General features: G+C 40.0%; 2 long non-coding RNA genes across 2 annotated transcripts; one reads left to right on the plus strand and one right to left on the minus strand.

Moving 5' to 3' along the window:
• Nucleotides 1-15,774: 15,774 nt before the first annotated feature.
• 4930526H09Rik (RIKEN cDNA 4930526H09 gene) lies at nt 15,775-37,210 on the minus strand. Its single transcript, NR_131194.1, has 3 exons — nt 36,733-37,210; nt 31,245-31,336; nt 15,775-16,382 (listed from the first exon to the last, which is right to left on the minus strand). It is a non-coding gene; the product is annotated as an RIKEN cDNA 4930526H09 gene (long non-coding RNA).
• On the plus strand, nt 36,863-41,644 carry Gm38397 (predicted gene, 38397). Its single transcript, NR_131193.1, has 5 exons — nt 36,863-36,891; nt 37,131-37,188; nt 37,442-37,607; nt 39,528-39,994; nt 40,082-41,644. It is a non-coding gene; the product is annotated as a predicted gene, 38397 (long non-coding RNA).
• The last annotated feature ends 30,445 nt before the right edge of the window (nt 41,645-72,089 follow it).

Raw genomic sequence — 72,089 nt, forward strand, 5'->3', positions numbered from 1 at the left:
GGGGAGGGGAGGGGTACAGGGAGGGGAAGAGGGGGAGGGGAGGGGTACAGGGAGGGGAACAGGGGAGGGGGAGGGGAAGAGAGGGGGAGGGGAGGGGAGGGGGAGGGGTAGAGGGAGAGTTGTTTTCCTTTGATGGTAAACTCTACCATCTCCTAGGGGGAAGTTGGCAAACTTTTATCTACTGCGGATAGAGCCTAGAACTGCCCAGGAACTAGCTCTGGAGTGCGAACTGCTCACAACCTTCCTGTTAGCAGACAGAGGTCTCTAGTGGAAAAACAGAGCAATCACAGGTTTTATTGGGTATAGCCACTGGGGAGGCCCTGACATTGCACATGGCCTTAAAGAGCTAATAACCTGGCTGCTTGCAAATATAGAAGTCTGTACATTTGCTCAAATTCTGTTAGCCACATGTCTGTGGGAATTTGGGAATGTGCAGAGCTAACTGGGGTTGGGAAGAAACCTTTGAAAAACTACTGTGTTGCATTCAGGTCTTGCTTTTTCCTCCTCTGATCTGCTCAGACCTGTTTCTGGTTGGAAAGGTTAGAGTTTCAAGGAGATCTGAGTCCATTAATAATGTATGGCAGTCCTCTGTAATCGGTAGTTCTGTGTGGCTAAGGAAATTACCATGAGTTCCTTGAGAGCAAGCTGGAGGTTTGTAAATAGCTCCGTGATATCAGAACAAGCGTCCGAATCTTTCCTTGTGTAGACCATGGCCGTGTGTGCAGACTTTCCTTCCAGACACTGTGGATCTTGATGTCTTTTTTTGCTTTCCTTTTTCTTTTCTTATCTTAGGAAACTACAAATAATGTAAGCCTGTCTAGAACATAGAAACCCATTCTGGGGTTTCATATGGTTGTAGGACCAACATTTTGATTTCAGTGAGGAGTGGGCTTAATACATAGTCAATGACAGCCTTTAAACCCAGGCTGGCTGTTTGGGAAGTAAGTGTGTTCTGATGAGTAATTTAAGAATCTTTCTGTTTTCTGTCCTTGAGGACAGAGAGTGATTTTCTGAAGTGCAGACACATTGGAAGCAGTTGCCCCTACACGGTGCTGGGAAAGTTACAGTTGGGGAGCTTAGCTGATTTGAAAAGTGAGAAAGCTGGCCTTACTAGTTCCCATTGCATTCACTAAATTCTAAACTTGCTCCTGGTTGATGTCCCCCAAACCAGAGCTATGTCAGGTTTTTGATAGAACAGAGAATTCATGTGGACACCCTTACTGGTAATACTTACATACAGCAATGATAATTACAACCCATCATGTTTCAAGACCTCACTTAGAAAAGCAAACAGTCCTCTAAAATAAGTAAAATGTGAATGAAATGAATAGATTTTCACAAACAGCAGCAACAGTGATCACCATGCAGTTTTAGGCTTGGGAAAGTGGTGGTACTCCTAGGGTCTCCCCCCTCAGTCTCTGTAATAGGTAATACTACATGTAATATGCTGGTGTCCCCTGTGGTAACGTGTAATACACAAGGTTGTCAATGGAAGTCTTTTGACCCCAGTGTCTGAGGTGTCTGGTTCCGCACAAGTCTTAGCAAACATTCAGAATTATATTTATAATTAATACATGAGTATAATCCAGTGGTGTACTTTCAAAAACAATTCTATTCATTTTAATAAGTAATCTTCAGAGGAACTTTGTTGAACTTTTCATACTAGGTTTGAGATTAATCCTGCATTGGCAGACTGTAAAGCTAGAAATCAAAGAGAATAAGTCGAATATTTAACATTTAGTGGGATGAGAAGGTAATTGAAAAACAAAAGTTCCAAGATCAACCCCCAACCTATTTTAAAACTTGAATTCTACCTCTTCCTCAACAACTCTCTGCTATACCTATTTTACACATAAGGAAAGGTTAAGACATTTTAAGAAGCAACAATGGGCTTCTAATCCATGTAGCTAAGACATCAAACAGGTGGCCTAGATCTGATGGGATATATTCTTACAAAGAAGAAGAGTTCAGAACATAAGAATGAAGTAAGTTTGGGTGGAATGAAGAGGCTACAGATGAACTACAATTGAAAGCAAAAAGAAATATGGGGCATGATGTATAGCAGCCTACTGTTTGGCATTCTGGATTCAGTTTAGGAGTTGCCCCACCCTGGAGCTATGCCATTGCTTATAGTCTCAACAGTTGATGCTTCTACTGTGCCTCAGTGACCATCAGTTGTACTTTCAAAGGGAAAAGATTTGTTCCTCCACAAGTACAAATGTGTGTCTTCGTGCTATGTATGGGTAGAGCTGTCCCTTTAGGGAAGATACCTCCGTAGTTGACTCTAGACCGGGCCATTTTGTGCTCAGATTCCACAGCTCTCAAGGAGCAGAAAGCCCTAGCTTCTAACATCAAGATCCTCCCAGATCTTAGCTGTCAGGTGCTCCTTTGCTCTCTTACAACTCTCCTCCACTCCATGTACCAAAACCAGGGGCCTTGCCACTTTTTGCCTATCTTTCTCTATGTATCATTGACTGTCACTGTATATCCACCCGGGTAATCTGATATCCTATGAATGACTTCCTTACCCCACTGAAAATCTCCACCTATACCTTCTGCCCCTCCCACAGCCTTCCATTCCATAGCCTTCTACCTTACTTACTATTCTTGCTCTACAACAAGGCACTTATATTGATCATTAGCTCTTCTTTATAGGAAAGCAGTCTCTACAAAGGAAGACACTGGTCTCAAATGGCTCCTGGCATACAAGAAGTTTTTCAGAAATTTTCAATGAGTAGCTGGGTGAGTGGAAGAGACTGACATTGGGTTCTGAAGTGGAAAGAAGCAGACAGGGCTGCAGGGTACCATCTTTGTACCTCTGGTGGTTGTACCCAGCAAGGAAAACCTTTCTAGGATCTGACCAGAGCTTTGGAAAACAAGGCAGACCTTCCTGGTTCAGATGAGGCAGGAGCGTGAGGGGTATGTGGCTTGTGGAAACTTCCTTGGGAAATCTGATTCCTCCACACAGATGGGCTGTCCTGGAGGAGAGGAATTTGCTTGCTCATTCCAATGAAGCTGGCACTTCCACACTTCATATGTGTCTGCTGAAAGCCATGCTGGTTCTGACCAATCCCTAGCTGCACTTGGGAGTGACATCATGGAACACGTGGGCAGAGCTAGAGCATGTTTGCGGTACCTCAGGTTCCTTAGAGCCCAGGGCGGCAGCTTCGGGGATAAAGCACCTCTGCTGGCATGGACATTAAAACAGGATACAGGGAAGCTGCTAAAAGCTATGTGCTCCACCCCTTCCCAGATAAATCACAGAGGCATACACCTACAAGGACCTTTGAAAGCTGGCATCTTCCCATCCAGCCACATAAACCAGCTCTGTTCCTTGGAGGTCTTCTGGCAGGTATCTCAAACCCATATGGTGTGACTTCGGGAGCAATCAGTAGCCATTTTGGATTAATTGATTTCTCTGTAGCAGCTTCTATTTAATTAAATTGAAAGGCAAGGACCTTACAGAGGAAGGTGGGAAACATTAGTGTTAATTGTAAGACTGCTTCCGAATAACTCCATTAACTCATATCCATATGAGGCTCACAGTCTAGTCTCAAATACACAAGAAAGTGTGCTCTTTGGTTGGTGATTCAGACTCTGAGAGCCCCCAAGGGTCCAGGTTAATTGACGATGTTAGTCTTCCTGTGGATTTCCTATCCCCTTGAGGGGGAGCTATCCCAAAAGCTATTGCCTGTGCACTGGATGTGTACTTCTAGCTGGGCTGCCTTATCTGGCCTTGGTGGTAGAGGAAGTTCCTAGCCTCCAGCCTCTTAAAGACTTGAATTGCCAGTGTGCATGAATACCTGGGGGCTGGGAGGAGGCACTGGCTCAGAGGAGAAGATGGGGGAAGGATTGTAGGAGGAGGAGACTGGGAGGAGAGCAATGGGCTGGAGGTAAAGTGAATAAATAAAAAAATTAATTTAATTTAATTTTTAAAAAATGAATGTTTGGTTTTCATGCTTAAAGGCATGCTATAAAGGGCAAGGAACTTTCCAAGTTTTTATACTGTTGTGCTCCAAGTACTGGTGGATTATCTCCTAGATATCATTTGCTTCTTAAAGTGTGCCCTGGTGCCTTGGTCCTTGGTACATACTTGCACTGGAGGACATTTTAATTATTACTTTTTCTGTGTCCCCTAGAAGTGTAAGTATCCAAAAAGTATACCTGGGATAACTGGTCTATTGGATCTTATGTGCGAACAATTGAGACTCTTTTACCCTCCTCTCCCACCAGCACCTAGTGTGGAAGCTAACAAAGCCAAAATGCTCAGTAGTTTTCTTTGCTCACTTAGCACTTAAGGGCTGTTAGATTTCAAGTACATAAAGAAATAGGACAGACACAGCCTCATTCCTCCTTCTTCTCAAAAGTCCCAACTCAGGGGCGGAATGTGGATGACAATTAGACAGTTATTCAATTACCAAAAAGGAAATATGAGATGGACTCACGAAGTATAAAGGAAAGCACATAAGTGCTACCGATCTGTCACGGCTCCCAGAAGAGATGATGTAGGTACTAAGACTTAAAATACAAGTCAGCAGTCCACCCTAGGAAGAGGTCTGTGGCAAATATTCTAGGTAAAGGGAATAGTAGATAACAAGGTGCAGACCTCCTGGGTAAGGAGGAGTTACAAATCGTAGTGAATGGCCACAATACTAAACACTGAATAATAAGCAGCTGGACCACGTGCCACTGACAGGCCTGCCACTCAAAGTCTCAAAAGCATTCTTTAACTTTATCCTCAGAAAGCGTGACAAGCTTTGAGGCTCTTTACAAAAAGGGCTTAATGAATTGTTCAAAGATTGCCTTTAAGACATTAGGTTTCTCTTTTGAGAAACAAAAGCAAAGAGAGCAAAACGGAGAGAGAGAGAGAGAATTCTCAAAAGAAATCAATAACACAAGTGTCATTAGAAGTTAGGCTTCAAATGGCTTCTCCTTGCAAACCTATTGTATGTCTCTCCCTTAGAATAACTTTGAAATCCCTACATGATCTGTGCACTGTGCCAGCTATAGAGAACAATCAAAGCAGCCAACACATAGCATGAGATTAAAAAAAGGAAGAAGAAAAGAAACCCTTTAAATCTAGGCTCTTGTTTTTGTAGGTTTGGTGTTTGAAATCATAAAGCATCATGCCTAGTATTAAAGAAATATTTCCAAGGAAGTTTTACACTATCAGGGCTTAGAGGGAGGTCAGTGGCTATCTGGGCCATTCATCCATTCAGACTCTACCCAAGATAAATAGAACAATGCCCTAGTTTCAAGTACTTTCATACGGAGACTCAACAATGTCTTTCAGCTCTCACTGCTAGCAGCTTTCTCTGTGAATAAAGAGGACATTTGTACCAAGTTCAAGCCATTTAAATTGCAGCCCAAGGCCCTTTCCACTTAGCTGGACAAAGAGATCAGCAACAAATAAAAAGTGCATATTCTATCAGCAATGAGGACTTTAAATCCAATCCCAGAGGCTTCATTCAGAAGGCTGCTGATGAATGAGCTTGGGTATCTCGGATCTTCAGCTCCTAGCTAGCAGGAGACACATCTGTCATGAATGGGGTAGAGGGAGGAAGGGCTTTCCTGCAAGCTCCTGCCTTGGAAATTACACTCACTAAAAAATGGGAATGGAAATGACCGTCCACCTCTCTCGTTGGTTCCTAAAGAAGACAGTACCACACGAGGGATGTAGCAGAAGAAACAGGAAAACGTCTTGATGTTGAAGCAAGGTATCTGTGATGCTTTGCATGGGTATGTCTGAATTCACTTAAAATTTTAGGTTTGCTTGTTCACATGTGTGCCTGTATGTTGAGTCCTTTGGGCTGCCATGACAAATCACCACAAGTGAAGTGGCTTGTGGCTAGAGCATTTTATTATAAATGGTTCTGAAGCTGGGAAGTTCTGAAGGTTTTGTGTCTGGTGTGAGCCTACTTCCTGGCTCAGAAATGGATATCATTTTCTAAAGTCAACACATGGCAGAAAAAGTAAGAATTTTCCCTGGGGTCTCGTTGATGCGGGCACTAATACCATTCATAAGAGTTCCTTCATTCCATGCCTCAATCATATCCCAAGGGCCCATCTCTAAATACTACCACATTAGAGATTCGGATAAGCATAAGATTCATTTTTCTTTTGGTACTGGGAACTGACACTAATCTTTATGCATGCAGGGCAAATTTTCTACCATTCATTTAATATATGTGTGTGTGTGTGTGTCTGTGTGTGTAGTTATATACTTACATATATATGTATGTGTGTGTGTATATATATGCATACATAGAGAGAGAGTATAATAAACACCTATGTATATATCTCAATGTGTATATATACATGAATAATACATAATCATATATATAAACAATATGCATGTATACACACACACACACACACACACACACACACACACATACACATATATAGATGTGTTTAGTCCGTAGTGTATAAATTTGAGGAGACACATATTGAAGACATACATCTTTATGCACCATCAGTTCTGTGACTGCACATTTACATAATATTGGACACTAAACTATATAACAGTCCTCTAAATGAATGCTGACTAATGCTGAAACAATGTCACTATAAAATGCAAATTGCTTCATGAAGGAGTATATTAATATGAAAATGAGCACCTACTATACCATGTGAGGGAAAGGCTCTGACTTTAAGGACACATAGGGCAGGTGAGGACACAGAGCCGTAAACAGGTAATTACTGTGTTACAAGCTGTAGAACCACCTGTCTACACAAAGAGCTGTGAAGTATGAAGCAGGAAATGAGCAGAAGTGCCTGGGAGGATGGAGGAAGCTGTACAAAAGAGAAACTATTTGCCAGCATCTTTTATCAAACATGAGTAAGAACCCTGAAGACAAATGCATAGAGTCCTGCACATGTATACATGGTTGTATATATCTACACCTCTGTATAGAAACTGTACATTCCATGCATATATGATATATATGATTGGTACCATATGCCACACATATGTATCTAACAAGTATAGAAAAATATATCTATATACATATAATGTTTGGTACTTATTTTTATGTAAATATGTATTTTTCTATCACTACAATTCATACATATATGTAAATGTCTGTGTGTACATATATACCTACATACACACATAATGTACCTATTCCATATGCATTATTTAAATTATATATATTTCACTCTGTATATATATATATATATATATATATATATATATATATATATATAGTCATTTATACATATGTAGGCTTTATATGTATATAGCAATATAGAGAGAAGGGGAGAACTGCAAATATGTAGGAAATTTGACATTAACAATAGATACAGGGAAAACTGATTTATAATGTGTAAGACATTTACTATCAAGTGACATATCTATGCATGCCTGCATAACCAATCTATCTCCATTCCAATTACAGATATATCTATTCTGATGCACTCCAAAGCTCTTAATTATCCCTTATTTCCACTCTACTCCACCCTGAGGAGACAAGTAAAACACGAACAGGGCCCACAGTTGCAGAAATGTTATGTACAAAAATTGTTGGCAAGAAATAAAGCTGTCATGGCTTTAGATTTGTGTACCTATGGGTTACCAGCTAACTGTGTTTGCTTTGAAAGCAGACAATATACCACTGAAATTTTTGCTGAGAGCTCCAATGAACTCTTTGTCGTTTCTCTAATTACCTAAGTTGATTCACATGGTGAGACACAATGTGTTCTTATTTTTAATCGATCTGGAATTAAATTGAACTTTGAAGCTTTCAAGATCCTGTCAAGCTGGTAGAGAGAAACAGAGGTTAAAGAAAGAATCGCCTGATGCAGCCCACAGGTATGTGCAGGGCCAGAGGCCCCTGACTAAGAACAGAATGTCTTAGGTATTCCATTACTGACAAGATTCGGGCCTTGGTGAGTGATAAACAGATAGCAAGTCTATGCCCTCTCCAGAATGGGGACACTGGGACATGTTGTGCAACACACCTCATGGGTTCCAATGCAGCATTTGCACTTGAAAATTTAGTGTCATTCACAGCTGGACAGAAAAGCTACCTTAGTGACAAAACTGGGACAGTAGGCAAATTAGTAACAGTTTGCATTTCAGGTTTCCTAGGACGAGTGCCATCCTCGGCATGACCAAGCAAAAGCCTGGCTGAGTTCAGGCAGTTCACGCTGAAATCTTAGGTACTGCAAGGAAAGTCAGTTTGATGTTGAGCTAATGGCTACTGTGAAGGTTTCGTGAAAGATGCTCTTTGAAAGATCTCTGGGCCTAAAACCAGTAAGACTGACTAGGATTTTTTTTTCATTCTGCACTCAGAAGGTACTTGTGAGACTTTTGAGTGGCATTTTATAGCAGGGGTGTTACAGAATCACATGGGAGCTACAGTTGTCCTGAAATATCAGGCCCACAAGGCAGTGACGTGGATGATACTATTATATAAAAGCTGGACACAGAGCCCATGGACTTTAAGGGCTTGCACACTATGAGCGGCATGTCACCTGCACAAGCTGCAGCTTCAGGTAGACACGTCTTCTCATTTCCAGCCCATTTCATTTCATGTCCCTTGCTCACCGTGAGAACTTGGACAAGTTACATCATGTTTCTGAACCCTCAGTTTCCTCATCTGTCAATAAGAGGTAATTAGACTTGCTTCACAGGGAAGTCGGGAGACTGTGGGAACTAGTTATCATCACTCTGCTTCCAACTGGCCTTTGTTCTATCTGCTGGTTTCAGTAAGCGCCTCACTGAAAAGCTCAGCAGGTTTCCTGCTCGCTCCTTGTGTGGACAAAGGGAACTATTTTCCTGGTTCCTGGCTGAAAGTGCTTTCCAGCCACTCTAAACTAATAAAAATATTCCAAGACCCCAGTTACTACACTTGAGGGGATATATTTTCAATACAGGGTCTTACTATGTAGCTCTAACTGTCCTGAAACTCACTGTGTAGACCAGGCTGACCTGGAACCCACAGAGATTTTCCCCTGCTTCTGCCTCCCAAGGGCTGGAATTTACAAAGCTATGTGCTACCATATCTGGCTCCAGTCACTTTCACAAAGAACTTCAGTCTGATATTGAAGGGAGAAGTCAAAAAGTACGGACAGAGCCTTGGGTACAAGAGAAAGTCTAAGCCGGTCACTACCCTTGTTTCTACCCCCTGTGAATGAGAATTTCTTTCCACAGGGCTTTGTCTCTTGGGGATTGCTATTTATGGGATTCCAGAACTTCTCTGGCTGCAGATCTCAGACTATGGTGAACTAACTCTTGAGGACTGATTTTCATTGGGTCAGCTAACGATATCTAGCCTATGGTTCTCAAGGGTCACTTTACTATAGAGGTGCAGTATAATCTAACATGTTTCTTTGAATCAGAGGACTTTGGAAAAAAAATAAACTAGGGCCCTGTGTCAATTCATTTTGCATTTTTGTGAAAATAAAAACTAATTAAACATCATCTGAAGGGGAAATGGTATACCTTGGCTCTTGTTTCTAGAGAGTTTGCGTCTGTCATGATAGAGAAGGCATGGCACCGTTCAGGGAGGCAGGAGAATTCAGCAGAAACAACTCATAACATGACGTACCAGGAGGCAGAGGGCTTAGGTTAAAACCTGACCCATCTTCACCAGCTGTGCCCCACAGGGTGTCAGCAGCTGAAAAACTGTGTTCGAAGAATTGGCCTGTGGAGGTTCCAGTTGAAGCCATAATGAACCAACACCGAGAACCATAACAAAGCCACACTGAGAGCCAAGAGAATCACGGAGACAAACGTCTCCATCAAATTTTATGGATGGCAGAGTATGCCCAGTCCACAGGCTCTCTCGTTCATCCTCCAACTTCATGTGCACTTTATCATATTTTGGGCTCTCTCCCTCCTCAACCAGCTTAGACTACCAGTCTCGATCCCAAGCTCACTCTTCTCGCCCTAGACTAAAATCGGGTAGATTTCTCTCTCATAGCTTCCCTTAGGCGAAGGAGTGTTCATGGGTGGATGCAGGAGATGATGGCGACTTTTGATGCGCGTAGCATCATAATCACATTTAGTATGTTTTCATTTTGGAGCATTTTGGAATCAACTCGGGAGGTTACGTTGAGTTAGAAAGAGAAACTGGAAGAAGTAAAGAGTCTTCAGTGACCAATCTAAAACCAAATACTAAACTGCAGCAGGTACACAACATGAGCCAACATGTTAGTTCACCAGGCAAGATGCACACTACAGATTGTGTGCATCGCATCAGCGCATGAATGTTCTGAGCCTTCCACCTCCCACCACTGTCATCATTCTATTCTAATGCATATCCAGAAATTCTGGCTTGTAACAGTTAATGGGGATTTTCTGTCTCATGGGTTTAATACAGATTGTTTGGATCTTCCTGCAAGGTTAGGAAAGGGGAAAATGATTTCCTGACTCCTAAAAACTTTGTTCTCCTTAAAACAAAAGGCATTTATTGTCTCCTTTCCCAACCAACTGTGGTTCACATCCCGATGCTAATCTGCCTTTTATGAATCAGCACACTACCCTGGTTTTTAAGCAAAAGGCTATTTGGATTTTTCTCAGCCCCATCTAGAATAGTTTCTTTTATTTTACATTAACCTTAACTTTAGTCTTATAATTTTCACAAACGTTTTTAAAACGTCTTTGAACATGCATTAAATGCTTTAGGGCATTAGTCAAATGCCACTCCCTATGGACCATAGTCAAATACCACTCCCTGAGGACCTTCAAAAGAGAAGCTGGCCAGGCCTACTGAGAACAAGTTTCCATTGTAATACATAAAAGCAGCAAACACATTTTTTTTTCTGGAGACAGGGAATGATAGTTTTCTAAGCCAGTCACTGTATCCTGCATTTTCCTATAATTTGCCATCCACTCCTTCCTCCATCCCCAAAAGCCATCTGGTCAACTCATTTCTCTGATCACAAATAGCAAAGAACTCAGACAAGCATCTTTAAAAAGACAAAACAAATAAAAACAAAAACAAACAACAATAAAAGCAAATACAGTCTGTCTCTTTACACTTTTCTAATATCCCTACTTTCCGTTTTTATTCTGATATTTTCAGAAGAGAATCCAGGAAATAACTCAGATATTAATGCTAACCCTAATAGCTCTGTGCCTGCCACAGGAGAGGTATCATGTTTGGGATATTCCTACAACATCTTCATTGACCTGCATGACAAGCAGAGGGCATTGAGATACACTTTCCAGTTGGTGGTTGATAAAAACGGGCTCAAAGATGACATGACTTATTCAATGTCTTAAAGCTAGTAAGAAACAAATTTAGGATTCAGTCTTACTCTGAGCTCTAACTGGCTAACTCCTGAGTTGCTTGGCCTCCCACGCCTAAGTCCAAGCACTAAGATCCCTTGCTTATGACACTGAGTGCAGTCACTACTTCCCCCAGCTAGGTTGAGATATTTTGTTTCCCATAAGCATTTTATAAAACAGTTCCAGAGACTGGGCAAAAATAAAACAAAATAAAGTTTTAGAAACTCATTTGTAAGAATAAAAGTCTTACAACTGAATGGGAAAGTCATTTTAGGTAGAAGCTTTGAGATTTCCTAAATTAACACAATGTCACATAGGCCTTGGGGCTTGTCCATCTACTAAGAAAGGAATGCGGCCTTCCTGAGTCTGTGGTGTGTGCTCAGTGCCAGCTCTTGAAGCTTCACAAGCTTCGAATCATCAGTGGGGGTGAGTCCATTTCTAAGTCGTCCATTTATTCATAACAAATTACACCAACCTAGCAGGCTTCCTTTTCTAGTGGTAAAATTCTACTTGTGCTTTCAAAGCTTTCTGCTACAGCATCCCACAAGGCAAAGCCATATATGAGAACTGCAGGTCACAGGTCATTCATCCACACTAGGTTAGGGCTAACTGATCACATCTCTTGTCATCCTGTATATTTGCTAGGCTAGAGTTAGTGTGACATTAACAGATTTAAGGGGCTATCTTACATACACCAGGATCGACTAGTCCACTCAAGCTGAATAGCTGAATTTGAAAGGCCAGAAAACCTTCTGCGATCAAGAAGATCAAGGAGCTAAGACAAGAGAGACCCTTTATCTTCTAAGCTCTGCAGCATCAACTTGACTACTGAGAGTTCCTGATTGATGCCTGCATTGAGCATCACTGGGATGGAGAGCTCTCTTTACCCAGGGTACCACTTTTGACTAGGGCCTTCCCTAGCCCTGCCCTGACTCACCGCAGGTGCTTGTGCTACTCCCATAACCTCGTTGAACCTCAGTTTCTTACCGGCAAAATGGAAATAATGATAGGTATGGTAAAGAGGTGTTGTGAAGTTTAATTAGTCTTTCTAAAGCACTTTGAGATGATCAGATCAAAGGTACTCTTGACATTTATAGCATTAATTATTATTTTTATTGTATATAATCATTTAAAAATACTAGAATCTGTTGTGTGTAATCTGACACAACACACATACACACACACATACACACTTAAGAGTATACAAGACTTTTTGAAGATCATGCTCTTACAGTCAATATAATCCACTCATGAAACTATTTCCAAAGAAACCAACTTGAGAACTGGTGCAAAATCATGTAATTAACACCAACAGGGAAAGGCAATGTGAGTAAGTACTGCTTTGACCAGCTAGACACACCTTTCTTGAAGTAAACACAATAGTGGAGGAGGTAATTGAAGGAGAAGATACAGCTTGATTGCAAAGCAATATAGTGGTGGGGTTATTTGAAGCGTGCTTTTCTTCTTAGAGACTCAGAGCAAATTACCAATATTATCTTGTTAATGCTCATAACATCCTCACAAGAAAGAAAGAAAATAGAATGCCATCTTAAAGACAGGTAAATGCACCCTTGGTGGCTAAGCAGTTTGCCAAGGTCACAGAGTCCATTGCTAACAACAAAGTTTAATTGATTCTTCTCCTGCATGTGTTCAAGAAGCTTGCCAGATGTGGGACCACAGCTGGACCTCAAGTACTATGTATGTAAATACTGGGGGATATTCTCCCTGTCTTCAGACAAATAGATTTAGGATGAGGATGAAGTAATTTTACAGCGGCCTCTTGAATGTAGTATCAGAGCTTATCAACCATCAGCAGGGTTGAGTAGGGCCCTCCCAGGGTGACAGTTCACAGAAAGGCATGCTTCCTCTTCAGTATGTAATTGGTTCCATTTCTAGTTCCATCGATGATTATGCAGATTTAGAAATTTCCACAAGGTAGTTGCATATTTAGGGAGCATTCCACACTATGGGGTAGAGTAGACTCCTGCAGAGGGCATGAAGGACATTTCAGTGTACCGTTTACTTCATAGCAGGAGATGAACATTAATTTTATCCTAGCCTAACTCTCAGGAATTACTAACATATTCATTTCAGATCAATGGGACATCATAATTCTCTTTCAACATATCTCTTTTTTGAATTTATAAACACACCCGAACTCCCAAGTTAGAGAATATTGGAGAAAACCTTTTGGTGTTGGATTTGAGGTTTCTTACAATGCAGGAGAGTCCCAAATTACCAAAAATAATCCAAAATCCCAATCCTGAATTTTACATGATTAAGACCCATCAGGAACTGGTGAAGGAGTTGATGATGCTTATCAAATAGTCACAGAGAGATGTTTTTAGTCACTTGCTAGTCAAGACAAATGATAACGCCTAGGATTCTGACAGGCTGTTTAGAGGGCATTTATTAGGAAGTTAATCTATAACTGAATCTCTGTTGAGCGGTAGTTTCTTAAACCCAGAGCAGGTTCTAAACTTCTAAGTTTCTCTTTCATGTACTTTTTATAGCCTGTAGATCCAAAATGGCAGCTGTCTTTCTTCTAGATCAGTCAAACATATCACTTGTACCTGGCTGGTTGGCTGTGACTCACTCTGCTCAGGTTCATAGGATGCTGATTAATTAGTGGGCAAGTTTCTACCTTGTGTGATTTATCACATGATCTCCAACTTTGAGACGTCTATCAATTCCCGTGGCCAACAACTTGTAAAAACTTCTTTTTAAATAACCGTAGCTTCCATATTAGCAACGCCCACACTAGTCTGCAACTACTGGTCTTCTGATGCCCAGACACATCCTCAAAAAGATGAATGAAGATAAAACCCAGGTTATTGTCCCAGTTGCTTGACATCCCTGTAGATGAGATGACAACATCATAGGTTGATTCTCTCCCTATCCAGAAATGGTACTACATAATAGGCTCTTAAAATTTATTTCTCTGTGCATATCTTCTTGGCTATCAACTTAAATAATAGTTAAGTGAAAAACAGAATATTCTAATTGATATAACTTGGCTTTAATACCACCTATACTAACAAGATTTCCTCTTCATGCATAATTTTACCTGCAGGTGGGGTGGTGGTAAAGACTCTGCTTGTATATACAAAGAAGGAAATAACATTGGTGGACAGACACAATTTACTCACCAAGTTTAATTGAGTTGGCAAGTCTACTAGTCAGAGCAATGTATAAATGCCAGAATTCGGTGCACATTACAATCATAACAAACCCTAAAGTATCATTCTAGATAGAATCAGCATGAGCTTCTGTTCAAGTGTATGCATATATGATAATTCCATAATGAAGGTATTATTAAAAGCCTGTCTGAAATATAATGTTATTGCATTTGCTTGTCTTGAAAGGTTATTTTTATTTAGTCTAGATATGGAATTCAGATGTCTTAATATAATTGTAAATGTCCTCATCCAAGGTTCTAAAATCAAATTAAAATGTCTACTCTACCTACAGAACACAGCATGGACTGCTTCTGGGGCTGTGGAAAAAAAAATGTCTACAAATGGTTAATAAAGATTCCTCTTCTTAAAAGTCATGCAAACATAGCATGCTGCCTTGTGTGTAGCACTAGGGCTAGAATTAGAATATGTTTGGCTAAGAAACAAAGACAGGATTACAGAAGAGTTGAAGAGATGTGTGCACAAGGAAACAATTTGTAAACTACACTCCAAATGGTTTTCTTTCGTTGCTGAGCATAAGCAGAATGGTAACCACACTACCTGTCTCTTTAGAGACGCTCCTTACTGCTTCATGCTGCAACCTAGGGATCACACTCAGTTCTATACTAATTCATCAATTTCAAAGCTGGGCAAAAGGGATGCTAGGATGCTCATTTCTACTAATCATGCTTTGGCTTAGTTGCTGGCCAGTGACTGAGTCATGTAATTACACCCATGGGAAACATGGGCTAGGACTGCTTTTAAATGCTGTGGACTGATCCCATAAGCTCCACTATTTATTTTAATAAAGCATAGTTGTGTTTGTTTGTTACAGATATTTGTTTTAATAGTAACTTAAATTATATGGACTCTAATTTTCAATGAACGTATGTCAACCTTATAAAGAGGTGCAGTTAATTAGGCAGAGAAAATGTTTGATTCTCACAGTCTGCCCCATCTTCCTTCTCCACTTCACTCCTGTTTTACCCTATGGAAATACTTTTAAGCAGTCTCTCTCTCTCTCTCTCTCTCTCTCTCTCTCTCTCTCTCTCTGTCTGTCTGCACACTCTGCCTATAATTTTTTTAATGGTTCTCCTACAATGGGAGCTTGAAAGTAAACGCTGATCATCCTCTCATTTATACGTCAATTAGGTATCATAATGAGAGGATTTCCTGTGAAGGTCATTTGGAGCTATCAAATTAATTTAGTTCTATCTTGTTCCACCCAAAGTACTGCAAAGGCTCCTTTGGAGGCTCGGTGCCTGCATGAGTCAATGATTTAGTGTTATGTGGGTGGGGGAATTGTACTTCAAGATTTCTTGGCTTAGATATTAAATCATGATCAGACACACTCTGGGTGACATTTTCTCTTCTTTATTCCCACATAAAACTCCCACTGAACTGACAGAAAAGATTCATGTGTGGAGGAGACTCACTTGGTATTTGTGTAGGTTCTTTAACCAGAAAAAAAGGAAAAAGGTGACTTGTTTTCTGTCTCTTTGCCCCAAATCAACGCCTGTAGTCGACCTTTCTGGGCTGAAGAACTCACAGCTAAGAAACAAGAAAGGTGTGCATCACACATGTTCTAAACCACGAGCATATATCCTCTGTAAAAACAATGTGGCTCTTCTAGAATTTAACAGCACACATCAATTAATGCAAGCTAAGCTCAATATGGCAAAAATCCCACGCAGCCTGAAAACTCAGCAGTAGGAGTCGGAGTTGAAGTCTGATCAGTTGACAGGTGACTCAATACTGAAATTTAATTGTGCTTGCTGTTTGCCAGTAACCGTAAGCTGGTACTCATGACAGCCTTGTCGTGCTGGTTCACCGGCATTTTTCAGCTGGGAAAGTAGCTGCCTGGACTCCAGAAGCTCTGCTCCAGGAGGAGAGGTGCATCATCGTTGACATTTTGGACAAGGTTTGGTATTTCATTCCCTTGGGAGAGCACGGGAGAGCAGGACACTCTGTGAAAAGACGTGAGCCATGATGATGAAATGCTGGCCCTCCTCCAGTTTTCAAGTGGTTTACACCCAGTATCGACTAGAAGGGCATTTGTTCACACATATGGTGACATTCTCAGTTTAGGAGAGTCTGGGAAGAGACCGCCTTTTACTCATGCAGGCATATACATTTTCAGATACAAAACATGATACCTGAGTCCCATTAATGCTCCTCCCAGAAATGCAAATGACGAGATGAATGAATGGCCTGGAGATTTGTGACTTACATGAGTAAATAAGGTTTAACACGCAACTTGTAAGTCATAAAGCATGGGAAATTCTGTAGGATAAGAGTACCAATAGGTTTTTGGATTAAGCCTTTGATGTTTTATGGTGTTTAAAATTTAAAACAAACACACTCCTCAAATTCACCAAGTAATCTCCAAATGCCATCTCATCCTTTCCAACAGCCTTTGCTTTCTCCAAAACTACAGACAAAATGCTGAGAGAAGAAAGGTTGGGTATATATTTCAGTACGATATATTTTTGTTCCCTCCCATGAATTAATTACTGAACAGGAAAATAAATCAATAGTCAAAGGCAGAAGCCTAAGATAGTTGGTAGGCTAAATAACCAGAAAACACAACAACAAAAAAGCTATTCTCAAAAGGATGTAGCTTCCATAAGAAGGGTGGGGAGTATCCATAATGTTCCACAATGTTCTCAATTAATTGTCCCTCTACTACACTGACAAATATGTGTTTAACAAATAACACATTTAACAACATATAAATTATGAGTGAATTAGATTTCTCATCACTGTGAGAAAATTCCTGAGCAAATAAACAAACAAACAAACAAACAAACAAACAAACAAACACCCAACACATCATGGGAGCCCAGGCTCAGCGTCTACACCACAGCTCCTGCCTCTGAAGTTTCAAGGAGCTTCACAGAAGAGGAATGCAAAGATGGTAGGAACCAGCATACCAGAAAAGTCTCTTGTAAGACAGTCCCTCATAGAAACAATGGCATAGAACAAGACCAGAACAATGGCAGTACCAATGGGCATATTACCATGGAAGAGGCAAATTTTTTGCAGAGCCTTACCTGAGAAAAACTACAGGCAATTAACTAGGAAGAGAATCAGCTTTTCCCAGAGATGACCTCCCTAGCTGGTTGTTCAGTGCCGCGTGGAAATCCCTGAAACCGGATGCACACAAGCAACAAAAATTGACTCAGCATGTTGTATTTGTATGTTTGTGTTCATGCGTGCATGTGTGTGCACGCATACACACACACACACACACACACACACACACACACACACACACACACACACACACAGATACCTAAGGAAAAAAAGGCTGTCAACTTGAAAGGGAGACAGCATGGGACAGGTTCAAGGGAGGTTAATTGGGAGGTACTGGAGAAAGGAAATGGAGGGGGATGCTACACAATTCTAATTACAAAAATATTTTTTAAATGTCTTAAGCTCCAAAGCATAGATATTGCTGACAGCTTCTGAGCCACATAGTGGTGGTATGGAACAGTTAACATGGTATCCAGGAAGCAGGCAGTGAGTGAACACCTGTGGTAATGGGCTTTCCCTCTTGTTCCTCTCGTTCCATTTAGGTCTCTATCATATAGGGTTGTGCCACTTATGCTGCGGGTGGGTTTCATTCCTCACTGCCCTGCTTAGGTAATTATGTCTAGAAATAATGTCATAAACACTCTGAGGTGTACCTTCCTAATCTCACAGGGACCTCTCAATGCAATCAAGTTGACAACTAAAATATAATATGAGTGTGCACTTAATGCCATCAGAGGGCATGGAAACTTTAGATAAACAGCTTAATCTTTTGGGGGGGGGGTTTAGTTTCTCCACTAGAGAGGACTTGCCTTAACTCCCCTCAATGTATCTAGATTCTCTCTTACAACAATTGTACTGGGATTTGTACATTGCCTTTGCATTCTAATTTATGGGGAAAACTAAGGAATTTCTGCTTCTGTCCCTTGTTCCTTTGATTATGGGCCCCTAACAAAGCCACACAGAAAAGAAGATGGCACATGTAGCCTTTTAGATAGTAACTTTAGCAAAAATAAAATAAAATAAAATAAAATAAAATAAAATAAAATGTACATCTACTGAGCTCAGAATGTTGAGTTCTGCTGTGACTTTTAGAATCACAGAATCTTTCTTTCTTCCAGGAGGTGGTAGAAATCATATATTAAATTCTGGATATGTTTTGGTTGTTATGAAAGGAACAGAAAGACCATTTTTCATTCTCACTAACTCAGAAACAATTGGATGGATTTGTTGGATTTTAGGTTTATGAGTGGAGAGAGTGGTTGCATACTACATACAAGGGAAATAAAACCTCTCTCACTTCAGCATCAATCACAAGTAATTCATAAGCAGGTAGCTGCACTTTGAGAGAAGACTTCATTAACCTTATGCAAATTTTGTCATTAACCCCATGAAACAATGACCACAGAGACCCCCAACCTCCTAACAGACAACCTCATATCTTGTGGTCTGTGATGCTGTTTACTGCTGTGATAAACACCATGAGCCAAAGAACTTTGGTAATAAAGGGTTTATTTGTCTGGTATGTTCAGTTTTATCAATTCCTCTACTCTGCAGTTGGTATGCTGTAAAGATAGGAAGGGTTGGAGAAGCAAGGAAAAAGAGAAGAGAAAGGAGATGGAGAGATTAATGAGAAAACTGCTTGCTATGCTATGCAAGCATGAATTCAATATAAAAACCCACATTAAAAAATAAGTAAACAAAAAAACCCACACTAGGGAAAGACTGACAATCCAGCTATGTGGATAAAGAAACTCTCTGTTCTTGTTGAAGACCTGAGATCAGTTTGCAACACCCAAGTCAGGTGACTCAAAACTGCCTGTAACTCTAGTTCTAGGGAACCCAGGGCCTTTTCCTATTATCTGTTCCTACATACACAGCATATACATACACTCAGACACACGTGCGTGTGCACACACACACACACACAGGTGTGTGCACACACGCATGCCAACAAATCTTTTTTTGTTTCTTTTTTCTTTTTTCTTTTTTTTTACAAAAGCAGAAGAAGCGGAGAAGGAAGGACATTTCTGTATCTGGGGCTTACTAGACAGTCACTCTAATCGAGTCAAAATGAGAGACCCTGTTTCAAAAGAAAAGGAGAGAGCTCCGGAGCAGGGACGCCCAAGACTGACCTCTGACCTCTGGCCTCCACATTCACACATGCACCAGCATCCACACATACAACTATATGAGTATGTATCTACACACACACACACACACACACACACACACACACACACACACACACACACACAAAGAGGAGGAGAAGGAGGAGGAAGAGGAAAGGCAACAGCAATAAGGAGGGAAAAAACCTGCTTCAAACATAAACAAATTCATATCTGCCCTTATCCAAATATTTACCAATCAGAAATCTCTTCATATTAGAGCTTCTTACTATTGGGGGATTTACAAATACTGGGCCCTATCTGTAAACTCTCATTTATTTAGGGAACACCCTAGATAGAAAATGTTTAAGGTTCAAGTCTTTAGAATTCAGTGCTTCTGCACATTTACAAAGCCTGACTTTCTTACTAAGGTGTAGGTGCTAACACAGTAGCTTGGGTGAAATCTGAGTGCTCCACTTCTCACAAGCTTCTGACTGCCGCCAGTGCCTGTTGATTCCTAAACACTTGAGTAGCAAGACACAAACTAATCCCAGACACTGAGAAGCAATTCTCGCTGCATTTGCTAAGTTCCTTTTCCTCTTGCATGTGGTTAGCTCATACTAACAAAAGCCAGTGGAGACTCACCTTCCCATTCCCCAAGGTAGTTTTACAAGCTAATTTTACAGAGATAGCAGGTTGCAATGTTTAGATTTATCCCATCTGTAATTGCCATTATCTACACTGCCCCAACCCCATCCCTTTCATGCTGGGAACCATCCCAGCTCCTCCCCAAACCATTAGACTGATAGTATCCAAAGCATGAAACCTTCTGAGGCTTCTACAAACAGAAAGCACATAAAAACTAAACAGTAGTAAATTTTAACTACCCACTCTGCAAATGTATTTGGGGTGAAGTTAAAAAAAAAAGACATTACCTCTGCCATTTTTTAAATCTGTGGGAAGATAACTATGTTTGAAAAACAGGACCTATAATATAGAGCATAAATGGTCACAACCAAATGAGAAACACATCATAGAAAATATCTGGGCAAGGTCTGTATGCCAAGAAATTAGGGATTGGATGGTCAGAATTATAGGGGAGTTACATAGAGACGATGGTATACTTCAAAGTGAATAAAAAGTCAGGTGTGCAGGTAGAAAGACCCCAGGACCATCCCACAAAGGGTTAAAAGGTCACTTCCTAAGACAGAGGTGGCAGAACCAATATGGCTACCAAGGAGAGTAAGGAGAAACAATTTCCATTTCCTAAATTCGAGCTCTGTGAAGCCTGGATATTTTAGAGTTGGCACTTAAAATGTGCACGCTGAAGGGTAACTGAATACGCTGATACTCAAGGCCTTCACCTCTCTCTGCCTCCAGAGACAGAGAGACAGAGAAATAGATATAATTAGGTTACATCTAAGTTTTATATAGTAGTAGCAATATTTAAATGTACTTATGTGCTTCTGATATGCATTATTATACCCATTTTATATGTGAAAACTCTTAGCTACATATGATAGATAGGTACTAGTCTTCTCATTACACCGTTATATAATATCATGGAGTTTGTGTATCTTGTTCACCTTTGCAATCCCTACTGTCAAGACAGTGAGTGAATTTGAAGATCTTGGTTCTTTTGGTGAGAATGATGGCAGACATTAAACACTCTGCATAAAATCACACAGCCAATGAGCAGAGAAGTAGGGTTCAGATTCTAATAGGGTTGGTGGATGCCCGTGGCTTGCCCATCACCCTACAAGCTCTGCAGACTTCAAAAACAGACCTCACGGATTTCATTCTCTTGACCGTGATAAATCAAACGATTTTCTCTATGTATGTGTTGATCTGCTTTGTGGTATTACCATAAATATCTGAGACAAAGTAAGTTTCACAAACAGAAGTTCATTAGTTTGTAGTTCTGGAAGCTAGTCTCTGGCCAGGACCTCTATGCTGTTATCATATCATGGTGAAAAGGACAAGATAGACAGAGGTTGAATTTACGACCTGAACATATTTTATATTCTCTACTAATCCATTCAAGAAATTTTCAACATATTTTGTGAAGAACACACTTAAACCTGTACCCCAACTATGAGAACTTCTTCTAGAGAAACATAACAGAAAACTTTTGCTCATATGCATGTTCCTCAAACACTGAGAGTCAAGAACATGCAATTTCCTGGAGGTCAGAAAGGTTCACTGCAGAACCAGATCACACAGGCAGGGCCCGACTCGTTGGACCCAGATCATTTGAGTCTAATCCTGTTCATTTTCCCATCCCAAACTTGAACCTTCAAGATCTGAGTCATAATTGACAAAAAGACCCACAACTGGACAAAATGCAGGGAGGGAGATACTTTGAAGCACTCAGTTCTAAATGGGATGTTTTCATCAAATATCTCCTCTCAAGGCTCAGGGATCCATGTAGAAAATGGAGCAGAAAGATTATAAGAGCCAGAGGCAGTAGACAACACCAAGAAATAGAGTCTTCCAGACATAATAGGAGAGACTGTTACAGCATGCTCAAGACTTGCACAGGGTCAAATCAGACGAAATCCTTAGAAGAAGATGTGGACAGAGTTCCACTCCTTACCAAGAAGGTAGTTGCAATTGGAAATCAGTTTTCTCCAATTGGGTATCACAGGATATATCAAACACACTTTAGCACAGACCTGGAGTAATTGGCCAATACAAAATGTAGTCCGTGTGCTTTTTGTTTGTTTGTTTGTTTGTTTGTTTTAGAATTTCTTCTCCTTTTTTATTTTGGGGAATGTTTTATTTGTTTGTTTTGTTGGTTTTTTTTTTCTTTCTTTTCGAGAGAGAAAGAATAAACTAGAGTGGAAAGGGAGGTGGGAGGATCGGAGAAAGTTAGGAGAAAGGAAAGAATATGAGCAAAACATATTGCACAAAAACTCTTTAATTTATAATTTTTTTTTTTTTTGGTTTTTCGAGACAGGGTTTTTCCGTATAGCTCTGGCTGTCCTGGAACTCACTTTGTAGACCAGGCTGGCCTCGAACTCAGAGATCCACCTGCCTCTGCCTCCCAAGTGCTGGGATTAAAGGCGTGCACCACCACGCCCGGCTCACAAAAACTCTTTAAATAAAAATTTGTAAAAATAAAAAAATCTAAGGCTCTCTTACACTCTTGAGTTCCTAATGAATCAATCGTGTACTCAAAAGTTTTGGTAATATACCTTTCTATTCACATTCAATATGTATGTCTATGTACCTGTTATCACTCTGAGACTTATCTTTAAAGGGCCAGTGTACAGGCTAGAACAGGTAAGGTAGAGAGTTAGCTAACTCTACGGAGCTTCGATAGATCAGTAAAGGTACAGCAAAAATTATTTTTAATCGATACCATTTCTTTGTTTTTACTTTGTGTGTATGAGCATTTTCCTGCAACACAATGAAGAAAGTGTTGGGCCCCTTGGAACTCGGGAACTGATGGTTGTGAACTGCTATGTAGGTCCTGGGAGCAGAAACTTGTTGTTCTGTCAGAATGAGCAGGACTTTTAACCTCTTAGCCATCTCTCCACCCCTCCAACAGGAAGATTTCTCACTGCAGGATCTAGAACGGGTTTTAGCAGAAGAGGATCCCTAGAAGGCATATCTAATACTATGTTATGATGGTGAGAGGAGGGTGTTGTGTAGCTGCTTTCTCTTCTGTGTCCCTCCTCCACTGCTTGGTTTGCACGAAGCTGTTTGGAATCGTTGTCTTATTCCTTTTGGTCACTATTCATCCTGGGTGACATTCATCATATAGCGGTATAGCATGCTCCTCTTCTGCCTCTGCAGGTTTCATTTTCTCACTGAATTCAAGTCTTTATCCCTTTGCTTCTGTCACTCCCTACGTGTGCAGCACCACACCCCTCATGTGTATCATTTTCCTTTCATGATGTCTCCTGTTTGACTCCTTCTCACAGACTGAGGCTTCCCTCCTTCAATGTTCTCCTCTATGGCTGGCTGTTCACCACCCCAGAGCCTTTTCTGGGTTTTAGAGGCTCATTCATTTTCCAAATTGCAAATAGACATCTTGGTGAGTGGTTCAGGACTGAAGAGAATAGAAGAGACACAGAGTGATGACAGCAAGAATCTTCGTGTGTGATAAACCCAGAGAGTTACAGGAGTAAATCAGATATTTATGGGCAGCGGGTGAGTAGTGGCCACTGGCAAATACTTGTCACAGAGTAATAAACAGAAGCAGCTCCTGGCATTCACATAAACTCCTGTGACATGTAGATTTTTATCTTTATTATAATGTTATCAAGTATTGGCTACATTTTATGGAAGGTAAAACCCACCTGGGAAGAGAGTGACTTACCGTTGTCCATTCATTGTTCATGGCCAAGAAGGGCCTCAAATTGCATTTCCTGCATCTAGCTCCATGTGTTACACATACTATGTGATCACTGTTAACTGTTTATGATGGATTAATTTATTCAATATATGTGACACATAGAACGCATCAAACTGATTGGGTGTTAGATCCATATGAATAAATGAGAACAGTATAGCTGTCAAGAAATTTGGAGGGCAATGAAAACCAAAGCCATTGTAGTAAACATGAACAAAAAAGACCGATTAGAAACACGGGGGTTGATGGTAGGCATTTACCTCACTGGAGCTGATGTCACAGTGAAGGTAAAAAGAGCTAGCAGGGAGGTGATGCTTGGAGCACATGGCCTGGGTAGCTGATAGGAGAATTAAGATCAGAGAAAGGATCGATGGGGCAGAAATGCTGGAACAGGCAAAGGGACAAAGCTATGCAAGAAGATGGCATGGCCCTTCAGAAGAGTGCTTTCAAGCGACGACTTAGCACAAGTTCCCTGTCAGGGTTGGCTCGGGTGCCCAGGTTATCCTTCAACGAAAGTCCCATTGCTCCACAGCTTGGAGAAATGTCTGTTCCTGTTGGCTATCACCCGCTTCCAGGGTCTTCTTAAGCTGCATCAGACTCTGCAGGAAGAGCCAAACCCAAAGACCAATCAACATAGGAGCCCAAAAGGCCTGAGACCATGATCCCTTCCAGAAAATTTCGGGAACATTTGGGCTTTCAGGAGTCTCTGTGGTCTTGGCTGAACCTGTTTCAATTTAACTTTGCCTTTGTCCCAATTCTGTCTATACCTTCTCTCTTCCACAAGTAGCAAACCACAAAGCCTTTTTTGTATTATGTATAAGACACAGTCTAATCCTCGGCATCTACTTCCTGGTAAACCCAGGTAGACATAGTTCTCTGAGAAGATACAAAATAAGGTGGGGCTTGAAACTAGACCAGTTGCTGCTTCATTGATGGACACAGACAGCCCAGGCACACAAGGAAAGCCCCACGCCTCACTGGTGAGGTGGGATGGTATAAAATTAGTGAAAAGCACAGGTTGGCTCTGCACGTATCTTAAAAAGTAAAGTGGACGAGGGACTGCAAGACAATAACATGTTATGGTCATTTTCTAAATTTGTTTTTCTAGAAGAAAGATTGAAAAACTGGCAGAAATTTTCAAAGCATTTAAAGAAATCAGGGAAAGTGTAGGGCAGTTTGGATAACACACACAAAAAGTACCATTTTCTGTAGTAAGAGGGCCTAAAACTCTGACTACCAGGACTAAAATTTAATTATCAAAGTATCCAAGCTCTGGGGAAGGTTAAATTTCTAATGAAGAAAAAGTGCCTAGGGCAAGATTAGGACCCTGGCTGGAAAATAATAAGACCCTGGCATATTCATTAAGTATTTAGGTAGAAGCTCACAAAAGTCTTGAATTCCAAAGGTCCCTAAAATCTTGTAAAACTGCAGAAATGCCCTACCCACCAAGAGCTAGTAACCCTCCACCCTCACAGGAAGGGAATGTAGAACCCTCCCCCTGCACAAAATGTGTGTTTTCCACAGGATCTGTTCCACTTCCCTTTGTGGCTGCTTAGCAGATAACTAAGACTAGCTTCCAGCATAATTAAGCCAAAGATATACTAGAATCTCAAAGAAAGGAAGAACGATACTACACCGCAAAGGAGCTGCAACTCTTGGCCACTGTGCACCAGGAGGATGTAAGAATTGTACGTGAGATTGCATGTTGAGGATGTGTGATGAAGGAAACTAAGTATAACATGGATTTTGATATGAGAATTTATAATACTGAGAACACTTACTCAATATAAAGGATCTAGAATACTGGCAAAGACCACAGGAGATCATGCAACCTCAATTTATCTGCACATGACCATCATCACCCTTGTTCAGAAAGAGATGTGATCCAAAGCCAGACACCATTTACAGACTCATCAGGAGCTACAGGTTTTCTTAGCAGTCTAAAGAAAGAAAAGGAGGAAGATCAGGGATGTCATGTCAAGGAATATAGATAAATGTATGAGTAGGTTCAAATCATAAAAATGAGTCGATCACACGATGATCTCACCACATAGCATCCATTGTAGAAAGGGTATTAAACACAACTATTGCCCACTAGTTATTGTTTTCACAAGGCAATACTAATCATCAGGTACCACAAAGCCATTATTATATAATAAGGCAAGGAAGATTAAGTCTGGTACCAGGTAGCCCACTTTCTGGGTGTTCCTCTGCTCATTTACCATCACAGATAGAAAAAATGAAGCAATTCTGACTTGATAAGTGCATGATAATCAGATCCCAAGATTATTCAAGACTGGGGCTGTGGGTTATACCATAAGGAAGTAGTTGGAGATCGGAGAAGATAGGTAAACATGAGGGAAATCTAGAATTGACAACGAAGGGAGACCGTGAGTATATGTGATAACTTTTGAGAGAGGAATCCACAGCTTCACTGACTCCTGATTTCCAGTCTACCTGAAGAAAAGAAGTTCAGAAGAGTGTTCAAGAGTTACTTCAAATATGAAATGGACAAATCCAAATGGAGCAGGGATCATCTGTGGTAAACCAAGTAATGCTATGTTTGGTCTGCTTCTCAGGGTAAAGGTTCTTCCTGCTCCTTAAGTGCTATCAGAGCTCATCAGCTGCTAGTCCCTTCTCAGAGTGCTTAAACTGTAAAGAGCCCTATGGCCAATGTTATATGCCTGGTATTGATGCCCACAGCCAATGACTGTCTGTCTCAGGCCAGTGAAGGTCAAACCCTCGTGGATAGCTCTGAGGGTCCACTTCAATCCTAGACATCTCTTTAAAACTAGCCAGCAAAGATTCCGTACTTGTGTCTCCATCAACTCCTTCTGCCTGATCATTTTCTTTGTCTTCCCTTCCAGAGGTGTTTACTGTCTCCAAGAAGACCATGCAATAAGCAGTCTATATCCTCAACTTTATTAAAGAAGAAAGTCGCTTTGGAGTCTGGTTGTGTATATTGTGCAGAACAATCATCTCTCCTCATGAAGAGGGATAACCCTGCCGCGTACAACCTGTGAATTTCTGCTCAGCTCAGATTTTACTAGAGGCTTTAACTTGGCCTGGAAAAGAGAGAGGGGAGGTGACCCTGAGGCAAGTTCAGAGTTAGGGTTACCATTTAGTATGCCAAACACACAGATATGCCCCCCCCCTTGCTGCTGACAGTTCTCAGAGGCAGTGTTTGACACCAGGAGGCCCCCAAAAGACAAACTGTAAGATTACAGATGAAGCAGCAGAAGAAAGGGTACAGCCAACAACTTCTTAATAAAGATTGCAAGGAGCCAAGTTTTTATTCCAAATAACCATAACCTTGGCAGACGAAGAGAATTCTGAGGACAGAAGAAAAGCTCCAAGTGTTTATATAATTTCAACAGGGGAAGACCTTACAGAACCTAGGAAGGGTGGGACCACCAGGGCCTGGCTACCACACTGTGATGATTACCCCCTAACATGTTGGAAATTCACCTTTAAACCTTGTTTGAGTCAAAAAGTACAATAGGCAATTCATTCATTTCCTCCCACGGGACCCAGCGCATGTGGCCATCTCCTGAGGAAGGCAATCATCGCCTCAGGGTGGTCTGCCCGAGCATCCGTCCAAGCCTTGATTTAGAGGAAGCTGGATCCTTGTGAGTGTCTCAGAAGTATAAGCACAAGATTGGAAAGCAAGATTGGGAAGTGTCTGTGTGCTGTACTTCTCAGTTTGACACACACGCAGCTTCAAATCCCACAAGATACTTTTCCTAGATTATTTCATGTTCATTAATTATCTTCATCCCAGCTTCTAGGTAGAAGAATTTCTATTAACTTGTTTTTTTTCCTTTGTTTTCTTTTTTTTGAAGCTCTTCTCTTCAAATTGCATTCTTTTTGTATGCTATAATGTGGGGCAATATTCATACTGTAAAAAGGCATAGCCTATACTCACTGTGTATCGTTAGAAGCGAGAGTAGATTTGAAAACAGATTAAAGTGATAGGTCACAAACTGAAAAGGAAGTCCAGGCTGCCTTCTCTGGAGCAGTGGCCTCACTTCTGTATGTCTGCACTCCAAACCTATGCTGTTCTTCAGTGATGTACTCAATATTACCTCAGACTGAACCACCACCCGCCAAGCCCTTAAGGCTGGAGTGTTTCTTTTATAATTCTATTATAACACTTATCATGGGCAGTCTGTGAGTAACTGTGTTCTTGCATCTTGAAGACAAGAATCATGTCTTCTATATCTTGGACTTAAAGTAGAGGAAGAAAGGGGACTATTTTTTAAGTTAAGACAAGCTAGTTTTCAGAATTTATGTTTACTAGTTGTAAGTAACTAGCCTTTTGGTTGTTTTTCTATGTATGCTTTCTAAGTAAGAGTGATGTGAAAGATGAAGGTAGTGATGTTTATGAAGCTTTTCAGACATCCTCATAGAGCATCTTCTAATAGCTTTTTCATTATTAGCCTAAATAACCTTAAAACATCAAAACAACAACAACTAAGTATCCCTTAAAGATTATTCCCACCCACAGTCGAAAAATCAAAGGTATGAGGTTGTTGCTATCGTGGCCATAAATCAAATGGTAATGAACTGCACAACGTGTTAGGGAAATGTAAAGCAGCTAACCAAGGTGATTAGCAGAGAAGTCTTGCAAACTGTGTGGGTGAGATGCTCGCTAATAAGGGATGAGGGATGGCAGGGAAGCAGTATTCGGTACACAGAAGCAGTCCGGTTGTGAAATCTCACAACCACGGACCTAAAAAAAATGCCCACGGTGAGCCAAGAGCAATTCCAAGGAAGCCGAGCTGTAGGTGAAAACATCCAGGTTGGGAAAAGGAAAAGAGGAAAAGAAAGCCCTGAGTGAGGAGGGAGAGGTGGGGAGAGGACTGGGTGATAAGTCAGAGAGAGGTCAAGGGAAGGAGAGATACCCTTCGAAAACAAAGGCCGCTGTTGTGCCCTGGTCTACTAGCTGCTGAGTTCACTTCAACATGTGCTCGGAAAATCTCCCTTCACACTCATCAACCACGCCCAGCCCTTGCCAAGTTCCCGTAAAGGACATGGAGATGTCATGTACAGGTCACTGAAAAGAATATGGAAATATATTAAATGCTCTTGGTTATTTTTCTAAAAATATGAGGCGTGCTAATTGGACTCAGTGGAGTATTAAAAAACAAAAAAAACAAAAAAAACAAAAAAAACACCAGAGTCCATAAAGTTGGAATGGAGAGGCAGGAGGGAGTTGAAGTGGGTAGGGAGGGGATGGGCAATAACATAATACACTGTATATTTTTAAGGTTAATACTTATATGGTCAACTGGTAAAGATGAGGAATAAGTACGTAACAAAAGCCAGAGTCTGACCCAAGACACTTTTGCATGAGAAACACTACATAAAAATCTTCGTGACTGACGTTTTCCAGAGATCTCGCGTCCATCTCTTGTCTGTGTGGTCACCTAACACTATGGAGTTGTTCTTTGCCACTTCCTCTCTCTGCAGTTCCCGTTCCCTCTCACTAATTAGCTGCCAGGACTGCAAATGAGATTCAGAAAACAAGGGCCCTCTGATTTCTCATAGCCCGGGCTACTTCTGTTCTCTCGGGGACAGGAGATTGTGAAGCCTGGAAGAAGGCAGCTAAGAACAGGAAGTGTGCACAGCCATAAACCTTCATGGACTCCAACAAAATTCTCATTTGAAACTGCTAAGCTCTCTAAAGAGGTAATAATTTTCCATTGCCTGAAAGTTCACAGTAATAAATTGGCGATTATAGAGAGGAACAAAATTAATGACTTTCAACTCCAGATTTTGCATTCTTCCTTGGCAACCTCTGGGCCTTGGCCTAACATGAACCTCTCTCATAAAATAGGCACAGAATATTTGGTAGACATGGAATTAAATCCATTAAACTGATCGATTAGTGTTACAAGCCCAAGGGTACCAACTTAAATAAATATATAAACATAATATATACTATAAATGAATATAAATATATTTCCCTTCAAATTGGCAATATTATTGTATTTTTATATTTTACTTTCACATTTGTTTCTTGTCTATCTGGAAGAAAAATTCTGAATAGGTAAAGTGATTCATAGACTTATAGTGAGTGTCCTTGATTTGTATATGCCAAGGTTGTGCATTCCTGAGTTAAATGCTTAAAGTAAATGGCATGAAGCTTAAAAAAAAAGGTCCAGATCTGGCACTCAGATAGTCTTAGTTAAGTACCTTAAGCACGTTAACCGTAGCACACATCAAAGAAACAATTATTCATTATTACACGGCTCCGTCCCACTGACTCAGCAAGCTAGCTGTCCCAACACACACACACACACACACACACACACACACACACACACACACACACACACACGCTCTCTCTTCACTCATCCACTAAGCTGGAAGCACAATGAACATTTAAAACAACGTATCCAGTAGGCTGATGACAAATCGTATCCAGTAGGCTGATGACAAACCATTTGACTATCTGGAAATGTGATATAGGAAGCTTTTTAAATGCCAATAGCTTTGTGATTCAGTTTCAATAGGAAGTAATTTGAACAATTTCAGCGAAGCTCTGCCCTATTTATTTTCATACTCCTCAGAAGGGAGAGACTCCTTTTTGATTTAAACTTATCTGTTTTACCATGGGGGATGGTGAGGAAGGGCAGATGCTATGGCGCGTGGGTGGGTGTCTTTAGAGAACCAACTTGGCAAGGGGCCACAAGAATTGAACTCAATAGCCGTCTTTGGCCACAGATACCTCAACCCACTAAACCATATTGCTGGCCCTGAGCTTCATTGTTTTGATGGAGATTTTAATCATTCATTTTAATGCTTTGACATGATCATAACAGAATTCTCTCTTAAAAGTCACGATTGTCTCTTCATTTAAAATTTTTTATTGTAATATAATTACCATTCTCCTTTCCCTTTCTTCTTTTAAATTGTCCCATGTTGACCCTCTTACTTCTCTTTCAATTCTATGGCCTCTTTGTAGAAAATTATTGGTGTGTGTGTGTGTGTGTGTGTGTGTGTGTGTGTGTGTGTGTGTAATTATATAAACACAGCCTGTGTGAAAAGGGTTTCTGGACTGACCATTAGTATGTGGGCTGCTCTTCCCTCTCCATTCTTTTTTTAAGTCTAATTATTGTTCAAAATCCTTGGATTGATGAACTTCCGGAATTGATGCAAAGCAACTCTGACAAATATGTGGAATTTTATAAGTCAATTTGCAAAGAAATAAAAGGGAAAAATCTTACGCTTAAATGAAAAGTAAACAGTGCTATGTAAGATTAGATGGTTTCGCATGCATGGAAGGATGCCAGGGAGAAGCTCAGGAAATGAATAACACTTGCCTGCTCCAACAAGACATGTCAGCTTCCGTTGCTATTGTCAACTTGAATTCTCCACTGGGTAAGCCCAGATTCAAGATGTGCATGCAATAATCCTGTGATAGAACCAGAAACAGAAAATACCTTTTCAGGTAAACTAATAAGGCTGATTTTAACTTGGCTGTGACAGCTACATTTGAACAATTAAAAATCAGTTCACAGTCTTGGGTTTAATAGATGGGTAAGTTTATCAGAGAGTAACCAATTAAACTTCTGTGAGCAGGGAACAAAAGGGTAAAGAATGGCTTGAGCATTGACTCAGCCTTGACCTTACTCTCTAGCAAAAGGACGGCAGGATGCTCTTTGGGGGAAATGTTAAAGCTTCAGAGCCTATTGTTATTGGCTGAATGAAGGAATGAATGTTTGATACGCAAACTCTTTTCATCTCCTAATACATAGTTAATGCTCGGTAGTTTGGGGAATCTGAATATCCTTTGGCTGATTCTTTATCAAGACGCCAGATTAAAATCAGAAGTGGTGATGCTTCATAATAACTGCATAAACAAGTGGTTAGGTAGATGGATAAATACTTATACATACATACATACATGCATACATACATACAGATGTATGGACATGCGTCTGCTTGGCTTGATACTAACCAAAAGAGGCCAAATGGACTAAGGCCATAATGTAAGTAAGAATGAAGCCAAATGTATAGCAGTGCAATGGGTCATTTGGTCAGTGACACACAGTCCTTTACTAGAAGCTCTCAATCTTCTGTAAGAGGTTAAAGATTGATCAAAGACAACTTATGTACAGCTTGCAAGACTTTATTTAGTACATCCTTTCGAGTCAATATGCTGGGACTAAATTGAAAGCAGTTTAACTATGCTCAAAATTAGATATCTAGAAGTACGATTTGGTCTGCTCTAAGAGCAGGCAATAAGGAACATTTGAAATGAACACCATAAAGTCCATCTGGAGGGCTAATGGGTTGTGACTCCATTCCCCCTGCCAACATACACACACACACACACACACACACACACACACACACACACACACACACACACACACACAAGAAGGTAAGGGAAAGTCCAGAAAATAGCTGATGTTGAGCACAAATATCTTCCTCGGAGGAGGCCCAAGAGCTGTACCAATTGGGTCTTTACGTAACTCTTCATATCAATAGTCACCATCGGAATTGTGTAGAAGAGGCTGCAGTCAAACAGGGAAAAAAATGGAGCATAAGAACTTTGATGATTTTGTAGTTAAAAACAGAAGAGACTAGAGAGCAATCGCTTGTTGTTAGGGAAGAATTCTATAGTGAGTTTGGCCAGAAGACCTGCTAAATGAAATAACTTTACCATATTTCATTTATATTATTCAACTGTGTGTTGCAGGCTAGGGCACCAGGAGAAAGCCACATGGGATCATAGCCATCAATAACAACACAAACGATAGCATTCCCTGTACCTTCCTTGAATGAAAGGCTTTGTGTTTTCACAAAGCACTTTGCATCCATTATCTTTTTACCTCTTACCACACCCAAGGAAGGTAGGAGGCAAGTATTACCTCATTTTGCAAGTGTTAAAGTTGAGGTTGGTGAAGTCAACAAATAATTAAATGTATTGACACTCAGAAGACGTCTTGTAGAAGATATTAACCCCAATGGAATAATGGGTGTTAAGATTCTGTTATGTAGCAATGATACAAACAGGACAAAGAAAACTGCAATGTTAAATAAAAAAATTAACCAAGATGATATGATCCTGAACAAACCCTGAAATACATTGAGAGAAAATATATTAATATCTTCTAACCAATGATGGTTTCGCATAAAATAACAACGACATGTGGTACACATAGATACATGCTGGCTGAGAACACCTATACACTTAAACATTTTAAAGAGTTTTAAATATTTTTAAATAGAAGAAAAACTTATTACTTTTTGTGGCAATGATATCAAACGAATCGAGGTTCTGTCACCTTAAATATCCAGGTTCTTACTTGCTTTGTTGCTGCTTCAGAGAATTCTCCTGAGTGCCTTACACAGGTTGACCTCACGCTCCACCTCCGCCCTATCCTTTCAGCCCCAGGCCTAAGTATTTTAAACAACCCTCAGTACACATAGCATAAGTTGCCTGTCAGTTTTAGATCAAGGGCCCACATTATCTGGCTGCAGAAACCAAAGCAAAAAGCAACTGCCGTTGGACTATAAATGAATGGGCAAATGACTACCTGACTAAGTCAATGGAGAAATACATAAAATAATTTCTCAAAACAAAGGAAACATATTTAGTTCATCTTCTTCTTTGTAAGTGTTCCCAATTTTCCTTTATAAATGATATCTAACTCAGATCTAACTCTGTGGCCAAGAGGAACAGGAAAGCACTAAAGGGAGAAAGCTGGGACCAATGGTGATGATTTTCATGGAGAGTCAGTTTCACCAGCTGGCCTTGGGGCAGCCTCCTTTCCTAATTCTTCACACAGCTCACCTCAATCCAGGCCTGCACTTCCGTGCAGCTCAGCTCCACCTGAACAAATTGAAGCCATTTCTCCTTTCAGTCATCTGTGCATCTTACACCTGCCCTTTGGGGTACCAGGTTCTAGGGACTGTGTCTCAAGGAGGCACAGTGGTTCTGAGCCCTCCTCATTTCAACTGCTAAGTCAAGGCAAGGTACAGAGGAAAGGAGTCCCATAGCATCATGAGTTAAACCTAGGAAATGAGAGAGACTATTGACCAGGGGATATTTAGTGAGACAGCTTCCTTTCTGGTCTGCTGCTACATAACCATTAGTTCTGGAGAATGGCTAAATTTGGAAGAGGGTAACCGAGCACATAAAGGGGAGGAGGTCTGTACAGTATCTGAGGAGAAACAGCTGATTTTTTTCAAAGGCATTCAGCTCTACCATATAATGGTTTTATGATTTTTCATCTTTACTTTCATTTTGTTTTAAGGCCCAGATACAGATAAAAACAAGACATCATCTTGTGTGTATACTACAGGAACTATAACTGCATGCCAGATCTCAGCATCCGTACCATAGGAAGGAATATGCTTCACTGGAGTATGAGGCATGCATGGCCCTTGAAAACCCATGCTTTGACTTCTTGAGTCGGAGACAGATACAGAGTATATGTAGGCAAGATGCGCAGTGCTGGATAACTTACTGTTTTTATTCAAGTCTAGCTTTCATCATGAGCCAGGCAGTTTATGCTTTTGCCATTTGTCTGCATAATAACTATGTATTTTATAATTATATGAATAATTGTTTACATGATTATCTTGAGTATACATTCAGTACATGTATTATTATATATACTGAGGTTTATAATAAATACACTTGAGGCAATGCTTCGGTTCACCACCCACATCCCCACAAAGGTAAGAATGAAGGGTTTGTTCTCCCAGCTTTGATAGGACTGTGGGAAATGGACCTCACTGCCATTCCTGTTTGGGATTCTTTTATCTGAATAAAGATGGCTCACCTTAAATGGCCCTGCTGATTACTGATTTGCTACATCAACATGCCTTTTCCCTGAATCAGCACAAATCAGAAAGGCCATCACACCTGGCTGTTACAGTGGCTACTGTGGCCAATCTCTTGTTGCGACAGCCTATCTCAACATTTTCTCTTCCAAGCTATAGTCAACTCTTTTATGTGGATTATTCTTAAGACATTCTCTAACAAATATGTGCTACTCTATTTCCTTTTCAGAATCTACTTTCTGTGGACATCTCCTACTATATAACCTCCATATTAGCTAATGTCTCCTGAGGAAGATTAAAAAAAAAGATTAAAAAAATTATATTAGCCCAAATTATGGATGGATTACGGATGACTTAGCTACATTTGGAGTTTGAAAAACATACAGTAAATGATATTTATAATTCAAAAGGAAATAAGCTTTTGAAGTGAACTCTGTTTTCAAAAAACCTAAATATTAGGAAACTGAGATGACCTGATTTAGAAATATATCAACTCTTGTCAAGTATTTTGTGTATGTGTATTTATGTATGCATATGTGTATATAGGTGTGTGTATGTATATATGTATGGGTATATATTTGTGTATGTGTATATTTATGTGTTGTGTATCTATATGTATGTGCATGTATGTGTGTATATGTACGTAAATGTATGTGTATATTGTTCTATGTGTAGGTGTGTTTATGTATATGTGTGTATGTATGTGTATGTGCATGGATGTATATGCATGTTTATATATGGGTGTGTTTGTTTATGTGATGAAGACAGTACACCCCTCAGCTACAGACTAATACTGGCTGTGGTCTGCTGGGGTTGGGGAAATCACTGTCTTCACTAAAGTGTCCACTAGTAAGTTATTTGTGTTCCAGTGCTCACTGGTTAAATGCAGACAGCCATGAACCAAAGCCAATCATTACCAAAGCCTTAAGTCACACAAGCAGAATGGGGACTAGGAGTTTAGGAGGAGTGCCTGTGGGGGTGGAGAGAAGGTAGGAGCTGTAGATGACAGTTAGCATCTGTTCCTATTAAGAGTGAACCTTCCACAGTCCTTTATTCCACCAGAGGTCTGTTAGCAGTAAGTTAATTTTAGGAATAGTAGTGAGAACCACTTCTTTAGACACGAAGTTCTATTCTCAATCAAATTTCATACCACATAGCCAGACTTATCAAACGTGATGGGTTTTACTAAGAATGTCACAAATCGCACAGACTTGTTCTCTGATCCGTTGGCATCATTCCATAGCCCATGCATCTCTCTGCCCCTTTATTTCCCTGGAGTAGGTGAAATCTTCCCATCTCATGTTCTTCCAGGGTTCTAGAAGCTATTTGAGGATGGAGAGTTAACAGCTGACGCTCTGACACCTTGGCCATAGCTGTCTATGATGACTCTGTGTCTTACATAGTCTTCATTGCATTCAAGACGAGCCATGCAACAGTTGTAGGAAACAAACCATCATTTTCATATTTTTGCATTCCTGAGGATTAAGTGTAAGACATTGCACATTCTAAGCAAGCAAGCACTTTGCCCACAGAACTTCACCTTTAGCCCTGAATTGCGGGAGAAAAAGGCTAAAGAGGAAGATAAGAGCCAGACAAAAAAACTTGACTTCCGTGATAAAATTCTTGGGCTTGATACACAGTGACAAGGAATTATTTTTTGGCTTAAACAGGAGCCAAATCTGTTTGTTTTAGACCATCATTCTGTCTAAAGTATGAAAGAAGAAACGGAAGGAGACTATCACTGTTGTGTCAGGAACGTCTGTGAGGACATGTGTACATGTATGTCTGTACCATAAGTAACAGTACAAGAAGGAGAAGGAGAAGGTAGAGGCTCAGCTGGAGCAGCGGTCCTTTGTATCTGAAAAGAGAACTCGCTTCTCTGCTCTGTGCTGAAAAGAGCCTCTGGGTTAGCAGGTTTCTGGTTAGCTTTGCCCAGAAATATTTACTGTCAGCAGCCTGAAAAACAGAAAACTTCAGGATGTTTCTCTCTCTAAGGCCTCAGATGACACTTACAGCAGCAGTTGTATTTCCTCTTTGGCTTCAGCTGCCTCTGTGCACGCATGCTCCAGTCCTGGCTGCAGTCCAGGGATCCCACCCTTGGCTGTGGAAACACTACTTCCTCTCTTTGTCCACACAGCCCAGCGCTGATTATAGCTTCCTGCTACAGCTAACGTGAGTGGCCTTGTCTTCTGTTTGGCATCTCACCTTTTCCATCATCCAAACCAGCAATGCTCTGAGGACCAATCTTTCTCTCACCCAAGATAGATTTCAAAGGTGTTCTTTATCAGATGGACCCCAACTGATACAAGAAGGGGCACATTTCAGAAACACGTAGGAATCAGAACTTTGGGAACTTTTTGAATATATCCTTTCTGACCTAACTTCAAGTTGGCCTCCTGTGTTGCTAACAGATGTATGCTGTATTGATTCCTCAGTCTTGTGGCTATACCTTCACTACAGCCATCCATGGTAAGCTAGTAACCTTAGAAATAAGAGATCAAAAGCAACAGGATGCTTGTATAAGAGGCAGACGAGGCTCTGCAGGGCTGACATGCCATAGAAGCCAATCATGTTCTGGATCTCCCAGGACTCAGACTTCCAGAACAAGAAACCTGTCACAAAGGCCAGATCCAAATGGCTCAGCTATCAGGACTTGACTAGGATCATCATGCGTGGTAACCTAACAGAAGGACGTTTTAAAACACTTCCTTTGGTCTTGCAGAATCCCGACAAAGGAAGGCCAGTTTTGAGTGTCAGTAAGAAGATAAATGTGAAGCGCATAGCTGCCTGCGCCACAGAAACCAGCACAGCGCGAGGACAGAATGGAGCATACGCAGTGAGCCTCACCACTTCAGAGACTTAAACAAACTGGAGGCATGCTCTGTAAGGTGATGGAGGTGTGGTGATGTGGCTGGAGCTCCAAAGCAGAGAGCTTACAGGAGAGCGGTCACCTCTCTCTGGAGAGCAGAAGCATTGTGGCCTTTGAGCTACTCGTGGGTGTTATCATGAGCTTCCTCTATCACTGTATCATTCATAAGCTTGCTTTCCAAATTGTTTCAGATTTACAAAAATGCCGCCAAGGTGGTATAGACTCCAGTGATTCTCAACTTGTGGATAGCAACCTCTTTGGAGGGTCATATGTCAGATATCCAGATAGATACTTACATCGTGATTCAAAACAGTAGCAAAATTAGTTATGGAGTAGCAATGAACTAATTTTGTCATGGGATTCACCACAGGGGGAGTTGAATTAAAGGGTCTGCAGCTTTAAGAAGGTTAGGAATCACTGGTATAGAGGATGTCTTTATTTCCCTCTATTCTGTCTGTGGTTAATATTTTACTGTCATATATTCGTCACAGTTTTTTTAAGTCAGTACATTACTGTTAAATAAACTCTTCACTTAATGTGAAAGTCACTAGTACCACCCCTCCCTTCCCCAGGATACCACTGAAGGGTTAAAAGTCTCAGGTAGACTGAGAAAATCCAGACTGGAAACTTGACTGGTAATAACACCTGGCTTCTATTAAGATAGATAACACACTAACCTCCTTTGGTGTTTTCCGCTGGGACCCTGCAGGGGAACTGACCTCAGATAGAAGCTTCTATCCCCAAAGTCATTCCTCTTTCCTATAAAATCCCCTAGCCCACTGTGCTAATGTAAGTAGCTTCCATTCACTCAGAGAGACCTCTCCCCTTCAGCTGTTCAGATTAAAGGGCAATTCTGCTTCTATATACAGAATATATATTTATATATGGTCTGTCTCCTCTTTCTTTTAACTCTGTGCTGCCTCTATCAATCTGGATCTAACTACCATCACCTTAACAGTTAGAAACATTTTAACTTTATTTTCAATCTATACTAATTGTTAAGGAGAAAAGGAACACCCTGAGAACTTTCCACAATCATGACTATTGTTCCAAACTCTAGGGATCTTCCTACAGAAAGGACATGCTGAGCTCGTTCAGTTGTGACAGTGTCTAAGGGTACAACAAAGAAACTGAGACTGACAGTCACAGGACGGAAATCAAACCCTGTGGTTTTTATCTATGCATCTTGGGAAAAATATATAATGTCTAATTCCTCTTAGGCTTCAGCTCTCTCATCTCTAAAATGAAAGGTGATAAATTACAAATAAGTCTCAGAGTTGTTTTTGCTTTGCATTTTCTAGTTGCTAAAGATGCCAAATACTTTTAAAAGTGTTTATTGCTCACTTGTGCGGATGTGAGGAAAGAGGAACCTTTATTCACTGCTGGTAGGCGTATAAATGAGTGCAGCCTCCATGCAAATCAGTGTGGTGATTAAACATGAAAATAAACAAACTCAATCTACAACAAGGAGCACCATCACACCCAGCTAGGCTACTCCTGAGCACTTCCCCAGAGGACTGTAAGTCGCCTATTACTGTTCCACTATTCACAATAGCTAAGAGAATGGACCAATTCAGATGTCCATCTATAGATGAATGGAGTCAAATTTGAAAAAGAGCGAGGAGGGATACCAGGGAGACCTTGAGGGGAGGAAATGGCTGAGGGAAATGATGTAACTATCATGTCAAAATAAAAGATGATTTTATAAAAGAAAAAGAAAACAAATTTTAAAATGTGGTTAATACAGCAAAATAGACTTTCTCTTACCCATAAGAAGACTAAGACAGTGATACTTGCAGGAAGATGGATGGTACTGGAAATTATTATGTTAAGTGAAGCATCTCAGAGTCAGAAAGACAACCACATGTACTAATCTCATTAGTAGATTCTTGATTTTAATTTTTTGTCTCTCTCTTTTTTTTTTTGTATGGGAATACAGATTGGAAAACTAAAAGAAGGATAATGGGGAAGTAAGTCCTGAAGTGGGAGTAGAGAGGAAGACAGGGATGGAAGACATCCAACAGAAAGGGCAACTACTGGCATGGGAAGGACCATCAGAATGGGACCAAAACCAAGAGGATAATGGGAGATGGGGATCAAGAAGAGTGTGCATGGAAACACCACAATGAAGCCTATAACTTCTTACACTCTTTATAAGAACAATTGTAAAACAATGTAACTCACTTAGAACTATGCCTGTGTATGTAGGAAGCATGGAGTTCATCTCAGTTGACATCACCATTGCTGTCTGGTTCTAGGCTATGCTATGGTTTCTTCTCTTGGACATAGATTCTATTGTATGTTCCATTTCTATCTTTACTTCCAGACTGCAGTCTTGATGAATTCAAGGATACTCCTATCTAATTCATAGTAGTTCCTCAGGAAATAATACCTTAGTTGTTTTACATGCTGAACACAAAGCCTTTAAAACGTGTGTGTGTGCGTGTGTGTGTATGTGTGTGTGTGCACAGACACACACACACACACACACACACACACACACACAGTTTAAAATATTGAAGGAAGAGAAAGTAAATGAGATCCAGATAAAACAGTAGATGGAATGAAAAATTTAGAGAAAAGGGGGTGGATTTAAAACTCAAACAGAAACAAAATACTTTAGTCCAAGTATTGGACAATTTAAAAATCATACATACTTGTGTATACAAAGCATAATAGTTTGAAATGTGCAATGACTGAGCTCATTAACATGTATGCTACCTTCCCTTTTTTAGCTCTCAGAGGTAAGGACATATAAAATCTACTTTCTTAGCAACATTCAAAACTGCAATTCATTGTCACTAACTACTGTCACTATATCGTGTGACAGAGACCTTAAATGCATTCCACTTTGTTTACTTTGTTTCCCAGCCCTTACTCTGTGACCCTTCATCCCTGCTCAAGATTACACTGGATTTCTTACTGAGTGTGGTGGTCTACACCTCTAATCCCAGTTGGGAGGCTAAGGCAGGAAGATCACAAGTTTGAAGCCAGCCTGGGCTAAATAGTAAGACAATGCTTTAAAAAAAGCATGTAAATAAGCAAATTCAATTCCTGCTCATGTGTTATATCATACTAAAGAAGAATGTATTTTTTTAAAGTTACTAACCAACAAAATTTTAGTAAGAAGACACTGCCCTTTCAAGCTCTGGTAGGAAACAACTACAGAGGGGATTCTATATACAGTTCCCAAGTACACCTTTCTCGTAAACTGGCATTAACGATGCACATGACATAGGCAAATATTATATTCAAATGGCACTGGTGTTCAGTTTCTTGCCAAATGCCCTGAGAGTCTGAGTGTGCTCTTTGTATAAATGTTCTCTCATGGGCTCAGTGAATTCTAGGCACAGATGTCTGTAAAGCCACCTATATTTCTGCCATAAAAGCAACTTTAAAAAATGTGCTCCACTCGTTTCCAGTCCTCCAGTTAAGGAAGTTGTTAAACACACTTTTTTTCTCCTTTCCTGTAAGCTGCCTTAGCCTTTGAAATATTGCGCAGCAGTTGTCCCCACTGGGTGGAGGTGGAGCCAGCAGCTGCAGGCCTGGCTGGGCAGTCAGCCCTTTGGTATGTTGCTTCCGTTCACTCTGCTGGGGAAGAGCCTACCCATCCTTCACATTCCTCCTGAGCAAGTTGTGTCAAAGAAGGGCAAGAGAGGAAGCAAGGCCCATCCTCCAGGGTATAATCAGAAAAGACGGTTCTAATTAGCTTCTCAGGATGTTCTTGGTGTCTGCACAGAGCGGCCCTTCCCTCCTGTGGCATTAGAGTACACCTTGCATTCTTTAGGAAGCGCAGTTTTGCTCTGTTTGGCACCAACATTCCTCCATGTATTCACACATAAACAGAGCCACAGCACCTTTCTCTTTCTACTTCTTTCCACAGCTGCAACTATGTACCGACTTGTATAACTATGACTGATGGCTGTCTGTATGACGAGGATTCTAAGTAGGCAGTGATACGTCTTTTTTTTTTTCTCTATTGTATCAAAAGCACCAAGCAATGTGGTTGACACATGCTACATCTTTACTAAATGGGTGCAAAATAAAATAATGAATACATGTTGAAATTTTTCTTCTATGGCAAAGCTTAAAGACAAGAAAGATAGAATCTGAAGTGTATACTGCGTTTGTGTGCGACTTCTAGAAGGGAGACTGGTAGAGTGTATTTTCTTTGAACCAGATGCTATTCTAATAGCTACAACATATGCTGTAGCTATTAACTAAAGGAAAACTTATAACAGGGGAGCTAGTCTGTCACTGTCTTCACTTTACAGATTGGTATCTGAGACACAGAAAGCTTTGTGTTCTCTGAGTATGGTCTCTATTGCCAAAGTTTTCCATCTGGATGGAGACTAGGCCCCCAGTGAAATCATGCTAAATATTGGGGCTTAAGAAGAGGCAGTTAGCTCATGTGGGACCCTCAGAAGGCATTGATGGGATACCTTTCCTGCAGTGTTGGACCCCGGGCGTGGGGGAATAAAGGGAGTGGGAGAAAACCTGTGTCCCACCAGAGTTCCAGTGCTCTGGGTGGGCAGACGGAGGAGGACTGCTCCACACTTTTTACATGGCCTCAGGTAGGTGTCTGGCTGTGGGAAGCTACGGACCCAGACCGTGGGGGTGGACAAAGGGCAGTCTGAGGTCTCTGGGCCTCACGGAGGCCAGAGATAACAGATTCTCAGTCTCGGGCATCCCAGACAATGCTGGACACCGCAGAAGAGCTGAGAACAAAATGGGAGGTACCCGGGGTAGATCAGTCAGCCCTCGGGCCAACGGGAGGAGAGGGCAGGTGGAGATGGGGCACTGGTTCCCACATGGGTGAGAGTCCTTGGTCCGGTCAGTGGCTGGCGTGCAGGAAGGCCTTCCAGCAGGAGGTTAGACATGGCTCTTTAGGGGAAAACCTATCCCATCGTTCAAGTATGGCAGGCCTCGATGAGCAGAGACAGTCTATGGTTTTAGAGCTTTATTCTAGAAAGGCAGGGAGAAGGAGAGAAAGTAGAGAGAGATAGGCCAGCCATGGCCATGTGCAGAGAGGGGGAAAATGGAGAGAGAGAAGGAGTGCTAGAGAAGAGCATTAAAAAAAAGGTAAGAGCTTAAAGAGAGAGAGGAGGGACCTAGCAGTTCCTTTTATACTGGGCTGGGCTACCTTGCTGTTGCCAGTTAACTGTGTAGAGGAGCATACCTGGAGATAGTCAGGTAATTGTGGGGGTGGAGTCTAGCCAGAATGTCAGAAGCTTTGGACTTTGTCTGCGTGACTTATAGTCATAGGATTATGGAGTTGGGGGCTCTGTGGTGTCAGGCACCTGTCTCTGGGAACGTGAACGTTACTGATCAGTCCTTTGTAGAGTTTCCTACGGGGTCTCTACTGGATCAACGGAGTCAGCCTCATTCAACCAAAACAGGGCTGCCTTTCATGGACCCACACTGCAGGAAGGGTTGGTTGTCATGAGACAGACACGGTTACTAGGACAGCAGACTTCTGTAAAGAAAAATGGGTGTTCTCGATTCAAATGTCCTTTCTCACTACTAAAGCTATGCCACTCACAGCTGCTCACCACTTCTTTATAAGCTTTGTCTTGTCATAACACACTTGTGAGTTCCCTGCCTGAACCTAAGATTTTTCACCCTGCCTAAGATTGGTAAATCTTTCTTTCTATCCTCGAGCTTCTGTTGTTGTTGTCTTTGCTGCTAGAGCATGAAATAGAATAGACTAGGAGGGAGATTTGGTGATGGTTCCACTAGAGATAGCAATAGAACCACCCGTGATATTATATGAGTAACTTTTTGGGCCACACTACATGACTGCCATGGGTGATAACATCTTTGCCTGCCAAAGCTATGAACCAAAGAACAAGTCTAGACAGATGTGAATAAATTAATAAACTGTCTTAAGTACTAACAGGTCCCTGTTTATAAACAGCCACTTGAGACTTAACAAGTTCAGAGATTGTACCACCACTAGCCAAAGCAAACTATGTAAAACTGATTCTCCCTGAAATGTTTTTGGGGTGAAGTGCAAATCATGAATCCTTATTGGGTGAAATGTCTCTTATTTATCTAAGTGTCACCTCACCTTAAGGACAGGTACCCTATAAAGATACGAACTAACTGCCCACTCCATTTCAAAGCCTACACAAAATTCCTACAAATCTTCAATGGGAGATCAATAAAGGTTAACATCCACGAAAATATGATTTATGTGAGAAGGAATGTTCTAATAGCACAGGACTTTATGCCCTAGGATTCTAGATGTCCTTTCAAACACAAAAGGGCAGATAAAAACCTTTCTCCCTATTTCCAATTCCCAGTTCACAGTGGCCACTTGTCTTGCTCTTCACAATTAGTGAATTCTATTATTTTGCCTGTATGCCTGTGTCATCTCTCTACAAAAACTACAAGTACTTTAAAACAGGAACTGGTCTTGCAGTTAAACGGCATGCCCTGAAAAGGGACAAACAGGGTATGTTACTGTGAAAATACAATGTTCACTCTATAGAATCTTGGGCAACTTGTGCAAACTCTTCCATCCCAGGTTTCCCTCTTTAAAACAATGAATAACAAGGCATGGCATTATCAGCTAGAAATCTTCAAGGACTTTATGGTTTTGATTCAACATAGAAGATTTTTAAAAAGTATAGGATTTACTCCAGAAAGACATTAAAACTTTGGCGGCTGCATAAAGGCTATCAGTGGAAAGAGAGGCCCATTGGTCGTGCAAACTTTATATGCCTCATTATAGGGGAATGCCAAGGCCAAGAAGTGGGAGTGTGTGGGTAGGGGAGTGGGGGCAGAGGGTATGGGGGACTTTTGGGATAGCACTGGAAATGTAAATGAAGAAAATACCTAATAAAAAAATTATCAAGCCCATAATAGCTTAGAGAGTAAAGACTGGGTGATTAGACAGAAAATGCACAGGTATGTATCTGCATGCATAACTGGAAGGCAATAGACAGATCTGAGTGATTGTCTTGGCAACCATGAAATTCTGCAAACGAACCAAAGGATTGAGGTCATGGAGAAGGCTTGGGAATGGAAAATGGAGAAAGCACCTTGAAAGTGAGATGTTAGAGGGGACAGCAGGGTGGAGATTGAAAGGCCATATAAGGATCAGTAGAAACCTTTGAATCCATTCCTCCCACACACACAACCAGGTGTCTACTCCCTTACCTGTGAACAATGCTGACTTGCACATAGCAATGTGTTGACTGAACATGTGGTTAGCCTACACAACATAAGTTTCATTGTATTAAAACACACACACACACACACACAGAGAGAGAGAGAAAATAGCCAGATATGGTTGTGTGCAGCTTTAATCTGAAAGTTAGGGACATCTCTGAGTTTGAGACCAGCCTGCTCTACACAATGACATAGTGAGTTCCAGGAAACCCGGAACTACTCAGTGAAACATTTGTCTCAAACAAAACAAAAATAACTCGAATACACACACAAAAATAGTCATTAGCTTCTGTTTTAGGATGTTCACAGAAAGTATGCAAAGTCAACAAGGTAATAAATAGCAAAATATGACATTATGTAAAAGTGACAGGAAAAAAAAATCAGGTAAACAGGTGGCTAGAAGAGTTGAAGTGGTCTCCTGTGGTAGGAGAATTGAATAGAGTTGTGACCAACAGGGACTGCTGTTTTACAATATAATCTTAAATATTTGGCATGCACATTTTCAATCGCCAATGCCCTGTTTTTGCAAGGAGTGCCCAGCTACAGTCCGGAGCCTAGCACTCAGCTCAGTTAGCATCCTTGTTTTGTTTTGCTTTTTCACATATTTACCGCTGTCACAGTGACTGACCTCTAAGTCCTCATTACATGTTTTCTAAATGACGAATGAATGAGTCACGAAGTTCACACATTGAGTCATCAACAAAATCTTCGGGAGGAAAAAAAAAATAGAGGGATCAGTCTGTTGCCTTAGATTTTCCAAAGGAAGGAAGGAATGCCCCTTCATTCAGTAGCACCGTTTGGAAGCACCCATGGCCCATCTTCAGTAACTTTTATGGAGACAGTGAAGCTGAACAAAGGAGTTATCAATGGGAAATCGGGTACCTGCTCCAGTGTTACAACTTATGAAATATGAGAATTACGTTCAATTTTTAAAACTCCCCTAAAATACGTGACAGGCAAATGGAATGAATAGGAGCAACTCATTTTTTTTAAAAGATTTATTTATTTTATGTACATGAGCACACTGTATCTGTCTTCAGACATACCAGAAGAGAGCTTTGGATCCCATTACAGATGGCTGTGAACCACCATGTGGTTGCTGGGAATTGAACTCAGGAACTCTGGAAGAACAGTCAGTGCTCTTAACCACTGAGCCATCTCTCCAGCCCCCATCAATTCTTATTCTTTTTTTTTTTCTGGTTAATTGTAAGAATCTTTTAAAAGATTCCTATTTATTGAAAAGGAGACAGAGTAACTCTTCTCTTCCTCCTTAGCCACCTCACATTTTTCTGTTGTTCCAATTAATGTGTGTATGTCCAGTTACATACAATATATAAACACATATGTACTAATACATTAATTAGCATATATGATAATTATCAATTATACATACATCCCTTAATTAGCATTCCCATTATTCTTTATAATTTTTTTCTTTTCTTTTTTATTAGATATTTTCTTGATATACGTTTCAAATGCCCTTTCCTGGTTTACCCTCTGAAAACCCACTATTCCCTCCCCCTTCCCCTGCTCACCAACCCCCCCCCCCCACTCCTGCTTCCTGTCCCTGGCATTCCCCTATACTGGGACATAGAGCTTTCACAGGGCGAAGGGTCTCTTCTCCCATTGATGACCGACTAGGCCATCCTCTGCTACATATGCAGCTGGAGCCATGAGTTCCACCATGTGTGCTCTTTGGTTGGTAGTTTAATCCCTGGGAGCTCTGGGGGTACTGATTAGTTCATGTTGTTGTTCCTCCTATGGGGCTGCAAACCCCTTCAGCACCTTGGGTACTTTTTCTAGCTCCTTCATTGGGGACCCTTAAAATAGTCTTTGCTGTCTCTATCGAACAGATGCTCATATTACCTTTCATGCCCTGTCTACTCTGCAGCCATACTACTGACCTAGTAGCATGATCCGTGCTGTGTTTATTCTTGGAAAATGTGACACATGAGAACACATATACTTATTCAGAATTTCCACAGCAGAAACTAGCAACTATCCCCTTTGAGAAAAACGAACACATTTTAGTTTTGTTATTATTCTGTCCACAGAGTTCTTTTTGAGTTTTCTAACCCTCACCTCTCTCCTCCATGCTATCATCAAGACTAATTAGATTAAGGGAGAGATCTGCACAGATTCTTTCTCCTCCCACACTTGAATTCGTGCTGCTGTTATAATGATCCCCCCCCCACACACACACACACTTGCCATTACTACAATTTTTCAGTGATGCTCAGAACAGACCATAAGCAGGGTACCAGCACCATAGGCCTATATCTTTCTTGTTTGTTGAAATGTATAGCCAGGAAACAGCATGAACGGACTGAAGAGTGCATTTGAACAATTCAGATAGCATGTCCCGTTAAAGAAAATTTTTATCAACAACCACACACACTGTGCAGCAAAGCTGGTGACTTGTGATGAGTAACCCTCTCTGAGACATAAATCTCAGCCAAACAGTAAAGGTTCATATGAAACGCAAGCCAAATCAACAGATGCCTGGCACCCGGCACTGAATGCCAGAAAATGGAGGCCCTGGTGGAATGTGTGAGGGAGAGAATTCCAGACACACGAGTCAGCCACAGAACAATCTTACCATTGCAGAGGATGGAGAAAGACTCATATGGAAAGTCCCAGGTGAAGAGTTCCAATGTAGCCAAACCCATTTCATTTTTAAAAACCTTCACGGATACAAGGATTTAAGGCATAAAATAACTAAGTGCTGAGTTGTGTTATTTCATATGAATAAACTAACAAAAGAGGATAAGAGTGGTGGCCACCCCACAGAAGAGTAGAATAATTTGATGGAGTCTGTTCTCTCTTCACATTGTATGATTCCTGGGGAATCAACTTTAGATTGTTAGACTTGCTAGCAAGCATCTTTAGCTGCTAAGCCATCTCTCTGGCCCTATGATTTGTAATATTAAAAAAAAAACTGTCAGCTGATATGTGCTTTGAATTACCTTCAGCCAATTTTGACTCGAAAGATCTTTAAGTCCTCTGTAGTATATAAGTCCTAGAACAATGTCCTACAGTGTTTAAAATTAATTGTAGCATGTATACACTTATTATTAAGCAGTTACCCAAATCATAACTCTGTAAATTTTATATGCTAACACTTCCAGTTATCTGAAAATGTGGGTTGCTTAGCTACCATATATGGAAAGGTCCCTCTATACCCACGCAAAAGTGTTTTAGAGACAGTACTTAGGAAATTCAGGCAAATAAGTCAACTGATTTTCCAATCAAGGTCCTTCTGGGAAGCATGCTGAAGAATGAAAGCTAAGTACCCACCGCCCCTCAGACGTTTCTCTAAGAACACAAATTATGTTTTTAATATTTCAAATCAGTCTAATGTATTAATTTAGCAAATAAAATATATTTTGTTTTGATATAAGTTCTCCCTATGTAGCCCAAGCTAGCTTGGAATTCATGATCCTCCTGCCTCAGCCTCCTGAGTACCAGTATTAGAGATTTACATAAGAACCCCTGATGCCACAATCTATTTCTAACTCCTTACAACTCTGAAATTCATCTGCTCACACAATATTCATCCAATAGTTAGTTCTTTGGTAGAAACTTTAGTTAGATATTGTTTATGACTGCGTTAAAGAATGTCTCCCTCAAAAATTCACTCACCAGGAACATGGAAATGTGACCTTATCTTGGAAGTAGAATTATTTAAATAATTTGATGAAAATGGATGTTGGATTAAAACCCTACCCTAAATCAACTTCAAGGAGGAAATATATAGATTCATTCATAGTTGTTTTGGACTCACAATAACATGTGTGTGGTGTGTCACAGGGGAGGCATATGGCAGAGATGGCCTCTTCATCTCATGACAATAGAGGAACATGTAGGTAGGAAAAATCTGGGGTTCCCAATGTTCCCTTCCATCACACCCACAAGAATGTAAATGCTTTCCACTAAGCTCAACCCCTTAGGGTTTCCACCAGTTCCCAACAGCTTGGCAGGAAAGCACCCAAATGTTAACAGACAGACATTGGGAGCACTTCAAGTCTCAACTGTAGAGCACACAGACAAAGAGAAAGAAGAATATGCTGAGTCTGAGAACCGAGATGTACATCATGAATCAAGGGCTGCTAGCCTCCACCAGAGCTAGAAAAGGCAGGAAATATATTCCTTCAGATAATTTAGAATGAATCTACCCTGGTAACACCTCAATTTTATATTTACAGCCTGCAGAGCCAAGAGAGGATAACTTTTTGCCATTTTGATTCACCTAGCCTGCAATGATTTGTTTAGAACTCCCTTAGAAAATTAATATGGCATCAAATTTATATTTCAACTAAGGCGTCAACCCTAAGTATACCCTAAGTATAGTATAGATTGAAGCTAACCCTAACATACATACATACATACATACATACATACATACATACTACACAGACAGAGTAACCAATACCAATGCTTTGAAATGTTTTGTTTTTCAAAGAAAATCATAGACAACACAGAACCATTGCTCATAGCATCTCCTCACACAGGGATAATAAAAGGGCTATTGCTTTAACAAGTCTGCAGAGAAACCAGCCACTCAGGTGGCACTTGCGCTGTCTTTGTATCCATGAAACTGTCAAACTATTTTAGATGGCAAACAATGAAAACATGGTGGATTCTCCCTGTTCTTTTCCAGGGATTTTGAATCTTTACAGATCATAGTTCATTCTCAGGTATAGCTTGCTATTGTGCCCCAAAGGAATGCCAAATCATATATAAAATCTACCACTGACCTTGACCAAACATTTTTATTTTTGAGATAAAATGATAAGTACTTGAAAAACTCATTTTTCTATTAATAATAATAATTATAATTATACCTAAAAGAAAATAAAAGACTAGTATTTTGTGGATAGGAAACTAGGAACACAACTTATCAGAACCTCTCCTGATTATTTGTAATTTCTCAGTACATTTTACTGGTTCTTATTTTTCTCTGGGTCTGTTGAGTCCTTTATTTTAATCATTCAAATATGTTTCGGCTCCAAAGTTCTTCACCTACATGATCAGAGGTTCTCCACATGTCCCCTGGGTGACGCTAATGACCAGAGCATTCGGTGAGAGTGAATGAGTGAAATATCACAGGTACTGCCTAATGCTTCAGGCAGATGTGTTGTCTCTTCTGATGGTGAGTGTCCTTAGGCTCAGTTTTATTTTACTATGGATCTCATCTTTTGTACTGGGATTCAAGATGTAGGAGGGCTTTAGTAAGAGACAGGAATGCCTGTTCTCCTGCAGGTATGCCTATGAACTCCTGAGTGCTGTGTATTTGGACTGAAAATACAGAAGGCCAGGTAGCAGCCCTGTAGACAGAACCTGAAACTATTTTCCATGGGTTCTTTGCCCTGCAGCAAGGGAATGGTGGGAGTCAAAGCAGGACACAGCACCTTCAATACAAGCTGAGATCCATTGAAATAATTTAGGAAAATAAACAATCTGTATTTATAAACCCAAGACTGAATTGGGTTTGATCTACTGCAAACATGATATTCTGTTGTGCAAATCCATGCCCAGAACACTGCCCCACCTCAGCTGGCAGTGAATGGCCTGGCAAGTTGGTTCACATCAGCCTTCATTTTTCCTGCCCTGTATTGTCTTGGGCAGCATTTGACGTTGCTCCGTTTTAATTTCTTAGTGAGAAAATGAGGCTGTGAATTCCATTGAGGTTCATGTATATGGGAAATCAAATAAGATAACATGCATAAAATATTCTGACAAGGCCAAACTCATACTTGGTGCTCAGAAATATTTTACTCCCGTTCCGATCCTACATATAAAGTACTTACTGTATGCCCCCTTCTCTTCTGTGATAGAAATATAACTTTCCATGTCTATGGTCATACCATCTTGAGTGCACACAATTTAATCTGACTTCAGAAGCTATGCAGGGTTGGGCCTGGTTACTAATCAGGGAAAAATACAGTTCTCTACTTAAACTCTTGCTTTCTTGTGCCAGCTCTGTGATTTTCCTTTCTTCCTTCATTCAGTGAACTTATCCTACACTGTATCCCCTCCTGGTCCCCCTGTAATTGCAGTAGAAACTTTCAGGTCTCATCCTGTGCCAAGACCTGCACCAGTTCTCTCAGATTCCCACTGCAATTCTCTAGAACAGTTAACATTGTCCCTAATTTGAAGATCAACAAATTAAGGCTGGTAGAGAATCAATTTGCCAAGCTAGAAATGAGTGACTCAGAATCAAATTATGTTGTCTGGTATGCTACCTTCACACTACGTGTCCCGAATGACTTCCTTAGCATATACTGCATTCATTTTGTGTGCCACCTACTAACTCATGAGCACATTTAGGGACAGGGCTCAGTACTCAATATAGTCCACAGTTGATATTAAGTAAATATTAGTTAATATTTATGACAGATAGTGAGTTCATAGGTAGTTAAATAGTTGCTGGTGCTTAAATATCTATGAATGAACTGATTATCCCATGGACTGACTTTATATCTCTTCAGAAAAGAGGGGTGTTTGTTTGTTTGTTTTTAAGGAATGGATTAAGCCAGAAGCTGGTCATCTTGTAGTCTATAAAACTGGTCGTTGGGGACAAGGATACAGCTATTTCTCATACCTTGAGTAATGTGGAAGAGGAAAAGAAATCAAATGAGCCTAACAGTGGGTTGCAAAGAAAAGTAGGAAGACCGAGGCACATTGCTAATTGTAACATTTCTCCATAGTGTAACTTCACAAAGTGGCACCTTTTTCAGATCCTCCAGAGAGTACATGGATGTATTAAGTGGGCAATTGTTGATGCTATAATAAAATAAGACAAATATAAAACCAAGACAAGTGCTGCGTGTGGATAGCAATCAAAGGGGGTCCATTTCTATTCATTCCCTCATCTTTCCAGCCTCAGCCAATGTCCACTAACTCTGCTACAATCTAGTTTCATTATCCCCTTCTTTGGAGGAACAACAAGGTAACAAATTCTTAGTGAGAGCCATATAAATTCCTTCAGCTCCAACAATAATGACAGAGCTGACCTTGACCTGTGTTTCAAATCTTAGAAACTTAATTTCTTCTCTTAATTCAAGTCAAGATTCCTGATTTCTTTTTATAGCTAGTCTTAAAGTAATATGTTACCAACCAGGAAGTAAAACAAGCCCTCTGTCTCTGATATATTGGAAATAAGTACCCAGGACCCTGCCCTATCGGTGAAGAGAAGACCAGAGCAGTGACTGTGCACTCCTGGCTCAGGAATCAACCTGTTGAAGACTTCAGAAAAGGAAAGTGAGGCCTGATGTGTTCACTGGCAGAGCTACTGATGCTGACCAGCCCCTAGGTAGCTTGGCAAAGTATGTTGTTTCCTCAAAAGGGGATAGGCACTGTCTTTAGTGTCCCCTCTGACACCACTATCCACCAGAAGGGCTCTAACTCCTACCAGAAAGATACTTCATTGTTTTCAACTGGATTTTATTCATCTAGAAAGTTGTGCATACAAATTAGGAGCAGAAAGGCTTCCCTGGCCTTGAATGCCCACACAGCAGCCCTTAGGATGATGTGTGCTGATGATGATGACCTAGTGTAGCTCTGCCTTCAGACCTCAGGGGAGTCATTTGCAAATCTTTGTCACACTGTAGTTTTGAGATTCTCAAAGTTCAGAGATTCAAAAACAGGGGAAGGAAATAATTTCTGAAGACTAGAAAACATAATTTCAAACCCCTGAAACAGTGGATCACCGTTTTTTTCATAAAACAGAGGTCTTTTAATACCAAAGAGGAAAACAGTCACATCAGAATTAAGGGGAGCCTTTTAAATTACTAATTTGCTACCCTTCCAAAACTAAACTGGAACAAAGCTAAGCAACCCAGGCCATATTTTAACCATGCTCTCTCTCTCTCTCTCTCTCTCTCTCTCTCTCTCTCTCTCTCTCTCTCTCTCTCTCTCTCTCACACACACACACACACACACACACACAAATTAAATTATTATAATATCCTGACTGGTACTTCACACATTCCAGGAAACTTGTAACAATAATCAGCAAGTTAAACACATCTGAGAAAACACATATGAACTTCACACACAGGAATTTAGCTATGGAATTAACAAAAGCCAAGTTATGATGTGTGGCATACAGTGCTTAGCCAGTGCTCTGAGGACTTGATGAAATCTCCTTGAAGATGGGGCTTCTGAGTGTTCCCCAAATCTAAAAGAAAGAAGAATACTAGAAAATTTTAATGCTGCAGTCTCTGTGGTTAGAGTAGGACACACAAGTAAGGTGACAATACAGAAATAAATAACACATAGGCATATCAACTCAATTCTGGGGGGAAACTGAGGCAACCTATCAAAGCCAGAAAGCTAACACCTAGTCTTCCAGGCATCACACATTTTCCTAGATACTTTATCCTTAGGAAGATTTCCTTTACCCTCTGCCTTTCTTCTCCAAAGCCTTTTCAACTCTCACAACTGTTATTAATTTTTCTTTTTCATGTGCTCTTCGAACATGCATTATCTTCTTGGAAACAGAATTCCAAATTTGTAAGCACTGTGGGAACCAAATGAATCTTTGGTTTCTGGTTCCTAGTTCCCTGCATCCGGCAAGACATTCCTGTGTCTCTTTTTTTTTTTTTCCATTTTTTATTAGGTATTTCGCTCATTTACATTTGCAATGCTATACCAAAAGTCCCCCATAGCCACCCACCCCCTCTCCCCTACCCACCCACTCCCCTTTTATGGCCCTGGCGTTCCCCTGTACTGGGGCATATAAAGTTTGCGTGTCCAATGGGCCTCTCTTTCCAGTGATGGCCGACTAGGCCATCTTTTGATGCATATGCAGCTAGAGTCAAGAGCTCCGGGGTACTGGTTAGTTCATAATGTTGTTCCACCTATAGGGTTGCAGATCCCTTTAGCTTCTTTGGTACTTTCTCTAGCTCCTTCATTGGGGGCCATGTGATCCATCCAATAGCCGACTGTGAGCATCCACTTCTATGTTTGCTAGGCCCAGGCATACTCTGACAAGAGACAGCTATATCAGGGTCCTTTCAGCATAATCTTGCTAGTGTATGCAATGGTGTCAGCATTTGGAAGCTGATTATGGGATGGATCCCCGGATATGCTAGTGTCTACATGGTCCATCCTTTTATCTCAGCTCCAAACTTTGTCTCTGTAACTCCTTCCAAGGGTGTTTTGTTCCCACTTCTAAGGAGGGGCATAGTGTTCACACTTCAGTCTCTTAACTACACCAGAAAAGTATTGTTCCTCCTCCTTGACACCTTCCTGGACCCTCTTTCTGTCCAATTAATGTATTTTCCTACTGAGCAAAGTAACACTCACAGATTGTGAAACTGTGAATGTCAGAATGCACATGTGATACTAACAATGCTTCACAACTCAAGATTTTTTTATTCATTCTTCACTAATCAGTAAACCTTTAGCATCCAAACATCTAAAAAAAAACTAGATAAGAAAGCCATTGGTTTCTTACTAGTCAACTAAATGTTAGCCAGCTCAACCTGAAGCAGTGACTGACCTTAGAAGACATTTCTTTTTTCCAGCTCTGTGGGACCCAAACAGCAATCAGTGATGGCCTTTTAATGAACATGGGTTTTGATATTTGGTACATTAATTAAGTGGCCTCTTGGTGAAAATAGCTATTAACAGATGAGGATTTCTAAGCATAAAACCTTTGCTTAATAGTATATTCAGGAAACAGATAATGTCACAAAGTAAGTGACTAGCCTTTGTTTTAATAGTCAAAATCAGTAATTAAAAATTATCTTCAACAATATAAACATTTTCTGACATTTTAAGATATTCTAATTTATAAGATAAAGTCTACTCTTAAGTTTTGTAAATGGCAAGGTATAAATGTGTCTCAAATAGTCATATGTTTCTCCTTTTATTAAGTTATTAAAGTGACACAGATGCCACCAAGAGTCCCATATACTGGAAGCTCATATATTATGGGCACAGTCAAAACATAAACAGGCTGAAGGGATGAGATTCCTTTGGTAGTGGACTTTGAAGCAACGTTTCTTCCCCAGTTTCTATGCTTCTCTATGATTTCCTGGCAGAAATGGTGCCCATGTCTGAGTCAGTGGAATCTCTTTGCCACACCTTTTTAAGGATGGTGAGCTAGAGGATTTTTGCCAAAATTCTGGGTGGAGGAAGAGAAACATTTATTGAAACGACATCTTGCATTCATATACTACTTCCACGGATTTTGGGTTGTTTCAGTAAGTCTTTATGTTCAGTAGGAGCCCATCTTTATTACTTTCTGGGTGGCTCCGAGAATTGACCTGAACCAAAATACTGTCTTCTAAGATGAAGCACTGATGAAGTTGGACTTCTTAATATTTACTTGCGCAGAAGACACAGGTAATTTCTCCTAAAAGCAATAAAGACAAGAAGATACTACACATTGTAATAAAAATCTATTCTTCAATATGTCCTGAGCTACTCATATAAATTACATGTTGTACTCACTATATGTGGAACTGTCATTTCCATGTGCTAGGCAATTAACAAGAAAACAAAGTGAAAATGTCCCTTCTAACATTTTCACTCTTCCAGTGGCATCAGGGCCTCGCTTTATCTCATATTCCAGAGATGGGTCATGGTTTCATTCAAATGGCTTGTCTTTAGGAACACTCTGAGGTTTTACATTTTGTTCTTGCTGTTCTTTTGTTTCTTCTTTTTGTTTGTTTGTTTGTTTTAGCTTATATAAGTCCTTAAATATTTATCCATATTCTGAGAGAAATATCATTGTTTTGTCTCTTTTTTTTCACATGTACTTCCTTATAATTAATGTAATCCATCAGGTTTATATACATTTTAAATAGTATCACAAAAGTTTACAGAAAAATAAAGCCCTTTAATGTTATTGCCCCTTTAAAAGGTTTTTAACTACAAAAAGAATATTTAAAGGCTTTCATTAAATAATATGAAGATGATTTATCCAGTCTAAACTGAAATAAAGGCAAAAACAGAGAGAGAGAGAGAGAGAGAGAGAGAGAGAGAGAGAGAGAGAGAGAGAGAGATATCTGTCATGAGATTTCTTTTAAATCTGTCTTCCATCTACAAAGCTACCAGATGGAGACTGGAGTTGTGTTGGTTCCTTGTAGTCCAGAATGCTTAGCAGCACACTTCCTTGCAGAGAGTTTTGTTTCTTAGAGAATGTCTGACTTAAAGAATAAACAGAAGTAAAACATATGAGCACATCTAAAACCATAAAATCTTTTAGTATATAACATAGTAATACTGCTTGAAAAATACTTTGAAAGAACAGTGGTCTTTTTATTTTAAATATTCTGATTTCTCTTTTTGATTGAACATAGCAAGTTACTGGGTTAGAAAATGGAAAACATCTTGACTTTAGACTTACATCAGGGATGCAGTGATAGACCTGAAAAGTTGCAGATTAAACCAAGTGGTAACCATACTGTATTAGTTGGGTTTTGTTGCTTTAAGAAAGTACCATAACCAAGGCAACTAATGGGATGAAGAGTTTATTTGGGTGTATGGTTACAGAGAGAAAGTCCATAATGGCAGGGGAGGCATGATGGTAGAGATCTGTAGCAGGAAGCAGAGACTCGGTCTCAAACTTCAAGACCAAAGAGGTTCAACCATTACCAGGTTGAAGAGCCTCCAGCAAACTTCATAAGTAAAACAACTCAAAAGTCCCTTCTACATCTGTCGATGGTGGTAAAAACACCTACCGCAAGAAGTAATCAGAGATAAAAGAAATATGTTATGTGTGCTGACTGGCATGCAGAATTGAAATCTTCAGACAGAAAGTAGAGAAAGCACAAACTAGAAATGAAGTGGGTCTATGAACTCTCAAAGCCCATTCCCAGTGAGGTACTTCCTAAAGGCTCGGTCTCCTAAAGGCTCTACAACCTTGTCAGTGTCCAGGTACATGAGTCTGTAGGGACCATTTCTCACCAAACCACTTCACTCGCTATCTTAGGTAATGAAGATACTTGTACATGGTAAAATGGCCTGATTTGGGTATCCATCATCCTCCCACTTTTTGTCTGAGAAGGAAAAAAATAAGCACACAGTAAACCCTATGCTGTGCATATTGCTTATGTTTTATCAACAAGACAAAATTATGATGCCCAATTAAAATCTTCTGCATCAGGGGTTACTATGCATTAGTAGCATAAATGAACTATGCATGGAATAAAGGAAATAGGTTATACTTGCTGATTGGCATGCAGAATGGAAGCCTGTAACATGAACATATAACATACAACAGAAGATATAACATGCTGAAGCAAGAGCCAGACTCCGGACTGACATCGAAAAACTGACTTTGCTATAAAAATGAAGTATTGATTTCATTGACATGGCTACGTGGTTGCTGACAGAGTGCCCTGAAGTGGGAACAAGCTTTCCTCATCCTCCTCTGAGCACAGAGAAGAAAGGGTTGGAATTGAAAGTTCACTAAGAACCGATTTCATTGAGAATTTTATCCCTTTACAGGTCTTTAATGTTAAAGTAGCTGTCAGAAAGCAACATCTAGACTAGTTGACTTTGAGTTAGAGAGTCAGCAGAATGGGAAGGAAAGGATGCAACAGGAACTAGAAGAGGATGTTGGGAGAGAAACACATGGCTCAGACTGTCAGGTGGATCAAGACCGAAGAGGTTCAACCACTGCCGGGTTGAATAGCGTCCAACAAACTGCATAAGAGCAGTAACTCAAAAGTCCCTTCTACATCTGTCGATGGTGGTAAAAATACCTACTGCAAGTAGTAATCGGAGATAAAGGAAATATGTTATGCTTGCTGATTGGCATGCAGAGTAGAAGCCTACTTATGCAGAAAGGAATGTTGATAATTAAGAAAGCAAGTCAGGGTGCAGTGGCTGAACTAAATCTCTACATCTGTCCCTTCAGAGACATCATTATACACTCAGTCACTTGGCAAAACTTCTTTGCAATTACTTTTCAACATTTTAAAAGCCACAATTGTTTTATACTCATAAAATCTGTGACAACTACTAAAAGTTACCACAACCTGGCAAGTGTGGTGTTGAGAGTTTGTGATGAAAGATGTTTTGATTATAGGGTTTCATCTCCACCCATTTGAGTTTTTTAATGATTAATAAGAAATTCCATATAGCCCTTGATTTATGTACATTTATCATTGTTGAACTGATACCAATGAAAAGGCTAGAGTTTATAGGAATATGGATCTGTCTACACATAAGCACACATGTACACATACCACACCACCATCACCACCGCCATTGATTGCTTAATTCATTTAAACGATTAGATATTAGAGGAATATGTTTCCACAAAACTGTATGTTTTATATACAATTTATAGACCATATTGTAATTATTTATTTGCTTGTGTTTTTAAAGACAAGCCTCATTTTGTTTGTATTTTATGTTGGATTATGCTGCTTATATAAGCAGATTTATCATAGATGTGCTATAACTTACTATACTGAAATTTGGTGATTATGTCTTCAGATATGGGAATATTTGACATGAGAATATCCTGTTTGAAAGTAGCTACTTGGCAACTCATTTTAGTAAAATAATATTAAAAGTTGAAACATAAAGTAACAATATCTCTATATTCCACAGCTGGGCAGTTTTTAAACTATTGCAAAAGGAAGCTTAACATCTGGCATTTCAACTATGACGTAAGGCAGTGAACATCTGGTAAGAAACCAAACAAGATGGAGTGCTCTCCTTATATAGGGAATAAAAACAAAAGACTGAGGAGGAGATGCTAAGAATGATGAACAATGCTGTGGTTGCATGACTCTCTGCCTAGTCATGCAGCCCAGTGACTAGATGACAACACCTTCAACCGCAAGGTGTTCCTATTTCCATAGTGGGAGAACCAATATGTGAAGGTGAGACACGTACAAAAAGTAAGAGTTTCATCCAGTACAGGTTTTCTGTTTGATCCAACAGTTGACGCCAGCCTAAGGAAAGGCTCATTCTTACATCTGACAACTATAGCAATATGCACAAGCGGCAAAGAATGTGCATGTTCATTTTGGAGAGAATACAGTTCTGTACGGATATAGGTGGCTAAACAATGCGCTGAATCATCTCCCAGTGACTCTTATACTGTGTTAGTTTGACTGCACAACAATCTCAGTCCACACATCGATCACATTATACATCACTGGACCTGGTACATTCCTCTAGACAGTTTGTTTTTGAAGGCTGAAATGGAAATTTGATCCATTTTATTTTAGATCTTAAGATATACTGAGGACTCCAGTGTTGATGGTGAATATAGTAAAGTCTGGCAACTGGGAGTGATTTTTACAGGGCAACGGCAGCTGTTGGGCCAAAACCAACATGCTGGGTGAATTAAATGAGATAATGTCTGTGAAACTGCTTGTAAATGGCTGCACACGATTGATTGTTATGATGATACCACTGTTGAAATGTAATAGATGTTGATGTAAATTTCCCAAATCTGTCCTACAATAAATCTATTGTCTGAGTTTGGGTATATGGAGACCTGGTTGGAGAACAGTTCTGTAGAATCCGAAGGTCTAACTTGGCAGCTGGGAAAACTTAGGTAATCTGAAATTACAGATGTGCAGGCACCTTCTGGGCCACGGTATTTGTTTCATGGAGCCACATTTGAAGAGACCATAGACAAAGTAGACTCTCTTAGAGAGGAGACTAGTAAGGCAATGAAAGGTTGTATGCACTGTCATATCAGAAAAAGACAGAAAGAGATGAAGAGATGTGACATACCAGAGAACAGAAAAAAACAAGGTAGAAGTTACCAGCTAACACATTTTAGGGCAGCACTAATCATGGCAGTCTTTTGACAATATATTATAGACCATCAATTATTAGCTAAATAAAGAAAAGCAGCTCTAATCATGTAAAACAAACTTAAACATGGTAGTCCATGCCTCTAATCTCAGCTCCTTAGGAGGCTGAAGCAGGAGGATCACAAAGCCAAGACCAACTGAGATACGCAGGTGAGACCATGTCTAATTATAATATTTTTAAGAGATAGAAATGTATCTCAATGATAGAATACTTGCCTAGTGTGCATTAATCAATACTGTAAACTCTAATACTGTAAAAATCAATCAATAATATAATATAATATAATAATATAAAACTCAAATTAATTTTAGAATGGAAATATGTACCTACATGTATGAGTTTCTGTGAATATATAAGCATACCATGACAGTACAAGAATCATAATCACTGTGATGTCCATATCAGACAAAGGAGATTTAAAAGCAAAGACTATTATTATGAGTAACAATTACTTCACAAGAAGAGGACAATTCATCAAGAGATGCAAGCACACTAGCCATGTATGAACCTAATAACAGAACTCCAAAATAAATGAAGCAAGGAGACATAATTGTATAAGTCCACAATTACAGTTGGAGATGGCAATATTCATCTTTTTATAATTGACAGAAGAAAGGGTCAAGTGGTAAATATGTAGAAAACCTGAACAGTTCTAACAATCAACTAGCTCATCTAGCTGATTTTCTAGAGCTGAAATCCAGACTAAGATATAATACACACTCGGTGCACATGGAAGAGATTTCTTGGATTTATATAATAAAGGACTCAAATATCTTGTCCCAAGTATCTATCAATTCAATGAAAACCTAGTAGTTATCTATGTAGAAATTAATAAGCTTATTGAAAAACTTTTACTTTTGTAAAAGTAAAGAAAGTATACAATAGTTAACCAACTTTGAAAGACAAAGTTGAAAAACAAAACTTTTCAATTTTATAGCTTTAATTTTTTAAAGAAAGAACAATAGCATCAGTATCAAAATGGCCAAATAGATGCATAGAGTAGAAAAAGTGTGAAGCTGCGTATACTCATATACGTGTAAAATGACTGACTATGGTGGTGATGGCAACTGAATAGAGAAAGATTAATCTCTTCAGTGATTGATGCTTAAATAATTGGATGTCCATATGCAACTAGAGGAACTTAAATGAACACTACTTGTCGTATAAACAATTAACTTAATCTGGATCATAGACCTGGTTATGCAACTTGAAATGAAGACTCATCAAAAGATAATTTTGGAAATGACTCTCAAAACAAATTCCATAAAAATAAAACATTTCCAAGTGGTGTTTCATAAAAATTTAAAAAACCAAAACTGTAGTCTTTAACAAAAGTTAAGATAAAGAAAACTCCAAACTATATTTTAGGTAACAGTATTTGTAAGCCACATGCCTGGTCAAGGGTCTGTGTTTCCCAGAACCTCTATGGAATACGGGTAAGTATGATTTGGGGATCTGCCTACCTGGGTGGAACATTACCACCTATCACTGTATAATGCTTTATTACTACCTATCACTATATAATACTTTGCACCTTTCTAGTATCTACAGGCTTCAATTTTCATATTTAAAAAAATAAACTTTATATTGACCCCCTCAAAGAAGTATTGCAAAGATTAAGCGAGTTGAATTAATATAAGACTCATAGATTAAGCTGATATGAAGGAATGCTAAGAAATCTGGGCAAGAAGAAGGCAAGAGTAAAGAGAGAAAGAGGAAAACACATATACACATGGAGAGGGTGCTGATGCAGAGAAATACAGAGGCAGAGAAAGAGACAGAGACATACAGAGACAAAAGAGAGGAAGACACACATATACACATAAGACAGGGGGCAGAGATAGATGGAAACAGAGGTAGAGACATAGACAGAGGCAGAGACAGATAGAGAAAGAGATAAAAGAAAGGTAGACACATATACAGAAAGGGAGGCAGAGGCAAAAACACAGAGACAGAGTCAGAGACAAAAGAGAGAAAGACACACATACACATGGGGTGGGGAACAGAGGCAGAGACAGAGACGGAGAGATGGGAAAAAAAAACAAAAAACAAAACAAAACAAAAAAAAAAAACCCAGACCTACAAGGATTTAACTTCATAGTGTGGAAGTGATTTGGAGTGTGACCCCTTCTGACATTCTACTATTGAGCAATCACTCGTGGGTTTCACTTCTCAGAAAAACACAGGTGAGAAAAACAATTATGCTCACATACAGAATACAGAAGTAAACTGTAGATCAAAGAGGTATATTTTTTGAACTTAAAAAATGATGATGCATTTATCCTATTTTACTTCAGTGCTACAGTTCTGGGTAGCTGGGAAATCGTGAAGGTTCAGTCTTCTCTGAACCCAAGCTGCAGGGCAGTGAGTCCCACTGCAGGCTGCAGAGGGTGTTGGGCCAATTTCAAGGAAGTAAGAGGTAGTATGGAGAAAGATGTTCATGCAGGATCTTGTGTACATCTGCCTGATATTGTGTGGCTGCCAAGGGTTTCACATCTGGCAATCCTGGCTCAAAATAAGGATCACCTCACCTACTTCACTAGAACCTTTTCTCCCAACCTATCCTATACCTACCACACTCTTATTTCTTATAGGTCTACTTGACAAAGGCTTAGTGGGCATAATGCAAAAAAAAAAAAAAATATCAGACACTAGGAAAATCCCTAATCTGTGAATATCTTATTCATCTTGAAAAACAGATATTTAAAAATCTCAAATTCAATGTAGCCTTGGCTTGCTTTGGGGCTATAGGATGCTGTGCTTTTGTCAGTGTTTATAGTGGTCTAGACACAAGGATGGTGGGTTTATGGCTCACACATGCAAAGGAAGTACTCCTCTCCAACATACACACTGTCTAGACAAAGAAGGAAGAATTCAGCAGCCAGCTTGTTTCTGCTAGGCAGTCTTTGATCAGCAGAAACTGTCCTGCAGATGACATCAGGATTGTTGTGGCTAAGGCCAGCAGTGAGAATGGCAAACCAACACATTCCGTTAGCTTAGATTTGCCGCTGTGTATTCCTGGACTCGTTTATAACTTCTGCACAAATGTTTCTCACTTGTTTGTCAAGCTAACAAATATCTATGAAGCTCCCAGCAAGTAGCAAACACCACTATGCAATAATTCAAAAGACAGTTCCACCACCAAGGACCTCATGGCTTATGACTGATTTTTAAAGGGCAAGATCTCTCCTGAGGGATTTAAAGTTAGTTAGGACATGGGTCTTGTGATGGAAATTAACACCATGTTAAGCTTCACTTAAGTTTTGTATTTTGTTGTTACTGTTATTCCATCTCAGACCCTCAAAGAAATGCTAGCAACTCTTGCAGATGGAGAGGTCTGCTTGCTCCACTCTGTCTAGTCTGTATTTGGGAAAGGCACACCATACAGAAGATGGAGAAGTCACCTGGCATACCAGCATACCAGTTCCTGCAGAGCCTTCCCACCTCCTATGCATAAAATGCTCAGAAGCCTGTCCAGCTTGCAATGGCCTGCCTCTCCTTATTTGGGTATGGGGAGTGAAGTCAGCATAGTAGTGTCTCTGGTATTTCTAGTTGGCAGAGACATTGGTGAAGCCACCCCAGACCTCACACTGTATGACTATTCCCATGAAGTGACTCACTAGCCTCAGAATGCATTGCTAACACTGAGGTCAGCTTCGGAGCCATCAGCAGCACTCTGCAAGGGAGACAGCCTGTAGGAGATGAATTCTTCAAAGATAAGAGTGAATCTTTCCAGTCATTCATAATAAAGAAGGGCAGCTTCTAAGTGTATTAGATTTTCCCCACAAATTTATGAATGAAACCGGATTAGCCAGTTTACCCAAAGTCATATTGACTCTAAAGGTTTAAATAAAAGAATTTGTTTTTCCTGCTAGGATATAAATAGGCTTATAGGAAAGTAGTAAACGGACTTCTATTTCTATTATTTATAGGATGGAGTTAACATTTTCTGAACAAAAGAAAGAAGAATTGATAAGCTTCTTGAGTTGCCAGCCTGAGGTAGGGTATGAACTAGCCACGAGAAGAAACGGAAGCTGCCAAACTTTCAATCCCCACTTCCTTCTTGATGGTTGAGGATGTTCATGCTCATTAAGAAGGACCAACAATTAAAGGCCCCAAAATTATTAATTGAAGAAGAAGCAATCACATACTGACAAGGATTGCTTTATTCGTAGCCAAAGCCCAGTATTTGGAACAACAAATTTTGTGTAGTATGTATACAATAAATACCCATGAGTGAACTGAATAAATTCATTTAGAGTTGTCACCTACTAGGGGATATTACAATTCAACTTATCAAACAATAGTGAAAGGCTTCAATTTTGCCTTCCTCATGATTCTTGGGTAGCCGAAGATCGTGGCAATCTCACAGGGGCTTGGACAATTTAGTAGGTAGTTTTTGGTCAAGAAGGCTTTCCAGATGAGCTTGGCATGCAAATTAGTGAAGCTCAAACAATCAACCCTTTTTGTGAATCTTAGGATGACTTTAGCATGTAAATGAAGAGTGAGTCAAAATGCATCCCAAAGGGACATGTTTAAAAATTCTAGGCCACAGCCAGGTGGTGATGGCACACGCCTTTAATCCCAGCACTTAGGAGGCAGAGGCAGGTGAATCTCTGTGAATTCAAAGCCAACATGATCTACAGAGTGAGTTCCTGGACAACCAGAGCTACACAGAGAAACCCTGTCTCAGAAAACAAGGAAAACAAAGTCTAGGCCATGAGTAAGAAAAATCTCTGAGACTCAAAATTGAGTCACGATGGGCAGAAGTAGAAATAAATAACATCTTTACTGAAGCCTTAGCTCATTTGCATTCAAGATGCAGAGGACCTCTGGATGCTTACATCCTAATTATTTGAGGACTGTGTGATTTGGTCAATGAAGTTGGAGGCTCAGTATGTAAGTAAAATAATTACTAATGAAGAGTTGGTTAAAAAAAAAACCAAAAAACAAAAAAAAAACTGTGTTTATAAGTTAGGCCTCAATATTTCTTGGCAACCAAGCCCTGGAAAAATAAATATAAATATAAATGAATTTCAAGATTTTTATTAAAAATAATTTTTGGATCTCCAAGCTTCAAGTTCTTGGCATGTAATCTATTTTATTTCAATGGTCAGCTCATTTACTCCTCATAGGAACTCTTCTTTGGAACAGGTCAGACAGCCACACAGCTGGATTCATTAAGAGTTTGTTCTCAGTTCTCTGACAACAATCCAATCTTTTTTTTTCTAAATCTCTAAATCATGAAAGGGGAATCCATGAGCTGTTTGTAGAATCTGGTGTATGTGTGTGTGTGTGTGTGTGTGTGTGTGTGTGTGTGTGTGTGTGTGTGTGTGTGTGTGTTGGGGGGGTGTGTGTTTGTGTACATGTGTGTTTGTGTACATGTGTGTGTGCCTTACTATATGCATGTGTGTATATATGTGTGCACATGTCCTCACTTTTGTTAATTCCAATAAAAGGTTTATTGCAATTGAGATACACATGGTAATTTTTTAACCCTGTACCTAATTAAAGTGTGTGCTCATTGTACTTAGCAACTCTCAGGCTTCTGTGATTCCATTTAGCAACCTTTCTGTCATAGGTTATTTAGAATTATGTCCTTGAGTACATTGCAGAGATAAAGATTATGCAAATACAGATTAGACACAGTAGAAATGAAATAAAAAAGCCATTTCATCAAACTCATTTTTAGAATATTTCTTAATAATGTCTGCTTTCTAGATATGACTTAAAAAGTTGAAAGAAAATAGCTGTGCACATGATCATGCATCTCTCCTAAACAGAAATAGCGTCTTAATCATAGGTTTTCCAAAGATGCTGTTTTCTCCCTCAAATATTACATTCAAATGATTCTTTTATTAAAGACTTGATAGTTATTTTCTTCCACCCTTAGACTCTAATATTTCAATATGTTGGGTTCACTTTGACCTTCAGTTGTAAAATGAAGGTAGTAATACAGAAATAATATATGATTAGCTTAAGAGACAGGTGTTTTCTGTCTTTTAGACAATAAAATGGAGTCCATAATAGTTATAATACTCTTTCTTTTTCCGTACAGAAGTTTCCAAAGTAGTATTTCTGGAAGACTTTCAGCAGCAAACACTATCACTCCTGTCAAGAATTTTCAGTGTTCCAGTCTCTAAGCAGCCAGAGTTTTTGTCTTCCTTCCCATGAAAATGACAACTGTTATTTTCTCAAGCTGCCTCTGGCTTCCCCTAGGGCATTTATTCCACTAATGACAGACATGTAGGAGAGGGAACTAGGTTCATATTGTGAAAATATCACCGCTCAGAGTTTCTAAAACCTCATTTGAGTGATCTTACAGCCAGGAAGCAAGACACTAGCTAGATTTTCAGTTGTGCACAAAAATACCTAATGTTGGGAATTTTTTTTTGGCAGATCATTCCTGAGTAGATCTATTACAAGCAAGACTTCTAGGGCTACTAATTCTGTTGTAGTTTTCTAAGATGCAGTACAGGAGTCTGCTGCTTGGACTTCCAGGAAAATATGGTGAGGGATTTCGATGGCTACTTTATGGATGGTGTGGCCTCATAAGATGACCTTCTCCTCATGAGTCACTCTGCTCTGTCAGTCTTCAGCTGATTCTGCCTGACAAATGTCAATTCCTCTTCCGTTTACATTTTAGTAAGACCAAATCCAGTCTAATTCGCAATCATTTAAAAATCCCCAGGACTGGAGAGATAGCTCAGTGGTTAGGCACTTTCTGCCCTTGCAGATGACCCAGATTTGGGTCCCAGCTCCCTTGTAGGACTACCCCTTCCCAGCTGTAATGCCACCTCCATGGGATCGTATGCCTTCTTTGAGCTTCTAAGGATACCTCACATTCATGTACATAATCACACACAGACACATGCACAGAAATAAAAATAGAATATTTTGAAATCTATTACTATATATAAGATATTGTAAGGATTTTCAATATTAATGAAGCACACACTCCCTGTAGGAATTCCAGGCCCTTTAAAGTGGTATTTGGTCAACATGGGTAAGTGGAAATGGGCCTTAAGGAACTCTGAGGAAGAAGATTATAGACAACAAGCATTTTGAAGGCAGAAGCATGTGCCTGCATGCTCATTGGAAAGACCTGATAAGACTACTAATGGCAGCCCAAATACTAGATGGGTAAAGACTCCCAAATAGTGATGGTTGACTTCTTTTTTTCAAATAAAGAAATATCATTTCTTAATGAATCTTTAAAAATTTTTATTGGATATTTTATTTATATACATTTCAAATGTTATTCACTTTCCCTAATTCCCCCACCCAAGAAACCCCATCCCATTACCCCCTATTCCTGCTTCTATGAGGGTGCTCCCCCACTCTTGCCTCCATGCCCTCACATTCCCCTACACTGGGACATTGAGCCTTCATGGGACCTTGAGCCACTTCTCCCGTTGATGCTTGACAAGGCCATCCTCTGCTGCATGTATGGCTGGAGCCATGGGTCCTTCCATGTGTACTCCTTGGTTGGTGGTTTAAATGGTTGTCTTCTTCCTTTAACAATTTTGTCTTACAAGAAAGATGACTCCCAAAGAAACAGCACCTGAAGTTGTCTTCTGGCTTGTACAAGCATGTACACACTTGTGAACCCACACCAACACATACACTCATTCCCAAACCCCTATTTTTTCCTTTAAATTAAAAAATTACAAATATATGTTATATATTTTAATGTATCTGGAAAGTAGGAAAAACATAAAGACCTAACTCTGTGTGTGTGTGTGTGTGTGTGTGTGTGTGTGTGTGTGTGTGTGTGTGTGTGTGTGTGAATGTAAATGTTGTTCATGGTTCACAATGTCTAAAAGTATAATAAAGTTAACATATGTACAAGTGAGGATACAAATGTGTTTATAAATGTATTTTAGTATCTTCTATTAGCCAGATTAGACCGCTGGGATACACTGTGTGAAACTGCGTCTTTATCTTTCCTCACCTACCTAAGGCATTCTCAGATTGTCTTTAATAAAAACAAAATGATGTCAAATTAGCTGGGCAAAAAGTGGAAGGTCGAACTTCCTGGGAGGAATAAAGGAATTCTGGGAAGAAGAAGGAAAGTCTTTTCAACAGATGTCATGAGAAGAGACAAACTTGACTATGGGCCTGAAAGGTATAGCTAACCACATGGCTGGATAGAGCTAAGTGGTCAGGTTAACTTGGTTGGGCTCGTTGAGAAAATGCACAACTAAGGCCTCACTAAGGCTTTGAAATATTAAAAGGTCTCTGTGTGGTTATTTGGGGGAGAGCTGGTTAAATAATAATTACTGCCTTATTAATTTCCAACAGTAATTAATATATACAGAATTTTCATAATCATTTATTTAATCTACAGATTATTTTATGCTTCTGGATCCAGGTGCCAGGTGACTGGGATAATTTTTATTTTATTGTTATCCATCATATAAAGAGCTAAAAGTACACATATGTAGTGGCTTTCAAAATCTTCATATATTTTTGTCAAGATTGCACATAAAAGTAAATATAATTAATAAAAGTCTATATTTCATCTTTTTTATATTTTATCTTCTTGGAAAATATTTAAATTAAGCAAAACTATAAGGTAAAATAAAGGCCATGACATAACAAATTTAAAATTATAGTTATTTTAATAAAGCTAAAAGATGTTATTTAACTTTGAAGTAAATAAAAGTTATTCTTAGAAACTGTTAGGACACTAACACACTTAAAATAGCCACATAGTTTTTAATATTAAGAATCAAGCCTAGCCAGGTAGTGGGCGTGTACCACTTTAATCCAAGCACTAGTGAGGCAGAGGCAGGTAGATCTCTGTTAGTTCAAAGCCAACCTGGTCTACAGAGTGAATTCCAGGACAGCCAAGATTGACAGAGAAGCGCTATCTCAAAACAAAGCAAAACAAAACAAATCAAATGAAAAAACTTCAGTCTACAATGTCACCACTGAATCCGTGTTTGTTTCCGAGTTTTATAAATTTCTTAATATTAAAATACTTCTTATTCTCCATGTACAAATAACAAAAAATGTAAAAGTTTAAGAGCAGCTCCTAGTCAATGAGTTTTAAGCAATAAACTAAAACTAAATTTATAGCAAACACTGGTCAGATGTAATAGGTGAGTCCAGTAGAATTTGTTGTGTTCTTGTTATCTGAAATATCAAAAATTAAAATAGTTCATTTGCTTACTTAATATCTTCTATTGATCATGTCCTTTCTATATTTGAAAAAGATGCTCAAATACAATGATAACAATGGCACAGTCTACCAAATGCTATAGAACTTGGAACAGTCAATTTTTCTTTCATGGTAATACAATGAAAGATGTAAAAAGTATATCTTGAGTCAAAAGAAATTTTGTATGGGTGCTGAGCTCTGGATCCCAAGTAAGAACGATGTACATGAGTTTTAAAATAATGCTTAGTGTAAGCTTACTGTATTCAGGGGCCTCAGAACTATAGCTGTGCAAGGCAGAGACAGCTCTAGGCCTTGCCAAGGCTGTCATTGTCCAGCACCTGGTCCCCTACTTACTGTGTAGCAGGACTTTGCTTTGTTAAGAACATGGTGATCAAACAGATGTCAAGCATAGAGACACCAACCCACTTACAAAACTTTTAACCCCAAATTTATCCTGTATACAAGAAATACATGGCACAGGGGACAGAACAAAGACTGAAGGAAAGGCCAACAAATCACTAGCCCAACTTGAGACCCATCCCATGGGCAAGCACCAATCCCTAACCCTATTAATGATAATCTGTTATGCTTACTAACAAGACCAAGTTGTCCTCTGAGAGGCTCCAGCCAATAGCTGACTCAGACATATGCAGACACCCACAGCCAAACAGTGGATAAAGCCTGAGGACTGTTTATGGAAGAATAAGAGGATGGATTGAAGGCCACAAAGGTGATAGAAACTCCACGGGGAGATCAACAGAGTCAACTAACCTGGACCCATGGGCCTCCCAGGGTCTGAACCACCAACCAAGGAACATACATGGGCTGGATCTAGGCTCCCCACTCATATGTAGCAGATTTGCAGCTTGGTCTTCATGTGGGTCCTAAACAATTGGAGCAGGGGCTATCCCAAAAGCTGTTGCCTGTGTGGGGGATAGGTTCTTCTAGCTGGGCTGCCCTGTCTGGCCTCAGTGGGAGAGGAAGCTCCTAGCCCTGCAGAGATTTGAAGTGCTAAGGTTGGGGATATACCCAGGGGAGGCATTACCTGCTCAGAGAAGAAGAGAGGGGATTGGGAGAAGGATTGCAGGAGGGGTGACCTGGAGGGGGTCAGTGAGTGGAATATAAAGTGAATATGTAAAAAAAAATAGAATAAAATTATTTGTCAGGCACTGGCAGAGCCTCTCAGAAGACAGCTATATCAGGCTCCTGTCAGCAAGCTCTTCTTAGCATCCAAAATAGTGTCTAGGTTTGGTAGTTGTATACTGGATGGATCCCCAAGTGGTGTAGTATCTGGATGGTCATTCCTTCAGTCTCTGTTCCACACTTTGTCTCTGTAATTCCTTCCATGGGTGTTTTGTTCCCCCTTCTAAGAATGATCGAAGTAACCACACTTTGGTCTTCCTTCTTGAGCTTCACGAGTTTTGCGAATTGTATCTTGGGTATTCTGAGATTCTGGGAAAATACAGAAGTGGATGCTCACAGCCATCCATTGGACAGAGCACAGGGTTCCCAATGACAGAGCTAGAGAAAGTACCCAGGGAACTGAAGGGGTTTGCAGCCCCATAGGAGGAACAACAATATGAACTAACCAGTATCCCCAGAGTTCCCAGAGACTAAACCACCAACCAAAGAGTACACATGGTAGGACTCATGGCTCTAGCTGCATATGTAGCAGAGGATGGCCTTGTCAGACATCGATGGGAGGAGAGGCCCTTGGGGCTGTGAAGGTTCTATGTCCCAGTATAGGGGAATGCCAGGGCCAGGAAGTGGGAATGGGTGGGTTGGTGAGCAGGGGGAAGGGGTAGGGGAGAGGGAGTTTTTGGAGGGGAAACAAGGAAAGGGGATAACATTTGAAATGTAAATAAAGAAAATATCTAATAAAAATTAAATTAAATGTTAAAAAAGAAAAATATAAAAGAACTCTACTAGTTCAATATTTAAAGACTTCTAAGGAGGGCTTCTAAGGAGGAAGTCTGTACATTCAGGCTATTGATAGAATTTCTATAATGTTTGTCTAATGGAATTGCTGTGATTCATCCAGGAAGTGCATAAATATCAAGCTCTGTATATTAACTTTTAGAAGACAAGTTTGAGAAGATATCCCAGGAATAATCAGAAGTTTCCCATCAAAAGGTGGCCACGTAAGGTAAAAACCCCTTTAAAGAATAAGACTAAGACTCAAAACGCAACTTCTGATTATGGTGAAAACAGAAAATCAACAAAAGATCAAACTACAGAACAGAACTAAGGGCAGGGTCAGTTCAAAGGCCAGGACACCTAAAGGATTTCATGGAAGTGGATTGTGGGTGGACAAAGGCAACAAAGATGCTTTCTATGCTATTTCTTTTAGAATTTAATCTTTTTTATTAAATATTTTCTTCATTTACATTTCACATGTTATCCCGAAAGTCCCCTATGCCCTTCCCCCCTCCCCATTCCCCAACCCACCCACTCCCACTTCCTGGCCCTGGCATTCCCCTGTACTGGGGCATATGATTTTTGCAAGACTAAGGGCCTCTCCTCCCACTGATGTCTGACAAGGCCATCCTCTGCTATATATGCTACTAGAGACACAGTTCTGGGGGGTACTGGTTAGTTCATATTGTTGTTCCTCCTATAGGGTTGCAGACCCCTTTAGCTCCTTGTATACTTTCTCTAGCTCCTTCTTTAGGGGTCCTGTGTTCCATCCAATAGATGACTGTGAGCATCCACTTCTGTATTTGCCAGACACTGGCATAGCTTCACAAGAGATAGCTACATCAGGATCCTGTCAGCAAAATCTTGCTGGCATATGCAATTTAATCTTTTTAATATTTTTGTGTATGTGTGGGTATGTCTTCATGTGTGCAGTCACATATGGAGGTGAGAAGGGGACATCACATCCCCTGGAACTGGTGTTCTAGGCAGTTGTAAGCTACCCACAAGTGCTTTTAACTGCTGAGCCATCTCTCTAGTCTTTAAAAGTAGTGTCTTTAAAGAAGAATACATAGTTCTAAGCCCTCTGGCTTTTGTTTTTATTTGTTTGTTTGGGGTTTGTTTTTTTGTTTTGTTTTGTTTATATCAAAACATTGAAGCACATACTTAAGTGAGATGTAAGGATAGGTGGAGCTAAAAAATAAAAAATTAGATGCTCCCACAGGACAGCTATATTGAGAGGAAGTTGTACCTGTAGCATCAAGCAGAGGGGTGGACTTCCAACTGTAAGCAACCCAAAGCTGGAGAGAGGAAGTGCTTTGTGCACTTTATGCATAGCCCACACCATCAACCAACCTGCTGGCCTGGAAGACACTGGATCCTCTACAGTAGAAAATTGTCAATCGATAACAATTGTCCAGGAAGGGCTGGAGAGATGGCTCA

The sequence above is a fragment of the Mus musculus genome, chromosome 13, assembly GCF_000001635.26.
Source record: "Mus musculus strain C57BL/6J chromosome 13, GRCm38.p6 C57BL/6J".
Classification (NCBI taxonomy): Eukaryota; Metazoa; Chordata; class Mammalia; order Rodentia; family Muridae; genus Mus; species Mus musculus.